This window comes from Chenopodium album, chromosome 10 (genome assembly GCF_948465745.1).
Source record: "Chenopodium album chromosome 10, dcCheAlbu1.1, whole genome shotgun sequence".
Taxonomy (NCBI): domain Eukaryota; kingdom Viridiplantae; phylum Streptophyta; class Magnoliopsida; order Caryophyllales; family Amaranthaceae; genus Chenopodium; species Chenopodium album.
Genome location: NC_137843.1, coordinates 20,961,960 through 21,034,048, shown reverse-complemented (window position 1 = coordinate 21,034,048; position 72,089 = coordinate 20,961,960). Strand labels below are relative to the sequence as shown.

Genomic DNA, 72,089 nt, shown 5'->3' with positions numbered 1-72,089 from the left:
CACGTATATATTTTTTTTAACTATCTAGATTTCCCCTAAAATAAAAAAAATGTAACCACCTAAATTTTTTTTTTATCAGTTTAAGAAGATATTGTAAAGGGGGAATAAATAGGAGTGACTTTTGATAAATTTTTTAAAAATATTTTATTATAAAAACCAAATTTTTGACATAGATTTTTTTGAACTATATTTTGTTTCTAATTCTAAGAACTATCTAGGGCTAAAAGATAGATTTCTTCCTTTTTAAGATATGATTTTATTTTTCTTGTAGAAGTATAATTATTTATTTCATTGTATAAATTATAAAAATTATACTTCGTATAATATAGAAGATAAATGTTCTATTATAAAAAAAATAGCAATTTTTAGCTCTTTTCTGCTAAATAAAAAAAGTTTTTATTAGTAGAGGCCAACTTTATAGGGGAGAAATAGTAGTATAAACCATAGAGGAAAATAAAAGTAACGTGGCTTTTCATAATTTCTTTAAAATCATCTACACTATTTTATTATTTTAAAAAAAGTTTATAATTATTAAAACATGAAAAACATCATGCCAAGTTGAAAAAAAAAACATTAGATATGAACGACTTGAACTTGATGTATATATATATAAAAAAACCATTCCCTTACTATCTATAAATCGTTTTATTAGTAAGGGAATGGTTTTTTATTATTATTTTTTTAAAAAAAATAATTTTAATAGCAGGGTAATTCCTAACCAAAAAAAGTGTTCCTTTAAGAGAAATTACTGTTACTAATAACCTATGATCTGTAAGTATAATCAGCAACAATTTACAGTATCAAACATTCTCATACACTTGATTAACTTCTAAAAATCATAATTAATCATATAATCAACACATAATAACCAATGCAACAATAACCAATCGTCCGCATCAATTACATGTGCACCTTCAAACGAATATGTCAATCCCTCCTGTAATTTTCCTACACACTGGTCGACGTCATTTAAGAATATGACACATTGAATTGGCTCTCCCTAACAACAGGAAAAAAATAAAATAAATAAAATTATAGGATTTAGTAAGTTTTGTCAGTAATAAAAGTATGAATTAACACCAAAAGTATAGAGAAATAATGGTTTACCGTAGCGTCAATTAAAATCATTTTCCATATTTTTCGACCATGTCTCGTATTTTGAATGTCAAACGATCTGATAAGTCAGGCTTTCACATTCCACTTCCGAGAATATGGATGTAAATATATAAAAGGTGCATATGGTGTAGACATACTGTAGGTAAACCTCAAAAATATAATTGTTGAGTTTCAAGCATAAAAGATTGAACATATGGACTTAACTTTTTTTGTATGTGGAGTATGAATCTTTTTTCCTACTTTATGAAGATGATGATCTGGGAGGTACAGTTACCATGTTTCACTTTGTAGATGAATGTGGACTACGTGGGACTTTTGTATCTCAACAATATTTTTTTTTTTGACAGCTGTCAATGAAGTAAAACTTGGATCAGTTTAAAAAAAATCCAGATAATTTTTTTTTTTAAGTAACCAACTGAAACGTGGTTTTACTGAATCAATTTTTTTAAAAAAAATCTAATATTTTTTTTTAAGTAACCAACTGAAACGTGCAGTGGTTTTACTGTGAGTTGTGGTTTTATTATTTTTAACTAAAAAATCTGTAGATAATTTAAGCTGTTTGACTGGTTTCTTTTTTTAAAAAAATTAATTGACTATTATAATTATCCTTTTTTTTATTTTTACCATAAAAGATAAAAAAACATAAATTATTGAAAAATCAAATATACTGTGAAGAATTTAAAAAAATATACAGTGAAACATTAGAAATCGCTTAGTGATAACAATTTTTTATGAAGATTTTTTTTTGTTGTGATGAATTATAAAAAAAACGTTACAAAAATATATTGTGAAGATTTTTTTCGTGTGTGAATAATTAAAAAAAAAATTTTGTGAAGATTTTGTAAAAAAACGTTAAAATAATATGCTGTGAAGATTGTTTTTTTCTTGGTAAAATAACAATTTATTTGAAAAAGAGAAAAAGAAACAAAATAAAGTATTTTATTTTAAAAAAAAAATCAGTGGATTGTGTTTTTTTTAAAAAAAAGTAAATTAGGAAATTGAGAAGGGCATTTTGGAAAATCACTAATTTATCAGCCAAAACCCCTTTTCTCTTTATATATTACTATAGATAGTTACTACGCATTAATATAGAATATGTATAAAAATAATATTATTTTTGTAAATAATTTGTTTCCTTGATTAATAGATTTTTAAAAATATATATATAGGACCAGGTTATAATGAGAACTAGGAACTCACGAGTACCGTCAGATCTAACAAGAAACACGCCTCAATAAACGACCAAGATCTAAACGGAACCGCGCTCAAGCAATTTCTCTATCCTTCGCCATTTTTTCTCTCCTCAAGCTTTCTCCTCTCCTCAAGCGCTCTCTCCTCTACAAACTGGATCACCGCCATTAATCTCTTTCCTTAAGCACTATTTCACTCCTCCACAAAACTGGAAAACCTCCATTAATTGCAGAATCGGTGTCTAAAACAGGTATCTCGTTTATATTTTTCTTGATTTTTTCTTATTTTAGCGACTTTTTGATGAATTTTATAGTTCGAATTTTGCGAATTTTCAACCATTTTGTGGATGATTAGATGCGAATAGTTAGGATTTTTGAATTTCAGCCTTAATAAAGTCGTTCTGATACTATATTTATACGATTTTTTTAGATGAGCAAAACTTACTAATCTGTACTGGTTTTTATTTCTAATATGTTCAGATTAGGTTTTCGAGTTCAATGATTTCGGGTTTATTGATTTAGTTTTCTAATTTTAGGACTAATCTAATTTTATTTTCAAAAGTAAATTAATTAAACTCAAAAGTAAAATGAATTTAACTATTGTTAGCATGAGTTAAAAGTAATTGTAATTAGGAAATTTTCACTTTTGCTATCACTGAAACACCCCTATTTCACTTTTACTACCCGTCTAAAATTTTATTTGTTTTGCTACCAACAAAAGTTACAACATATAACTTTTGCTACCACTTAACAGAAACTGTTTGGGTTCCGTTAAGTGGGGTCCATTATCTCATTAAATAATGGTTTAATTTATTAAAAAATGATTTAATATGTTTTTTTTTAAAAAAAATGAAAAAATTAAAAAAAAAAAGTTATTGCCTCGTTGTCAGCCACCCTTCCCTCTTCCGGCTGCCAGCGGCCAAATGAACCCCCAACGCCGACGACCCCACCCCCCTCCCTTTCTCCCGCCTACGCTGCCCATCTCCCTCCCCTTTCCCACTCTTGGTTGCCCCTACTCCCATCCCGACACCACCCTTTCCCCCCTTCCCCCAAACGGCCCGAAATAGTTTAGGGTCCAATTTTTTTCTCTCTCCTCAAATCATACAACAACAACAATAGCGGTAGCTTCAGGAGCGCTCACGATGGCGGTGTTTGAGGCGACCGCGGTGGTCGTGGCGGCTTCGGTGTTTGCGGTGATGGTTTCGGTGCACCTCTAGAAGTCGTCGGTATTCCTTCTATCTTTCTTTGTATTTACTTGATTTTTGCATGAGGTGGCAGGGGAGAATTGATTGAGCGGACTGCTATGAAAGGTGGTGTTGGTCGGTGGTGGTTTGAGGTGTTGTGAACGGCGGTGGTTGGGTGATATGTCTATTTTATATAGTGTTTTACCCCCATCCCTTGGTCGTAATTGGTAGTGTTTTTGGCTCTTTTGGGCCACTTTTATTACTAATTGTTGTTTTCTAGTGTTTTCGTAGTTTTGGTTGAGTTTTGCAGGGAATTGCACATTTGGAGCATTTTCCCGGGATTTTATGAAGCGACTACGAGCATTTGGAGGAGCACGAATAATGTACCGAGGCAATTGGACCGAGTAGTCAAGCCCCAAGGAGGAAATACGGATTGGGCCGAATGATCGGGGCCCAATCGAAGTCCAAGTCTTGCCCAAAGTGGGCTAGAGTGCCCAAGATGGCCTTTCCCGGCCAAGAGGGTCTCGGCCAAAGGCGCGCCCGGTGGGGCGGGGCGGAAGAAGCAAGACGCCCGATCTCGCGCCCAACCGGGCGCAAGAGAAGATTTGATAGAGGAAAGGCGTGCCCGACCGGGCGCGTGTTTTTGGAAGATAATTAAGCTCGATTTTATTTCGTTTAAGTTTAGGATTTTCGAGTTTAATATATATACGATTTTGTTAAGTAATTTGAGTACCCTTTTCTCTTAGGTTTCTCTCTCTACTTAGTTTTCAGATTAGATTTCTCTCATTGTTTTCTCTCTCTACAACTCTACAACCTTGTTCTTAATACAATTCATTATTTCTGTTAATTTTGGTAACGATTTCTTCTCTATTATTTTCAATAATTTAATTTCTTTATTTCATCAGGTCTTGTTTAATTGCTTTGATTAGTTTAGATTTAATTATGCGTGAGTAGATTTCTTTCTAGGGTTTATGGGGATCCATAAATAATATGAAGGGGTAATTTATTATTGTTGAATGTCAATGCTTGATTAATTTCCTATTGATTGAATTAATGCTATGCAATTAGATTAGGCCTGGTTTAATTGTATGAGTTATGCAATATTGATTCGAGATTCGAGAGATGAGAATTGATGTTTAGGCTTAGTTTCAATAGGCAGACTAATTTATAAATGGTTAAGTCGAGATTCGAGAGACGAGATTTAATACCGGTAAATTAACTCTGTGATTGTAATACGTAGAGAAAGCACTTTATGATCTGATTAATTGATGCATTGATGTTTGATTATTATGTTTTACCCTGGAATATTATTTATTAGTGAACCTATGCCCTAGGCTTTTATTAATTGATTTCTCCCTATTTTTATCTCCCTTAGTTTAATTCCTTACATCTATAATTTAATCACTTTATAACTTAGATTATTTTAATTAATTAGGAATAAGAAGACTTGTTTCCCTGTGGATCAACCCTTCTTCCCTATCTGCATAGTTAGAGGAACTTAGGAATTATTTTTGACTAGGTGATACGACTTTATCCTGTCATTGGGGCAGTTGTCGTTGGCTGTCTGAAGTTGTGGGAGTTGCTGCGCGTGGTTAGTTGAGTTGTTGTAGAAGGAGGGAGGTGGGCAGCGTGGGTAGGGGAAAGGGAAGGAGTGGGGTCGCCGGCGCCGAGGGATCATTTGGCCGTCGGCAACCGGCGCGGGGAGGGAGAGGGGGAAGGGTGGCTGATAGTGAGGCAGCGACAGGGATGGTGGTCGATTGTGGGTTGTTGTTGCTAGGGTGTTGTTGTTGGTGGTTGATTGTTGGTGTGAGCAGGGAGCAAGGGTGCTGGAAGGAGGGAGAGGTTGCTAGAAGGTGGCTGGGCCCCACTAACGAAAATAGTAAGCAATTCTATTAAGTGGTTGCAAAACATATGTTTTTGTTTTTTTGTGGTAGCAAAATAAAATAAAATTTTAGATGGGTAGCAAAAGTGAAATAGGGGTTTTTGAGTGGTGCCAAAAGTGAAAATTTCCTTGTAATTATATATAAAGTAAATGGAATGTAGTTAGATGATTACAACTTATAAGTTTTAAAAATGTGGTGATGGCCTAATCGAAATTGGCCGCAGATTTTGTTCCAAGATATGTGAGTTGTTTGCCACCTGTGTTTTTAAATCTTTTGTCTATATAGTTCTTAATCTTTTGAGTGTTTCTCAACATATTTGGAATAAAAAAAAATAAACAAATTAGTTGGTGTTTCTGGTTGATTTTCCCTTGTTCCTTTTAGTTAGTTTGCAGAATGTATGCATGAAACTGGCTAGGCACCTACTCATATGGGTTGAAAAGCAAACATATTGGATTGCTTTGCGTTTTCTTTCTCTGGGCTTTAAATTGGAGCTTTACTCCTCAGATGAGTACTGCATGGTATACTGGTACCTTTATGTCACAGTGGTTAAGTTGGCAGAGAAAAAAACATTTGAAGCAGCTTTTGGCCACTAAATTCTTCTTAAAGTAAACTAGATATCTTTAAAAGTAGACTAAATTGCTCCCAAAGTAGATAAAATATTTGTTGGCAGGTTAGCAATTGCCAACTAGAGTATTTGGACTTAGTTTACGAGGGACTAGCCTAAGTATGGTTTCTGCAATTTCATTATCAAAACTCATAGAAAAGAGTTCTTGAAAATTACTTTAAAAGTAGACTAAATCACTCCTAATGAATGATCATTGTTATTTAGCCTGACATAACGTGTCCTTGCTTTTTAAACCATTTACTGATAAATGAACGCCTGACTAATGAATGCCTGACTGATATATGAGCAATTGAGGTGTACTCTATAATGACTTACTGTTTTTCATCATCATTATAATGTAAGAATGTCGATACATCTACACATTAGTAGCTTATCACAGTGGGTTCAAATGATCATTTCTTGTTAACTTCTTGTCTTAATTATAATGTTAAGTCTTTAGGTTGTAACTGTTACAAAGATTTCCTTTTAATGTAGAGGCTGGCCATGCCTTAGTGGATGCTCTCATACCCAAATATGATCCTGTAGCCAAATTTTCAATCATTCCTCGTGGCCAAGAGGGTGGTCTGACATTTTTTGCCCCAAGTGAAGAAAGGCTGGAATCAGGCCTTTACAGTAGAACCTATTCTCGAAAATCAGATGGTCGTTGTTCTTGATGGCAAGTTAGTAGTTTATTCAAGAGTTATAAACATCTAACATAGTATGTTGGTGTTGACTCTAAGTTTCCCTATGTTTTACAAGGTAGCTGAAGAGGTTATATTCGATGAAGACTATGTTATGAAATGTAAACTTTGATCCCTTCTTGCAAAATATTATGCTCTACATTTATAGCATATATTTATCTTCCAATAATCAAACTCAACTTCAATTTACAAGATAAATGTAAATTTTATGAATTTCAAAAGTAGATACAAACCAAGTATAAGTAAACAGATTATATTTTAAAGTAATACTATTAAAAGTTGACTTCTTCATTTGTCTATGTTAGTAAATGAGACTTTTAGTGTTCAGCAATTAGTGAAGAAATCAGTGAATAAACTTGAATAAACTAGAGTTATTAGGAGTAGTTGAAATTCCAAATGTTGTGACTCTTTATTGCATCACAATAATGTAGAAGGCATCCCTCGCCCCTATATAAAGTACTCTTGTACATATCAAAAAATATAAGAAATCTTCCTCCTTTCTTTCTACATACACTATCCAGCTTTGCTCTAACAATTGGTATCAAGATCCTTATGATCTTAAGGGCCTGAAAAGAAGAAAAAAAAAAGGAAAAAAAACAGAAGATAGGAAGAAGAAGAAGAAACTGAGTAGTTAAACTATGGCTTCAACGTCAACCTCTTCCAGAACTTCTATGCCGGCACCTCCTACTTTCACAGGAGAGAATTATGATTATTGGTGCATAAAAATGAAGCTTTTTCTAAAAGCAAGTGCTTTGTGGGAGATAGTGGAAATTGGTTTTGTACCAAAACAAGGAGTGTAATACACAGAAGCACAATTAAAGAAGATAAGTGATGATGAGATAAAGGATGCTAGAGCCTTATCTCATATCATCAATTGTGTTTCTGACACAATCTTTCCCAAGATCATGAGAGCCTCATCAGCAAAAGAAGCTTGGAGTCTTCTTGAGGAGGAGTTCCATGGTGATGAAAAAATCAGAAATATTCGACTCAATACTTTGAGGAGTCAATATGATAATATGAAGATGAAGGAGAATGAGGATATATAAGGTTACACTTCTAGATTCATGGAAGTTGTAAACCAAATGAAGATCTATGGAGAAGAGATCTCAGATGCAAAAATAGTGCAAAAGATCTTAGGATCTTTGGACAGAAGGTTCAACACAATGTCCACAATAATTGTTGAATCTAAGGACGTCACAAAACTCAGTGTGACGGATCTGATGGGTTCGTTGCTTGCCTATGAGCATAAATTTGCAAAGGATGACTTATGTAAATCCCCACCCTCGGAGCTTGCTTTTCTGTCAAAATCTCATCAAAAATTTCCGTTCAACAAAGGCAATAACATGAAGAATCAGGATGCCCCACGATCTGACAGAAAAGAAAAGGAGCAGCCACAGACAAAAGGTAAATCCCCTTCATGTGGTATATGCAATAAGACAAATCACCTTGAAAAAGATTGCTATCACAAGGGGAAACCGAAGTGTAGCCATTGTAAAAAACTAGGCCATTTGGAGAAGTATTGTTGGCACAAACAGAAGCAACAATCATCAAACACAAATGCTCGTGCTTCCAATGAATCAGAAGACTATTTGTTTTATGCACGTCAAGCGATGAGTGCCTGTAGCAACAAGGAAAGATGGTTGATTGACACTGGGTGCACATCCCATATGACAAACAATTCAAGCTTATTTTGCAACCTTGACTCTTCCATCAAAGTTCCAGTTCGTATGGAGAATGGTGTCGTTGTACAGTCCACCGGAAAAGGCAAAAATGGTGTTCAAACCAAGAAAGGTATGAAGTACATCAATGATGTCCTCCTTATTCCAGATTTTAATGAGAGTTTACTTAGTGTTGCTCAGATGGTCAACAATGGTTATTTACTTATCTTTGAGAATAACCATTGCACTATCATTGACTCGAATAAGAAAGAGATTGTAAAAGTCCCAATGGAAAACAAAAGCTTTCTCTTGAAGTTTGATTATCCAATAGAGAATGTAAATGCAACAAACTCAAGCGACACATGGCTATGGCATAGGAGGTATGGACACTTTAATATGCGTGCTCTCAATGAACTTCACAAGAAAAATCTAGAGAGAGATTTTCCTGCAATTTGTGTATCTAATGATTTTGTGAGTCTTGTCAATTTGGCAAGCTACATAGGCTGACTTTCCCAAACGATAATGTGTGGAGAGCATCAGAAAAATTACAGCTTGTTCACACTAAAGTTTGTGGACCTCATCGAACATTATCTCTTGGTGAAAAGAAGTATTTCATCCTTTTTATCGATGATTTCACCTGCATGACGTGGGTGTATTTCATGAGATAAAAGTCTGAAGTTTTCAGTGTTTTCAAAAAATTTAAAGCACTGGTAGAAGCTCAAAGTGGTTGTAAATTACAAAAAAATCAGATTAGATCGAGGCAAGGAATATACTTCCTCTGAATTTGATATTTTGTGTGAAGATGAGGGAATTGAACATCAGCTTATAGTGGGTTTACACCTCAGCAAAATAGGGTTTCTGAACGAAAGAATAGAACAGTGATGGAGATGGCTCGCTGTATGTTAAGTGAGAAAAATCTTCCAAAAAAATTTTGGGCAGAAGTTGTTCGCACATCTGTTTATTTGTTGAATAGGCTGCTCACAAAAGCGGTTCAAGGCAAAACTCCAATTGAAGCATGGAGTGGAAGAAAGCCAACATCAAAACACTTGAGAGTAATTGGATCAGTTTGCTATGCTCATATTCCATCTCAAAAGAGAAGCAAACTAGATGCAAAAGCAGAAAGAGGAATCTTCCTTGGCTATGATTCACAAGCCAAAGGATATCGACTTTTCAATCTTAGCAATAAAAAGACCATGATCAGTCGAGATGTTGAATTCGATGAAGATGCAAGTTGGAATTGGGAAGAAGAGAAGGTTGAGAAGAAATTTTTTCAAGTTGGCAGTGAAGTACATGATGAACCTAGAGATGAGAATACCGAAGAAGCTCCTTCCACACCTATATAAGCTGGAAATGGCACTGGTGAAGCTAGTGATGATGATAATGCTACGGGTCCTAGAGGTAAAAAATCTCTCTCAGATTTGTACGAAGAATGTCCAGTCTTTCACCTAGACCCGGAGGAATATGAAAGATGTTACCTTGGTCTTGAAGAGCCCCAAACATATGAGCAGGATTTTGAAGACAAAAGGTGGGAACAAGCAATGGAAAATGAAATCAATATGATCAAGAAAAATCAGACTTGGTTGATAGACCAAGTGATTGCAAAGTGATTGGCGTCAAGTGGGTCTACAAAATCAAATTGAATCCTGATGGGACCATAAGCAAGTTCAAGGATAGATTGGTTGTCAAAGGATACTCCCAACAAACAGGAATTGATTATGGAGATACATTTGCTCCAGTGGCTAGGCTTGACACGGTTAAAACTCTAATTGCTTTAGCAGCTCAAGAGAAGTGGAAGATTTATCAACTTGATGTCAAGTCTGCCTTTCTCAATGGTGAACTCGAGGAGGAAATTTACATGGAGCAACCTCCCGGATTTGCTATTAAAGGGAAAGAAGAAAAGGTGTGCAAGCTGAAAAAGGGCTCTTTATGGGCTAAAACAAGCACCACGAGCATGGTACAGCAAGATTGACTCATATCTACTTGCACAAGGGTTCAACAAAAGTAAAAATGAGCACACTCTCTATGTGAAGAATCAAGGAGAAAATGATTTGCTCATTGTTTCACTCTATGTTGAAGATTTTCTTGTCATGGGAAACAATTCAAAGATGATCCTCTCGTTCAAGGAGGAGATGAATAGGAAGTTCGAAATAACAGACTTGGGCTTAATGAATTATTTCCTAGGGATGGAAGTTCAACAAGCTGAAGATGGAATCTTCATCTCTCAAAGGAAATATGCAAATGATGTTCTTAAAAAGTTTCATATGCAAAACTACAAGCCTTGTAAGTACACCTCTTGTTGGGAATGAGAAGCTGTCCAGAGATGATGGTCAAAGGAAAGCTGACACTAGGCAATACAGAAGCTTATTTTGAAGCCTACTTTACCTTACAGCAACAAGGCCAAATCTGATGTTTGCAGCAAGTTTGCTTTCAAGGTTCATGAGTGAACCAAGCGATGTTCATATGGGTGCTGCCAGAAGAGGGCTCAGGTATATAAGAGGAACCTCAGATTTTGGTGTTATGTTTAACACAAATGCAAACACCAAATTGTTTGCATATTCAGACATTGACTGAGGTGGTTCAAATGATGACATGAAAAGTACTTTAGGATATGCTTTTTCACTTGGATCTGGAGTGTTTTCATGGATTTTGAAGAAGCAAGAAGTAGTAGCTCAATCCACAACAGAAGCCGAGTACATTGCAGCATCGGCAGCTGTTAATCAAGCTGTGTGGCTCAGAAAAATACTTGCTGACTTGAGACACAAATAGGATGGACCTACTGAAGTTCTAGTAGACAACAAATCAGCAATTGCTATTTCAAAAAATCCAGTTTGTTTCAGCAAGACAAAGCACATGAAGATTAAGTATTATGCACTTCGAAGCTGAACAAGAGAAAGAAGTGAAGCTGATTCATTGTCCTACTGAGTTCCAGCTCGCTGACATTTTGACCAAGGCTTTACCAAAAAGCAGATTTGAGTTTCTCAGACTCAAGCTTGGTATGATGGCCAAAAGTCTCAAGGAGGACTGTTAGTAAATGAGACTTTTAGTGTTCAGCAATTAGTGAAGAAATCAGTGAATAAACTTGAATGTACTAGAGTTATTAGGAGTAGTTGAAATGCCAAAATTTGTGACTCTTCATTGCATCACAATAATGTAGAAGGCATCCCTCACCCCTATATAAAGTACTCTTGTACATATCAAAATAATATAAGAAATCTTCCTACTTTCTTTCTACATACACTGTCCAGCTTTGCTCTAACAGTCTGATGCAGGTTTCATCCATCAAATGATATGGCATGGTAGCCCAGCCACTCACTAGCAAGCTTATTCCTAATCTCTTCATGGATAACATACAGGTAATTCATCACAATCCCTTCTTTAATATTTATGTCAATATATGTACATGAGTATACGATTGTTGTTTAGTACGAGTAATATTGTTATTGTTAATTTGAATCATAGTTTTTCCTTAAACCTTGTTTCTTACCACTAGCAATTCTCAAATTTCATAGAACGATCATAATCCTAAGTGGTCTCTAAAGTAAATTAAAAAGAGTCTAAAGTGAATAAAAAAGACTTTAAAGTAAACCTATTACCTCAAGTGGTTGAGCACTATGTGGATGCATAAAGGTGTAGGTTCGATTCCTACATAGGTTATCTCTATAAATAAATATAAAACACACTAAAGTAAGTCAAAATATCTCAAAAGTAAATTAAAGTAGCTAAAAAGTAATTTAAAATAACTAAAAAGTAAATCAAACTAGCTTAAAAAAATAAAAAATAAAAAAAGCTCTCCAACACAATCATAAGGATCACCTTATCAGCTAGAATAATTATGGTTCCATAGGTGTTAACAAATACAAACAACGGGTCAGAAACACTGATGGTATATAATGCATGCACAATAACCTTTCTAGCCAACCTATTAGCTACGATACTCTAACAACATAGGATCCACCTTAGTTATTAGGTCTTTGCCATAGAAAGCATTGCCACTATGAGCTCTCCATCCACCATATATGTTGATAAAGATCTGATATGATTTCGATACTTGTTAGTTAGAAATTGTGTTATAGCCTTCTATAATGCATAATCTTAGTAGTTGATGATTTCAATTTGACATCATTTCAATATTTGTTAGTAAGAAAGAGAAAGAGAAACTTGTATGCCCTCTCATATCATACTTTGAGTTATCTCAAAAGTAGATACAAAATACTAAAAAGTAAATTGAAATTTTCCAAAAGTAAATCAAAATATCTCAAAAGTAAAGTAAATAAAAATGAATAGTAATCAACTAAAAAAGAAGTATAAGTTAAAGTAAATGTTTTCATTTAAAAAGTATATAAAACAGTACAAAGAGTAAATAATCCTATTTTTTGGTAGAAAGCTAGTTAAACAATTATACATAATGAACCTACGTAGGATTCGAACCCACATCCTTTGTACATTTACGCAATGCTTTACCAATTGAGCTAGTAGGTTAGTATATATTAAACATTTGAAGTAAAGAAAAATAAATAAAAAAAATCATAAAAGTAAATAAAATTATCTTTAAGTACACAAAAAATATATATAGACTTGGACTTTTTTTACTTTAATTGATGTACAAACACTAACATATATATCTATAAACTTGAATATTTATATCAACACTTGGCTGTAATATTATAAATTCATCCAAAAATATAATACGACTATAAAAGGATACATAGTTTATTCACATAAATGCAGGTAACATTTACAGCAACAGGAGGAAGAACAGAAGTAGCATAGCAGCAGCAGGTAGTAGAGCAGAAGTAGCATAGCAGCAGCAGGTAGCAGAAGTAGCAAGCCATGGCAGGGCAGCAGCTGTAGCAACCTTGGCAGGGCAGCAGCGACAGCAACCTTGGCAGGGCAGCAGCTGAAGCAACCTTGGAGATAACTACACTCAGCCACAATGCAAGGATCAGATACCGGTTCTTGATGGCTGATGCACTCTCATATGGTTCTTGATGGCTGATGCACTCTCATATTCCTGCAGAACCAAGATGCCTAACTCAGAGTACAGAAAAGGCTTAGTTATTTTTTGTCTAGCCTGTTTATTAGCCCACAAAAACTGATGAGCAAAAAAAGGAAGTTGGTGCATCAGCCAACAAATCATAAAAGCTACTATGAGACCATATGTTCACAGCATATCAATTTGATGATAGAAGGAAGTCTTATTTACTCAGTGAAAGGTACTCTAATTCCAATTAAACTTAAAATACCCTATTCAAATATATCTAGCAAAACTTCAAGCATAACCTCTAAAAATGATTTAGTGCACGCGCACGCGCGCGCGCACATACACACAATTATTCATCAAATTTTCTCTTTGCCCACCCAAACAACAGCTACCGACACACAACATCACACCCTTTGCCCCGTGCTCCTTGGCCATATAGAGCCACACGATTCACACAACACCCAAGGCTACAAAGAAAACCCTTGACACCCTCACGACTTTTACCCATACATTAACTCCCCACGCAGCCACTACCATCAACTCCATGCACACAAGTATATACCACACTCAGTCACTACCAACAACTCAAAAGTAACTACCATTAACTTAAAAAGTAAATAAAACTAACTCAAAAGTAAATAAGATAATTAGAGGTACAACACCACATGTACACCCCTACGGACCATACATTTCCAAAACATTCGACCAATTACCAAGGCCACAACAAAATGCCGTAATACCTTTGATACTTCTACCCAGCAGTAGCCCCCACACAGAAGCTGTAGGCTAGTCTATATAAAACATTCACAATAAATAAACAATTACTCATAAGTAAACCAAACAGTCTCGCAAGCCATGGCAGGGAAGCAGCTGCTGCAGCAGCCTAGGCAGGGCCAGCATTTGCAGCAACAGCCTTGGCAGGAAGGGCAGCTGCTGCAGGGTAGCAAGGCCAGCAACCTTGTTAAAAATAAAATTATATGCTTGAGAAATGAGTGTATCAAAGTAAATAAAAATTACTCTTAAGGTAAATAAAAAATTTCAAAAGTAAATAATAATAAAAAAAAAAAAAAAAAAAAACCAATTCTGTAAATCAATATGTTGAAGTGGATCTCATAACCCACACTAGTAGCAAGGACATTCAATAAAAATACTGAGTTACAATATGCGAAATTTAATCATTACCAACTCAAAAAGTATATAATATAAGCACAAAAGTAAACAATATAATCGAATTTTCCGTCACTGAAGATCTAAATACAGCCAATCAAAAATAATGACAATAAGAGCATAACACACTGTCCTTTAATGCACACCCTTAACAATATTGATTACATCACTTTCAATCTATACATTCATACTGACCATCCCGCACACTCCCATTAAACAGCACCACAATTAAAAAGTATTACATAACATTAAAAAGTTGCAAACACAGTCCTATCTACAACAAGAAACAATAGAGCATGAAAACACAGTTCAATGAATATCAACTCAGAAACTTGAATTGCAATGTGAAGGCAACATATAATCAATGGCTTCTTTAGATTTTTAACCACTAATTAGCTTAATTAGGCAGACCACAAAATCAATAACATTACACTAATTTAGAGAATCAAACAGTGCAATAATATATAGAAATCAAACAATTTAAAAACAAAACTCTCATTCAAGTACATAAAACAAAAAACCTCAATCAAACAAAATAATACAAAAATTTGAATCATTTAAAAACCAAACACTACAACACTTAATCATTAATCTGATTAAAAATGACAAAACACAAATTAAACAAACAAAATCTAGAGAAAACCCTAATTTCAAATTCGAATTAATTGAAACACAACAACACAAATCGTAACTGAAGAAAAGAGAAAAGATAAACGAAATCAAACAACTTACTTGTCCAGAAATAACTAGCAACGAAAATCGAACAAAAAATTCAAGAATTTGATAAGAGAGGAACAAAGAAAAAAATCGCAGGAGAGAGAAATAGCAGGATGAGAGAGAAAGTGTGACGAAGAGAGAGAAAGAGATAAAAGAAATCAAAAAATTAGAACGATGGTCATTCACTGACAAAAATTACGAAATTACCCTTAATGAAGCGGGTGAACTACAGGCCGTCAGATGAAGCGCAATGGACGGCTCAGATGAGTTCCTAGTTTCTATTATTCAACTTTTTATATATATATATATATAAGAACTCAACATAAAATGACACGTGTCATTGATGGTGTGTCTTTTAATATATACTATTGATTGATTGATTAGTAAAATAATTCAAAACTTTACTCATAACTAGGGTGGCTAACGCGCGGTATGCGCGCTCCATAGCTAGCAATATTCGGGAGGCTTTTTTGGTTTGGCCCTATATCACAAATCTAGTAGCTAGTAGCATTAATGAGGGAAAACATATAACAAATATTGAGGGGTATAAATGTCCACACACTATTGTTAAGAGTTTAATAAAAGAGATAATTAACATTAATGGGGAAAATTAAGTAAATTGTTATGAAATATAGTTATGAATGTCCATTATGCATAGCTTTGTAACCCCCATAGCATTATTACTTCTTTTAGTAACCCCTTGTAACTCCTTTTTGCCTTATTGTTCTTTTTATTTGTCTTTGAGAGTTACTTATTCTCATGTATATATAATAGGCATTGCCTAATGAAGAAGTACAACATTTTTCTCATGTAGTATTCTTTTCTTATTATTTTATAACACGTTATCAGCACCATTACTCTACGCATATGATTTAAAATAAAATTCAATCAGTAATGATAATCGCAATTAATCAATCGAGGTATGTTGTCTATTCTATTATCAAATTACTATTATATAAAATTGATGGTAAGCAAATAAATCTATGAGCGGCACACATAAGCATAAAATTATTTAGAATGTTATTGGCTTTCAATTTATATTAGATATTGCAATTGTTTTAGTTAGATTACGGTTGGGATCTTATCGGTATTTATTTATTTAATTTGATTTGTAAAGTTGCATGTAATTTGAATTATTTTCAAACGTAAGATTTTCTTCATCCTTTAATCTCATGATGAAACTATTTGTTAAAGAGCACCCTTTTTAGATATTTATTGTGTTGGTGGATAGTATATATTGTAAACTAATTAATGTAGATGGACAATATTGTCAGCCAGCCTGCTTTGGATGCTTGGTGGAAAAAGTTGTTGGGAATGTCTATTCTTCCAAAACTGAAGGTGTTTCGTTGGAAGATTCTCCATAACGCCCTGCCTCTTTTAGCTTCCCTGTATTTGTGAGGTGTTCCGGTCAATCCCATTTGTGTTTTCTGTAGGGAAGCTCTTGAATCGACTTCTCATCTTTTTCGGGATTGTTCCTTTATTCGACACCTTATTACCTACAGGTTCCCATCGTGGGATGACTCTTCCTTATCTGGGTGGCCTTTTGAATTATGGTTCTCGGATTTGATCACGGAGTTCAGACTTCTTAAGCAGTGGAGGGGTTTACACTCTTTTTTATGCCTCTTATGGGCTATTTGGTTGTCGCGAAATCAATTCATCTTTAGGCATGCAATTTATTCTCCTACCACCATCTTTGCCATAGCAGATGAGTGGGTTTCTCGTGGCGATCATGCTGGTCTGTTCTCTATTCAGTTCTTTTCTGATCATCAGGGCCGGGTTAACCCTACTGTGCCTCGTTCTATTACTTGTCTTCGAGGTATTTCGACTGACCCTGTGCAAGTTTGCCTGATTTTGGATGGAGCGTGGACTGCTGCGGATTGTTCGGTGAGAGCGGGGTGGATTTTCCGTAGCTTTGAATCGGATGAAATTTTAGGAGGTGGTTTTAGGGCTTGTCGTGTTGCGTCCGCTTTCCAGGCTGAGCTTCAGGCTTGTTTATGGGGCCTTCAGGCAGCTATTCACATAGTGTTTCATAGTCATTTTATTTACACAGATAACGCTACTATGGTTTCACTTCTTCATCATGATCGACCAACTGATGTTTCTTGCTTATGGTTGCTGAGTGATGTTTGCCGGCTTCTTGAGGGTCTTTCGGTTTGCAGGATATCTAAAGTGCCTTGTGACTGGGTTACACCAGCCCATTGGCTAGCCAGACGAGCGTAGGATTCTGTTTTGGTCCTTTTGATTTTTTTTTTTTTTTTTGTGTTTGTTGTTTTTAGTTTGGTAGTTACTATTGTAAAAAAATAAAATAAAATAATAATAATAATAATAATAATAATAATAATAATAATAATAATAATAATAATGTAGTTTTTTTTTTTTTTTTTTTTTTTTTTTTTTTTTTTTTTTTTGTTCTCCATGTTAAAACGTGATATAGATTAATCAATCTTATTCATCAATATCGTGTGTTGCACCATCGTTATATACTTTTGTTTAAAACCCATGTTCAATATATACTTATTATGGTCAATATTTATAGAGTCAGTGATTTCATAAGGTAAGGAAATTTTACTATATATTCTATTCTGTAAACTCAAATATGACATACGTGATCTACTGATCTGTACATTATGTCTTATGTGTATGCTACATTTTAAGCCGTATTTTATTGCAGTATTCCCTACCATCTTAAACATTGCTTGATTAAAATTGTAGTTTTTTATGATAACGAATATTAGCCTCAAGTTACTTTCGAATAGTAGATTATAAGATATTTGTAGGTATCTATCATCTATAAGATTCCTTGTTTAATTTGGTATTGGCATATATAAGAAAATTTCATGATTTATGAGGAACCTTATTGAGATAATGGAGGACATGATTTCTATACTATTTCCTAGAAAGCGTGATATTTTTTTTAATTAAAAGTCGTGCTATTACATTGTTATTATAATCATGTATTACATATTTACATATATTAGTTAGATCGATTAATATGACTTGGCATAATTCTTTTTAAAAGTTGCTCCCACATGTTTGAAGCATATATATACTTCGTATTAATAATATAGTTCACTACTATAAATAACTATTGTATTTGTTATGAAGTATATATGTTGTGTTACAAATGTAATCATTGAGCCTACTTTTGATTAAATTAAGTGATTATATCATATCTATACTTCTTTTGGTAGAAGATCGTTTCATTGTATTCTCGTCTGGAGTATGTAGAGAATTATCATATAATACTATTGGATTATATTATTGGAAAGAGTCATAAATAGATATGTTGATATATACGGACCTGAAGTTTCTCACAATGACAAAGGAAATATTATGCAATTTTCTACGACGTAATAGAAGAAAAAAATGACTAAGAATAATAAATTAGTTTCTAAAATACATTGACAATATGCTCTACTTTCATGGAACTACTATGATCTTGTAGACATAGTATTGATATTTTTAAGAAAGTTTATTTTAGATAACTGATATGTTATCTATTGTTAAATGAACAAAAATAGTGAAATATGGGGGGAAAAAATGTTTGTTGATGACCTCATTCCCAGAAGTGAAATAATGAAATATATATATACTCATTCCTAGAAGTGAATGTGAGATTATTGCATGATATCTCTTAATTACAATTCATTTGAAAGTCATAAGCAGTTCAAATGTGATCAAAGGTTATCTACTTGATAATGAAGGATTATATTATGATTTTAAGAAACTAACTATAAGAGTCCATATATGGCTCTATAGCCAATTAGCTTGATTAATCTATTTGCTATACTCATACTTATAAGCAATTGTGATCCAATGATTGATGCAATTGAGCATGGAGAACATGATTAAGAGTTATTTGAATTATTAAATCTAAGCACACATATTTATGTATACACCTCATTATAATAAGTTTTAAAATATGTGTATATGAGTACTTGGCTTGATACATGACATTTTCATGATACTAAAAGACTTAAATGGTGCAAGGCATTTTAGAGGTTGTTGAATTTCCATTCCCCATATATATGGTTTAGAGGGATAGTACCTTATTTTATATGCAATGTAATCCTTGCACATGACCAATATTATGTTATATTAATGGTTTGTTTTAATTGGTGTACACATTATCTTAAATGTCAAATAATAATCATTAGATATTCACCATGACACCATCCTGAAGGTGGATATGAATAAATACCATTGTCTATATTAATAAGGCATTAAAAATTGGAATATGCCAAGATTTTATATAATATATGATGCTCCTGAAGAGTAAAATATGTTTGACCGATAAATTTGACATGTACCAAGATTGTTAATTGATATTTTAGAATAAGTTATCATCAAATAAAGTATAACTAGGTTAAATCCCGTGCTATGCACGGTCATAATTAAATTTTACAGCAAATAAACAATAAAGAATGGTGTTAATTCAACGATATTTATCCAAAAAAATTATTTGTAACAAAATAACTTGAATTTTAATTAGTTTATACCAATACTAAATACGTAAAGGTTATTGAATTGGATTGTTTAAATAAATAAATATAGTAATAGAAACTTAGAAGCTATAAGGTTTTATATAAGAAAATTAAAATATTAGCTTAGGTTAGTACCCATATACGAACTCATATACATTTGTCCTTAAATTGATGACACACTCTATCGACATAATATGAAAATTTAGTTGAGTTCATTTTACTTTAGGATAATTAGTATTCAATAATCAACTTTTTAAATATATCTTTAGTGAGTAGTAGGGGTTTTTATTTTTTAAATAATGATATAAATGTTTAGAATAATTAAATAAATATGAGTATATTTGTAAATTAGTAAATATGAGTATATTTGTAAATTAGTAAATAACATGAAACAATTCTTTGATTAACAAATCACATTAAATTATATATAATTAAATACAATAATCATCATCATATAATAATAATATTCTTCAAGCATAAAAATTTTAGCAAAATCCTAGACATGATACTAACATGATTGATAACAAAGCCTGACATGTCACTGAGCATTAAAGACCAAAACTTTATCCCTAACATGATACTAGAAAGCAATAAAGACATTCTACAATGATACAAGAAATCATAAAGACATCCTGTTGAAGTTTAAAGGTTTTGATGATGATGAATACAAACTAGCAAACTTCAACTAATAAGAGTTCTCTAAGTATTGTGATTAGAACAGGTGAAGTTGACTTTGGAAGTAGAAGAGTAAGGCCCTGTTCTTTTGAGCTTCTGGGCAGAACAGAGCAGGGGTCAGCAGAGCAGAGCAGATTTCAGTAGAGCAGAACACATTTTAGCATTATTGTTATTATTATTATTATTATTATTATTATTAATATTGTTATTATTTAATTTTAACTATTATTACTATCATTAAAGCATTGAACTACTACTACTACTACTACTACTACTACTACTACCATTATTATTATTATTATTATTATTATTATTATTATTATTATTATTATTATTATTGTTGTTGTTGTTGTTGTTGTTGTTACTATAATTAATATTACTATTATTATTATTACTATTACTATTACTATTTTACTATTACTATTATTATTACTATTACCACTACTACCACTATTATAATTGATGGGTGAATGAAAACATAAATAGATGTGTACCATCTTTAACATATGTTAATAGTAAATAGATAAAAGACGACAATGGTTTAAAATATTCAAATTATTACAACATTGTGGTGAATTAACCATCTACTTCCATATAATCTTCATTTTCATCATCTTCAATGTCGTCTTCACTGTCATCTTGATATTCATTGTCATCAGCTTCATTGTCGCTTTCCGAGCGATTAGCCCTCCAAATTCGGCGTGCTATATGATGTCGCACTTTGGCCATTCTATCTTTGCGCCATTGTGCATACATAGTTGAATCTGCTACTCTTATACTTGCGTCATGTTGAATGATTGGTATGCCAAGCTTATGCATCCAAATAAAATTATGTAGTGTGCAAGTGGCTACAATGATTGACATTTGACTCTTTTGTGACACTTGTGGCATGTTATGTAGTTGACAGGCTAAAGTCGTATCACCTAATCAAAAGTAATTCCTAAAACCACTAACTAATAATAGATAGGGAAGTAGGGTCGAATCCACAGGGAAACGAGTCTTTCTATTCCTAATTAACTATTATAATCTAAATTATTAAGTAACCAAAAGTTGTTATTTAAAGGAACTATACTACGAAGAATATGAGTAGGGAGAAATCAAATGATAAAAGACCTAGGGCATAAGTTCACTAATAAATAATATTCCAGAGTAAAACATAACAATCAATCATCAATGCATCAATTAATCAGATCATAAAGGGCTTTCGCTACGTATTACAATCACAGAGTTAATTTACTGGTATTAAATCTCATCTCTCGAATCTCGACCTAACCATTTATAAATTAGTCTGCCTATTGAAACTAAGCTTAAACATCAATTCTCATCTCTCGAATCTTGAATCAATATTGCTAAACTCATACGAATTAAATCTGGCCAAATCTAACTGCATAACATTAAATCAATCAATAGGAAATTAATCAACCATTGACAATTAACAATAATAAATTACCCCTTCATATTATTTATGGATCCCCATAACCCTAGAAAGAAAATTACTCACACATAATTAAAACTAAACTAATCAAAGCAACTAAACAAGACATGATGTAAGAGAGAGAATAAATAACTGAGATTAAAGGAGAAGAAATCGTTACCAAAGTTGAAGGAAACAAGAGATGGAATTAAACAAAGAGTTGTAGAGAGAGAAAATAATACTAGAGTTTAAGAGGAGAGAGAGAAAAGTTAGAGAGAGAAAGAGAGAGAGAGTAAGGAAAAGGGAGAAAAGAAAATACTAAACTCTCTTAACAAAAGCGTATAAATACTAAGCTCGAAAATCCTAAGTTAAAACAACTTAAACGACGCTTAAACTTCTCCTCAGAAACACGCGCCCAATCGGGCGCGCCTTTTTTTCTTCGTGAACTTCTCTTCTCGCGCCCGATCGGGCGTGACACCGCTCGATCGGGCGCGCCTTCGGGCGGAGACCCTTGCACCGGGCGATGACACTTCGGGCTACTTGGACTCCTTGTTTAGGCTTGTAACTCGGCCCAAACCTATCCTCCTTAGGGCTTTAATCATTCAGTCCAATGCCTCATCTTCTCATAAGTCGAGCCCTTAATCACCGGTTCGATGACTCTAACCGATCTTGGGCTACGAAAGATGGTCGTGCTCCTCCAATGCTCGTAGTTGCTTCATAAAATCCTGGGAAAATGCTCCAAGAGTGCAATTCCCTATAAAACTCAACCAAAACTACGAAAACACTAGATTACACATATTAGTAATAAAAGTGGCTCTAAAGAGCCAAAAGCACTACTAATAATGACCAAGGGACGGGGGTAAAATACTATATAAAATAAACATATCAGTAGTATCCTCCACGTTTTTTTCAATTGTCCAAATGAACATTCCACCTTCATTCTTAACGATAAATGAAGCTTATTAAAATGTTCTTTTAATCCCCTAGGTGGCAGTATTCTAAAATCAGGCATATGTACTCTAACTCCCCCGAAGTATGGCGTCATATATCCAAGAGTATTTGGATATGCCGATTCCGCCAAATAATATTTTCCTGAAATATATAGATTTTAGAGTACTTTACACATAATAAATCAAAATATATATTTAATACGTAATTAAAGAATTAGAGTTCACCTGGAGGTGGATGAGGGAAATTAAATTTTGGATCGCCCAAGCTGTCTTTCCACACCGTTGTATCATGAACACTTCCTTCCCAACCGACATGAATAACTGTGTAAATTCTGTCAAACGAACAACAAGCCAAGATTTTCCAACTTTTTCTCCCATGCCGATCATGAAATTGCACACCATTCGTATCACTTACAATGGCATCGATAAGAGTTCCATCCAAAGCTCTAATAGCATCCTGACAAATGATGACATTTATAATTAATTCTTTAATAAACATCTACACTTTCGACATTGAAATGTAATCAAGTGAATGTAAGCAATGAAGTTATACCTTGAAATAAGGCCAATATTTTGTACTATTAGCTATCTCGGGAGGCACCTCTAATAAGCCATGATGTGGTATAATGATATCGAAGGACAAATTAACCAACGCTTCTAACACTTGGTTAAAATACTTGCATATTGTAGAAATAGAATGCTTAAATTTGTCAGAAGCATCACGATATGAACCTCCTTTTGCTAAAATATATAGACATATACCTACTTGCTCCGCTACTTTCACATATTTAGCGTCGTGAAGTAGATCTCTTTCAATCATCAGGTTCACTAGCTGAACAAACATGTGTCGATCAAGTCTTAATTGAATTTGACATTCTGTAGAGTTTCTGTTAACAACCTATGTATAAATTGCGCTCCACTTTCCCCTAGTTCTCTTCTTGGTTGCCTTATTGGTGGTATTGTTGCTGAATCAGGATTGTCTTCTAGTGAATCGCGGAGTTCTTGTAATGCAATAATCATGCATGCATGTCTAATGTTTTCATCGTCCATTCTACATTTCACAAAACAAGAAAATGACATATAAGAACAATGTATTAACCCTAAACAAATAGTAAATGCCCATCTAATGAATCCAAAATAAAACATTAAACACTTCTAATAAAATGCCCATCTCGTCAGTCCAAATTAAAACCATAATAAAACAACACACCCAGTTCACCGAATTTGAAGACAAAACATAGTTCAACTGAAATAAAAACAAACATAGTGCAAATAAATTAGAATCATAAATAGTTTAACCAAATTTAATTCAATGGTAGTTCTACTCCCTCAGTTCTTAGGCGAAGTATCATCTAGGTACCACCACTTGTGTTCGTCATCCTCAAGTGCCAAGAACATATTGGCAACCTCCTCGTCTTCCAAGCATTTTACTGCACAAATGTAGAAATCTCGACCTCGTGCCACAACCTCCCGTTCTACTCAGAGTTTGAACCACCAACGGAAATCTTTCAATAGGCTTAGTAGCAACACTTTTCCCCAACAATTCAATAACATTATCAATACTAGCTTTTCGTCTTTTTTCCTCAAAAGTACCAATACTACCTTCACTTTTTCGTTTACTACTAGTACCACCCCGAAGTTTTTTCCGCACAGTCTTTGGAGGGGATACACTTTGGGCAGCGCCTGATACATTGAGATCAATACCAACAGAATCACTATCAATGTTCTCGTTATCCCCTGAACCTTCTCTTGGTTCGGCATCATCATCTCCCTCTTCAGCATCAGATCCAAATTCGTTGTTGTCATCATTGATAGACAAAGAAGCTACTTTCTTTGACAAGATCGAATTACCCCTTGCCATTGCTGGTGAAAAGCATCCGCCTCTACAGCCGTTGTTCCTCGAAATATTTGCTTCATCAATTCTGCGTTTGCTAACCCTTTCGTAGCTATTGCATAACCACATTTTGGAAAGTCCTGGAATAGGAAAGTTACAACACATTATAGTTCATCCATAACATCGAAGTAGTAAGAAAATAATGGATAAGGTATGTACCGCTAAGAATTTGTGCCATCTTTCAGTTTCGTTTTCTTTCTCGATATCAACTTTGTTTGTTATGGGGTGTCGCGCTAACCCAGTCATGTTAGATAATCTAACATGAGCTTTGTAATGCCCCCTCAAAACAGAGTACCGATTTTCAACTTGTCGCGAGTTAACTTCCTTATTAATGCATGCCACTTAACTATTTAGCGACAAGTTCCCAATTCCACTTATTATGACCACCTGTATCTTTCTCTTGGATTAAAATTTCTAAATACTTTGTTGAGGTACGGGCATCCCAATGCATTTTTCCCATATTGTTAGCTGTTCAATTAACAAGTTACAATACCATGCAACAAAAGCCAAATATATATGCATCCAAATATATATGTACTGTTTCACATGAACAAGCAAGATGTGTGATACCAATCAGATTACACAACCGTAGAGAACTCACATATGAGCAGATTTAATAGGGTTCCTTATTCCTACTAATCTAATATCCAATCTTAAAAAACTCAATATAATGGACAGAATGCAGAAAAGGGAAGCAGAGCTAGTGAAGCTATTTGAGCATCAATAATCAAAGAAGGCACATTTAATAGAACACAGGACAAAAATAAAATGAGATTGATTTGAGTTCAGTTTATGCATGTCAAATTCTAACAGCTAAATCTCCACTAATCATATTCTACATGTCAGCTAAATCTCCCTAAACCCTCATAAAATCATTATTCTCAAATTTTTTACTTTTCCCTCAAAAGTACAACTTTGTCACAATAATGGGAAGTTTAAACTCAACACCAGAAAAGCCTAATTAAACTAAGTAATTAACTCAAGATACAATCTAACAGCTGCTCCTATTAACCAAGTATAAGGTCTTATAGCAATTGAAGTAATGACCATTTGGTAAATTGCTTTTTATTATAAATCACACACAATTGATTCATAAAAAGTAATGACAATTTACACACAATTGTCTATCAATAGCATCCTAACTAATCATATTTAATATCAATTGAAGTTCTGTCTATCAATTTACACACAAAGTAACAAACTATCATCCCAACTAATGCAACTAATGATAATAAGCTCCAATAATACTCCAATAACCAGCATCCCAACTAATGATAATATTATACAATAATACTCCCCCACTTTTGTACCCATAAAGCCCAATCTACAATATAAAAAAAAAAAAAAATCTACACGAACACCAATGCATCTTATTACAGTTTGAAGTTCCCCATTATTGACGCATTCACAAGCAGAGCAGAGCATTCACCCACAAAGCATTCCCAATTAGTAACACATCTAGCTTGTCCTTGATTAATCGATTCAATAAGAAAGCGATTCGTTTAGATGAGTGGGCACTATTGTTTGATCGATTGCATGCAACATATGAACAATAATAAATCTAAACCTTTAAATTCAATATTTACATAGGAAGGTTTGGTAATGTGTTACCTGAAGAGCGGCTGGAGCGAGGCGGTGCCGGCTGAGTACTTGGTGCCTGGTCATCACTCGGAGGCAACATTGGGAGGCAGAGCTTAGGTGATATCCAAGGCTTTTTTTTTTATATATATATATATATTTACTTTGAATGGTAGTGCTGCCTTGTAGGAGTTGTAGCCCTTGCCTTATGCCTTTATATGCAGGAAGTAGGATACTTTTATCTTATTTTATTTTATATGTTTTTCCCAATTTTAAGAAAATTGTACAGGTAATTGGGGATAGTATAGGTCTTGGAAATATTTGACCTTAAAGATATTGGTTGGTTTTTCAAATTAAATTAGCAAATTAAAGATATTGGTTGGACATTTTCGTTAAATGCAATATATAGTTATGGATAGCTTTTAGATTTAGTTATTAATTAATTCAATTTACTTTTTAATTTCTTTAAATAAAAAAGGAGTCCAAATTAGTAAAATATCTTCCTTTTTATATCCTTAGTTTTCACTATTATTATAATATTGTAGTATTATTTTTAAATATAAAGTATTATTATTCCCAAAAAAAATATGTATTATGTGTTATTATTATGATCAATATGTATTTAGAAATTGTTAGACATTATTATTATTAAATATTAATAATTTTAATTGTGAATTATTAATTATTATTATTCTTAAATATTTACTTTAATTATTAAGGATTATTAATTATTGGTTTATTGATATTATTAATTGTTATTAATCCAGAGCAGAGCAGATTTCAGCAGACCAGAGCAAATTATAGCAGAGCAGAGCAGATCCGAGCAGCTCTAAAGAATGGGGCCTAACTTAGCTATGAAGACTCATAGAGATCTCAAGGAAAGTTAAAGAATATAGGAGAAGAGTTCCAACTAGGAACTAATTGAGTTCCCTAATAGGAACTTGAAGACAACAAGATTGAAAACCTTGACTTGGTCTGTGTTGAAGATAGCAAGTTTCACAGAAACTTGGCCTGCGAAGTTCCAGCTGAGAATTGGAAGTGAAGAGACAGTAGGAACTTAGTCCTGGACTGCGTGAAGCCCAAGTATCCTGGAATGCAATATATTGACGAAGGAAATTTAGTTTTGTTAAGTTTTTATCTTATAGATTTGCTATAAATATGTTTGTTAAGATTATGCGTGAGACTTATTAGAAACGTGACAAAAGAGCTTGGCAAACTTAAATTAGGAAAGTTTAAAAGAGAATTTTATGGGAAAAGATTTTCTAAAACGATTTATTCCTTAAAAACAGATTATCAAAAGATATTATTCTTTTGATGATTTATCTTTGATAAGTTTTCTAAAGAAAAGATTTTCATCTAAAAGATTTACATAAAACCGTGTTTTGAGATTTTGGTAAAATAACATATTTATCTTTTGAAAACCCTACTTTCTATACGAGTAAGTCTTGTATAAATTGTAGAAATCTCATTTCATAATTTTATGTGAGTTTAAGCGTGAAGAATTCGAAGTGTGCTTTATTGTGTAAATTTTCCAAGACTTTACCTAATCATATTAGTTTCGGGTTTCATGCGTAGCTTACCTGTCATATACTAGGAGTCAATAATTTGTATTCGTTGGGTTCTTAGGTGTGTGTGTGTTTTATCTTTGCATACAGTGTTGTAGGCTTCAAGGTTGAAGCTGAGAGTTAGAGTGCTCAGAGAGTACGAGTGAATCTAAGTCAAGAACTTAGGTTGGGTAGGATAGGGTCCTACTGGGTAGCAAGTTCAGTCTGGAACTTGTGAGTAAAAGACTGAATATAATAGGTTGTAACTTGTGTGTTTGCCCTATTATAGTGGATTGGTTTGGTTTTGGAAATCACTTAGAGGGTCGAGGTTTTACTTCCAGTTGGGCCCTAGAAGGTTTCCTTGTAAAATACTATGTGCATTGCAAGTTCCTTTACATTCTGTTTTATATTCCGAAAAATAGTCACTAGGAACTCACATACAATTCACCCCCCTCTTGTAGTGTTCGTCTCAACTAACACATCCAAACATGATACTAGGAATTAATAAAACATAAACATGCTTTCTAAAAGAATAGAGCAATTGAATTACTCAATTTATTGCCTCTTATCTCTTTCTATAAAAAAAAACACACGTTAGTAACTTCAAGGAAAATATTAAATCAAATAATTAAAATAATATTAATTGAAATATGATTTGGGACCAAACCCTCAGAATTATCAACATTTCACGTCGAGGTATTAGACAACTTCAAGCTTGGTTAGGGGCGTCTAATACTCGTGAATGAGGAATGGTGTATTTTGTAAAACGGTGTAGAAAAGGTTAAAAAAAACTCAAGAGAGAGAAATAGAGAATAAGTTTTAGCTTATAGAGAGAAAGAGATGATGATTATGGGTGTATTGGTGGTGATTGAAAACGGAGAAAATCGCCTCTATTTATAAAGAAAAACGATCGAAAACGATTAGAAAAGAGTTAGAATTTGAACCATATTAAAGTTCCCTTTATTGCGTGGCGATAAGAAGTATCACGACGCGACAGGATCATCGCGGCGCGATAAAAACAGTTTTTTGCAGATTTTGTTTTTATTATATCTTTTGATCCAGAAGTCAGAATAAGACAAATAATATGTCGTTGGAAAGCTCTTGAAGTCTACTTTTCAACCCAATTAGAATCAGATTAAAATATTTTATAGAATAAAATATATGGCCAAAATAGTGGAAGAGTATCAGTTTTAGATAGAGTTTCGTATTTCTTTCATATTTTTTTCGTTACACCTCGGAATTAATATTATAATATATCATTGGAAAGTAATTTTATGGTATATCCAAACATAAAATATTTAGATTAAAATTATGAGTCACAAAAATAATATCTTACCGTCTTTAAACGTCTTTCAATTCGAATAGAATTAGGACTTTCAAAAAGAGGAGTTTTATTCAATTTCAAACTCTTTAACCTAATCTTTTGAAAAAGGATAATCAAGATCTTTTGGAAAATTATAGAAGCTTCTAATTAATCCTAATAGGTTTAGGAATATAATTAAGATCAAGGAACCCTCCACATGATCATTGGGTCTGCATATAAAGCTCGGTTTAGGCCTAGTTTAGTATTTTGGCCATAACTTCCTTGTTATAACTCGAAATTGGGCTTGTAATACATCACTGGAAAGATATTTTCAAGCCTCATCCAACTACACAATTATTAGACCCAGATTATGGACCAAAATACACTAGATTGAATATTTTTCATAAATAGGACACGAAATGAATGATTTTCGAAATACAAAATGAATTATTTTTATTAAAACATTTAAGAAAACAAGGGAATTCACGAGACTGTTCAACATTTCACCTTACTCGATATCGATGATGTGTAAGGTACTCATCACTGGATTTGGTTTTTGGGGAGACACAATCAGGTGTCTACAGGTACCTACAAGGAACACAAGATGCCACTCTCATCATATATGCATATGCAGGATACTATCTATCAGACCCACAAAATGTCAAGTCACAAATTGGATATTTGTTCACTTGTGGTGGCACTGCATTATCTTGGAAATTAACAAAGCAAACTTTTTCCACAACCTCGTCAAATCATGTAAGGTTAGTTGATCACTCTTTATGAAGTAGGATGTGAATGTGTATGGCTCATATCAATGATCGGCAATATCTAAGAAGAGTTTGGATGAAAGGAGTAATTGAATACCAACCATCATTTTCGAAGACAATAATATTGCATGCAACTCCCAAGTAACCAAAGGATACATAAAAAAGGACTAAACAAATATCCCGAAGATTTTCATCACATACAATTTGCAGAAAGAAAGGAGGATCGATAAATGTCCAGCAAATTCAATCATAAAAATATCTCGCCAATTTGTTTATAAAGTTTCTTCTTTCGAAGAATTTTAAACAGTTACTGCTCAAGATTAGGATACGACGTCTTTGTGAGCTATCTTAAAACCAAATGGTGTATTATATGCACTGTAGTTTTTTTTTTAATCATGTTTTTATCCCATTGGGGTTTTCGTGAAAATGTTTATAATGAGGTTGTACATCAAAGCATATAATAACAAATTATTGTAATCTTTTTTTAGTTGTAAAATAAAGAGATATTTTCAAGGCTACAATGAAATTAAAACAATAAGATTGAAAAGATAATCTTATGACAATGGAAAGAGTACAGTGTGTCGTGAAATAAATTCACTGACTTGAAAACAAAATTCCGGCGCAACCGAGGTGCACAATTATATTCGCCGACACGTTCCCTAAGGTTAACACACCACTTCCACTCAAAGGAACTTTTGGGTGGAAGGTTAGTGCCAAGTAACTTATGCCCAATATAGAGTATGTGTTTAAGCTTGTGTTTGAAGGTTATGTTCAAGTGTGTATAATCAGAAAAATCAACCATCAATTTATAATGATGGATGGAAGAAGATGGAAAATCATAAAAAAAAAAAAAAATATTTTCCATCAATAAGAGTGAATAAATCAACATAAAGATGAAGATTAAATCATCTTAATCATCTCCTTAAATGTGGGGGTTACAAGGAATCACTAAGAGAACAAGAGGAAAGAATCCACGAAGAGTCGTTGAAACCCAACGAACAAACTCGAGCCCGGTCGGGCGGAGCTCGCCCGATCGAGCGAACACCACTTAGCATTTTCCAGACACCTTATCACGCACGATCTGACGATGCTGACCGATTGGGCGAGCACCACTTAGCGTTGCCTGATCTGGCGACCGATCCTGACCCCTTGAATTCCCTTTCTTTATTCCAACAATCCCCCACTAAAGGAAGGGAAGAAAAAAAATCAACAAAGAAAGAGGATAAGCAACATATTGGGCATAAGAGGAGATCAATACATAACACTTAGATATTACATAAGTAATTTGAAATCTAGCACTTAGTGAGATGACACAATGAATTACAAGTATAAGGGTGGACAAACCTTGAAACCCTTAGACTCTTGATCAAGGAGTGGACTAACCTTGAAACTCCAAGATTTAATTCAAAACCCCCACATCACATACCTTTCTCCAAAATTTACTTGAACTCCGCGAAGAGATATGCCCTTTTATAGCCAAGCATATTCACCTTAGGTCTAGCGAAAGCTCTAGGAAATCCGCCCAAGTTTTCCATAGAAGATGGCTAGTCTTCACAACCACATAGGTGAATCACAAGCACTGGGGTTAAAACATGTTCTTAAGAACTTCAACAAATGCTACATTGTAGCCTTTAACCCCCACAAAAACATGGACTCATTAAGAGCTTAATGCTCAACCTCACAACATCATAAACAACGGTGATTCCAAAGTTTTAGTGCGTCCACTCAAACATTTGGATTCATTAAGAGTCAAAGGACTCAACCTCAAACGGTGGATCAATCAAGTGCGTCTCAAATAGCACCAACCTAGATGGTTTATTGACCCATTAAGAAAAAAGAGTTCAACCTCAATCAAGCATTACAACACATGCCATAGGGATAGGAAAGTAATGCTTTTAATCTTTCCATGTGGGCTCAAGGCCTATCCCCCTGGACATTTCTTCAAGCTATCAAGGGTTGTTACATGTCCCAAATTTTCTTACCATATTGCAAACTTATTTTGCTAGAATACTTTTCTAATAAGGAAAACTAGCATGTTACCAACATCAACTTAATTTGCACAAAATGGTTATGAAAAATTTGTCACATTCACCACACTAGTAGAAAATACTTAATGGCAAGCGGTTCAAACCCCCTAATGGGAAGCGGTTTTGAACCGCATGCCCTTAGGGGGCTTGCCATTGGCCATTTAAATGGCAAGCGGTTCAAAACCGCTTGCCATTTGTAGTGAAAGGGCAGCGGTTTTGGCGCCAAACTGCTGCCCATTATAGCTATAAAAAAATAATTTTTTTTTTTGATTTTTTTTTCACTTAAATTGATACACAAACACTAAACATATGAAAAAACATAAATATTTTCAATAATAAATTATTCTAATATTACATTTTCTGATTTTCATCAAAAACAAAAAAAAAATATAATAAATTTCACCCACCACCAGCACCACGACCCCCCACCCAAACCACAACCCCCACCCACCAGACCCCCCACCCAAACCACGACCCCCACCCACCAAAACCAGATCCCCACCCACCAAAACCCTCACCGAAACCACGACCCCCACCCACGACCCTAACCCAAACCACAACCCCCACCCACCACGACCAGACCCCCACCCAAACCACAACCCCCACCCACCTCACCCACCAGAACCCCCACCCACCAAAACCCTCACCGAAACCACGACCCCTACCCATGACCCTAACCCAAACCACGACCCCCACCCACCACGACCAGACCCCCACCAAAAATAAAATTAAAATCAAAATTAAAACTAAAATCGAAATAAAAAAAAACCATCTTAAAAAAAACCCATCTAACCCACCACGACCTCCACCCAAACTAGATCCCCCGCCATGAAAACACCGATTTTGGCTTGAAATTATGGTTTTAAAGGTCAAATTTGACCATAAAAACTCTAGATCTAGAGTTTTCATGGTCGAATTTGACCTAAAAAACTTGAACACCCACACGCATGCACGAATTTGCTCGAAATTGTACTCGAAATTATCCTCGAAATCTGCTCAAAATTTTACTTGGGGTTTTGGTTGAATTTGCTCGAAATTATTTGGTTTTGGTTCGAATTTGTGGAGATGAGAAAGAACAAAGAAAAAGAGTAAGTGAAAGAAGAAAGGAGCGAAGGGAAGAGAAGAGGAGAGAAAGGGAAAACGGGAAAGAGAGAGAGAGAGCAGCGAAAATGAGTAAAGAAAGAGGAGATATAGAGAGAAATGAAGGGAGGGGTGGGCGGATACAACTCTACAAGCTAAGTACTATTATTTTAGGGTTTTTTTTTTAAATGGCAAGCGGTTTGGGGTTGAACCGCTTGCCAATATATCTAATGGCAAGCGGTTCAACCCCAAACCGCTTGTCAGTATATATATTGTAACACCCCCAAATCTCCCTCTACGAAAATACTAGTATAATACGTATAATTATACCGTAGAGATAGACTTGGGCATATTACCGCCGCGTGATTACGCAAGGCTACTCAAAATATTTAACTCAATAACAAAACTTGCAGCAGAAACTCAACTTTCTTTTATTAATACTTATAAAAAATAGTAACATTGTTATGAATACTCAAAATAAAGACGAGACCAACATTCCTAAACTAGGTGAAGCAAACCCCAGGACTCCCATATGCTCATTCATGACTCCACCTGAAAATAGTCAACACTGCTTACCATTACGGTAAACAGGGCGAACCAAAACAAATAAGAAATACGGATTAGCAAAATATGCTAAGTACGATAAGTGCAAGATAATGTGAACTCAATTTATTTGCAAACATGCTTTAAAAATCAATTCCAATCATTAATCCAATAATTTCAAAACTCATTATTCCAAAACTGATTCCAATGATTCAATATTCAAAATAATAGTTAATAAAACCAATTCCTTTATTAAGAACCAATTTCTTTTAATCCAATTCCTCACCCAAGTGTGCACACCCCCCAAGCTAGTCTCCTTATATTACAAGGCTATTCTTGAGGAAAGACCCGGTCATACAAAGTCCAAGGTCTTATCAATAAACCAAATCCGCATAGTGGGATTACTAACATGCTTATAAAGCATTAATAATAATAATTCAATGGTTCAATAAATCCTTTTAATATCCAATAAATTCCAATATAATTCAAACTCGTTTTTAATAATTCCACATACTTTCAAAATCAAAACCTTTTAAATAGATACTTGAGAATAAAATCTCATATTAAAAACTTTTCCAAAATCAATAACTCTTCCTTGAAAAACCTTTTATTTAATTCAACAAACCTTTTAAAATCAATTCCTTTATTTAAACACCATAAGTAATTCAAACCATTCAAAACATGATTTAAAAATCAATCATTCAAAATACTTTTATTAAAATTAATACCTTCAAACTTAATTTATTTCAAAATCATAATTCAAATCAATTTAATTCAATCACCAATCAAATCATGTAAAACATGTTATTCAAACAATCACTTTCAAAGGTATCTAGCCACATAAACGTACCTTGATCCTTGCTAGAAAAACCACACAAAAAGAACCTTAAGAACCTTGATTCCGAATATCAATCAACACGTCGCACTTTCAAAGTTCAATCACAAATACACCTTGCAAATAACATAACCATAAGGTTATCACAACATAAACTCAAATCTAATGTGCATGGGCTATAAAACTCTTTTGAAATAATACTTTAATATAAAATTATAGCTTTGAAATAGGTATTTGTATTTTAGAAAACTAACCATGAAAAAGATAAAAGAATAGGATTAAAGAGAATTGATTTTTCGTAGGAAAGAACAGACAGAACTTACAGAGGTCATAACTCCTTCAATATAACTCCGAATTGGGTAATTCTTGACCTAACCTCGAGGATTTTTCAAGAGGAACAATCTTCTGTGAAACATCAATATCCCAAAAACTAAACAGAAGTGCCCGAAAACTGGCTTCAAAGGTATACGGGATAATATTTGTACGAAAAGAGGAGAAGAAAAGTATGAAAAGGTTTAGGGAAAAGAAGAATAAGAGAGAATAAGAGAGAAGAAGAGAATTGAGTTTTGGTGTGAAGAATATGAGAGGTATGAAGGGGTATTTATAGGCTAGCTCATGCAAGAATTATAGCAAGAGAATGTGGGAAGAATTATGGCAAGTAGGGTTTAAGAGATTACTTGGAGAAGTGAGTAAAAGAATTAAGGAAAGTTTGGATATTAAGGTGATTGTGCATAATTGAATATGGAATGTATGTATGTCATGAAAAGTAATAAGGACATTGGAATTACTTGGGGAATAATTAAGAAGAAAGAATGGCAAGAAAATATGATGATTAGATATTAAAAAGATGGAAAAATAGAATTAAGGAAAATAAGAGATTTTAAGGAGATTATTAAAAATATAATTTACCAAAATAAGTCACCCAAAAATCCATCATGGTGGCTTTAGATATTTAGGGAATTAATTTGCTAGTTTTAAGGAATTAAAAATAATTGTGTAAATAATAATTATTGTATAAAATATTTAATTAATAAAATTCCAATTATTCACTAAATAAAATAGCTAAGAAAAATCAGATTTTCTACACATAGAAAATCCGAAAATCATAGTTAATAATTTAGGAATTTTCGGCCCTTTTAAATAAATAATAAAATATAATTTTGTTTAATTAAAATATCCGAAATATATATAAATAATCCGGTTTTTAAAATAAAATAAATGGATAAATCTTATCCAAAATCCAAAAATAATAATTGAGTTTTAAAATACTTTTGGCGCCAAAATCCAAATATCATTTTGGCTCCAAAATTCAAATAGTAAAGTAAATTACTAAAATACCCTTTTTATGAGAATACTAATTAGAAAATACGTTTCAAAAATACGGGGTATTACATATATTGGCAAGCGGTTCGCGCCAAAACCGCTTACCATTCAATATTAGAGGTTTTTTTTTAAAAAAAAAAATTGGGTAAATGGCAAGCGGATTTTTAAAACCGCTTGCCATTTGGGGCTTCCCATTAAGTATTTTCTACTAGTGCCATTAGGTGAATAAAGTAACAAGACAACCCAAAACTTGAAATTTCAAACACTTATTCAATTAAATCCAATCATTGAAAATAACATAGCCGCTGCATTAGTGAATATACTTCATCAACCACCAATCTCCAACACTTGCTTTTCGGAAAATTTTGAACGACTTTCCCAAAGCTAGTGTATTTCACAACCTTTGTACCTAAAAAGATACTTAGTAAAAGATGAAGCAAAATTAAACAATGTAATCATCCACCAATAAAATTTTTAAAATATTGCACTACAATAATTTCACAAATATATGCTATGTTAAAATCAAATGCAATGCATGTTACTATTTATCACATTGTTAAATGTATTAGCATACTCCACTCAAGACATGCTTTAAGACCTCTTTAAATTACACATAATTCATGCTAATACAAATCGTATTCCACTCAAATGATGACATGAACTATCATATCATCGCAAAAATCTTTCCAATCACGAAACATGTATGACAATTTGAAAAAAACCAAACACTCATGATAATTATTATTATTCTTAAAATAATAAAACACGTTGTCATATTCAAATTCATGAAAATTGCTCAACAAATTGGAAAGATAAGAAGTTCAAGAAAGTTATTAACTGCAAATTACATGTGATTCTCAACACCGCCACATTACTCACATTGTAGACATAACACAACAAGTATATTACCTTGAAGCAAGTAGTGAGAAGCAAACTTAGTCACAAGTATTAGAATCTCACAAGGTACTAACCAAACTCTTGTACCATCTCCAAGGTAATAATTTCAAGTCAATTCACACTTGAACTTTCAACTCACATTTCTTATCTACAACATGGAACTCTTCAATCAACTCACATAAGTCACCACTTAAAAGGCTTAACAAACTTCAACCACTAGGAGAAAACTTATCATCAAGGACAAGGATCTAATATAAATAAGTCATCTAAGTGAGACCTACATTGTTCCATTAAGACAAGAAAAACATAGTAACCTTTACTCATAAGTTTAGCCTTGAACACTTCCAACAATACTTAACGAATTGACATTGAAAATCTTTAGAAGAAATATTAGGAAACACACTCCATAAAAAGATATGAGAATTCTAAGCATGTTAGAAAAGATCTAACTTATCATCAATAGTTTCTCCCAAGGTAAACAATTACTCACGTCATCAATTCATTAAGTTAAGGAAACACTCTTCAAACATAGAGATATCAAAACAACAAATCAAGGCAAACATTGGAGAATCAAGAGACATGAGAATTCCAATATGCATAGCCAATCATTTGTCACTTAAACATGACATAAAGCATAAAATTGCTAAAAACAAATTATTATAGTAAAGGAGATAACATATTGTGGTACATGGAGATAATCCAATAATCACATACAATAATTCAATATTGTGATGCATAGAGATAATCCAATAATCTAACATTCACATACAAAGTCATGGATCATACAATCAATTGCTTAAAAAGAAAAAACAAACCAAGACTTTGAGTCCAACACTAATTCATCATATTACACTTTCCCCCACATTGGACGACAAATGTCTTTCACTAAGTATTGAATTTAGACATGAAAAACTCTACACATTTCACATGGGGCTCATAAGAACTAAAATCATACAAGAAAATTCTATAAACTCATAGAATCATAACCCCCATATGCCTAAGTTAAGTCTAAAAGAAAAACATAGTTGATTATGGAGAAAGGAATATGTGGACATACCTCCATAAAGAGATATTGTTGACTAAGTATTGAATTTCGTTTTCAAATTGTTGTAAAATAAAGAAATATTTTCAAGGATACAATGAAATTAAAACAATAAGATCGAAAAGATGATCTTATGATGAGGATCAAGAAGCACCTAGAACTACTAGAAGTGGCAAGATTTATCTCAGTACAATTTATGATCAAGTTCCAACTTATGAGCCAATTGAGATCGTTCTTGACATTTTGGGATTCGGATTGGACTCTCTTGGAAAGTCGGCTTTTGTCACATGTGTTGCATGGATTGAAGATTAGAGAGTAGCATTAGACTTTCACACTATCTTTAATGCTTTATTTTATTTTCTAGCTAGCATGGTTTTATCTTAACTCTTCTAGTGTGGGTTTTACATGTTAGATTATTTTAAATTAGCTTGTTTAATTAGCCATGAGTAATTAGTTACTTAGGCCGTGTATTTCCTATTTAATTAAGGAATATACTTGGCATGGAAGTTAGCTTGTTAGCTTCCTAGTTTAGTTAGGTTTCCTAAGCTAATTAGGTTTCCTTAGGTTGTATTATAAATACATATGCCACGCCTCATTGAAGAGTGGACGTTTATGAATTAATTTGATTTGCTTAAGTTTATCTTGGCTTATAATTGTTGTTTGAGACTAGCTTGACTAGGGAATTAAAGTCGTTGCCCTTAATTCACCCTTAGAATTGTTGCTTCTAGGGTTTTGGTTTGTTGGTTACATCATTGGATCACCTAGATCCACAACATCTTATGACAATGGAAAGAGTACGGTGTGTCGTGAAGCAAATTCACTAACTTGAAAACGAAATTCCGGCTCAATCGAGGTGCACAATTGTTTTCGCTGGCACATTACCTAAGGTTAACACACCACTTCCACTCAAAGGAATTTTTGGGTGGAAGGTTGGAGCCAAGTAACTTATGCCCAATATAGAGTATGTGTTTAAGCTTGTGTTTGAAGGTTATGTTCAAGTGTGTATAATCAGAAAAATCAACCATCAATTTATAATGATGGATGGAAGAAGATGGAAAATCATAAAAAAAAATATTTTCCATCAAGAGAGTGAATAAATCAACATAAAGATGAAGATTAACTCATCTTAATCATCTCCTTAAATGTGGGGGATACAAGGAATCACCAAGAGAACAAGAGGAAAGAATCCAAGAAGAGTCATTGAAACCTAACAGACAAACTCGCGCCTGGTCGAGCGGAGCTCACCCGATCGGGCGAACACCACTTAACATTTTCCAAATACCTTCTCGCGCCAGGTCGGGCGATGCTCGCCCGATCCTAATCCCTTGAATTCCCTTTCTTTATTCCAACATTTTCTTCATCCCAAAGGCCCAAAGGGTTTATCTAGTAAGGATTTAATAATACAACCCCCATAATAATATAGGAATTCTTTCTTCAAAAAAAAAATAAAAATAAATGTAATGTAATAGTGAATTAGTCAATGTAATGGGCATTCAAGGGGGAGTGTTAAGAGCTAGCTTAATTAGTCACTGTAATGTGAATGTTCATACTTTCAATCTTCTTTGTCATTAATGCTTAGCCACGGTTCTTGCCACCCCCTAAGAAGTACTCGTAGCCCACAATGTAATAGTGAATTGCACTATTAAAAATACCCCGTGCAAATTCACCTAGCTTGTATTATGTACAAAATCATAGGGCATAATAACTCTTTTTTTTATTTTTTTATTTTGTTTACGGAATAACGCATAAGTTGTTTCTTTGTAGTTACGATTTTTTCACCATGTACCCCTGAATTTTTTTATTTATTCACCATATATCCATGAAAATATTCAAATTCACCATATACCCTTTAGTTGTTATAAAAATTCTCTATATACCCCTAATGAAAATAAATGAGTGAAATTTGGTTAATTATACATCGAAACTACCTTAGATTTCTCTCCCTCATCCCCAAAACCACTCATCTCCTTTCTCCAGCCCCCAAAACCACTCTAAATCTCCATAACCATTTCTGTATGATTGCTTTTGAGGATGAAAAAAGGAAATTAAGGGTGGTTTTGGGGGTGGGAAAAAGGAATGTGGGTAATTTCGGGTAGGGGAATGTATTTAGGGTGGTTTAGGTTCATAATTAACCCTAACGAATTTTTCACCAAATGCCCCTGAGTTATTCTTTTATTCACCATATACCCATGAAAATTTTCAAATCCACCATATTCGCCTGAGTTTGATAAAAATTTCACTAAGTGCCCAAATGATTAACGGACGTTAACTGACTTAGTAATTAGAGCTAATATTTGCCATGTGGCTGCATCTTATTGGTTTTTTGTTTTAAAATTATTTGATTAATTATTCACCAAAAAAAACTTAGATTTTTTTTTTATAAAAAAAAACCACCAGCCACTCACCTTCCGCCGACAGTGGACCAACCCTACGCGCCCAACCACCTCCCCAAAATCGCCACCCACCTCCCACCAGCCCTGCACCGGCGCCACCCCTCCCACCAACCACGCGTCGGTGCCCGCTGTTTTGACTAAACTACCATAACCTCTCCCTTCTGGCCTTATCTTGAATCATAAACCGCTTTCCGCTTTCCACCGTCTCCGAAACCCAAGCCACCTCCTTGAAACCACTTCGTCGGTAGCCAGACCCCCTATCCCAAGACGCCGCAGCCCACCTTAGCCAAAACCACCACATCGAAACCCTAAAAACCCAAAATCGAAACCCTAGATTTGGATATTAGGGTTTCGGCGTGGTGATGGTAGGGGGAGGGGTGATTTGTGTTCGTCGGCGCGGGGAGGGGAGTTTGGACGCCGATGGTGAGGAGGGGAGGGTTTTTTCGAGGAAAAGAGGGGTTTTTAAGCGCATGGACAAGGAGGCTTAAGGGAAGGGCCGCCGACGAGTGGGGGTCAGGGGAGGATTCCGCGCCGGTTCAGGGGCGGATTCTGCGACGATGCACGATGGCGGGGCAGGTGGTGGGTAGGTTGGTCGCCGATGGGGGTTGGGATAAAGGGATGGGCTGCCATAGGGGTGGTGGTGTGGTGGGGAAAGTGGCTAGGGGTTTGATTTTATTTTTTTATTTTGTTAAATAAAATAATAGTAAAAATGAACCAATTAGAATATGCCATGTGGCATAATTAGCCTTAATGACTAACGAAGTTGACGTATTTTAGTCATTTGGGTATTTGATGACATTTTTGTGAAATTCATGAGTATATAGTGAATTTGAAAATTTTCATGGGTATGTGGTGAATAAAGAAATAACTCAGGGGCATTTGGTGAAAAATCCGTAACCCTAATGATTGACGAAAGTAACAATCAATAGCCATCAAGGGTACATGGTGTATTTTTTTTTTTTTTTTGAAAACTCAGGGGTATATGATAAATTTAAAAAAGTTCAGGGGTATATGGTGAATAAACAGAAAACTTAGGGGCATATGGTGAAAAACCCATTGTATTTATGAGGACCCATTTGATAAACACTTTTATCTCCTTTTCCTAAAATAAAAACTTGTATTTATGCCCCTTGAGGAAAAAAAAAAAAACAAACTTGTATTTATGCGTCTTCTCTACTCTTATCTTTTCTTTATAAACTTCATCCGTTTTTTTAGTTGCATCACTTTTCTAAAACGGAAGTTTCAAATTATTTTTCTTTTTTAGTTAATAAACTCAATCTATCTTTTTCCTATCACATGGATATATTTTTTTAATTTTATCTATTTATTTGTAAGGAGGGTGTACCCATCGTAGGGGATCCTTCTCCTTAAATGCCCATGGCCCTTTAAAAGCCTAGGACTTTACACTTGTTAGGGTGTATTAGGATTTGAATTCCTGACTGTTTGGGGGACCTTGAATTAGAATTGATCTTATCATTACGCTTTTCTGTAAGAAACAAGTAGGAGTCGCCAATGAGTTTTAGAAAAACTCATAAACCTCATTCATGCCTTTCTCCAAAGTAGAGTTCAAGGGATATTTAGCACGAATCGTAAGTTTACCCATGCCCAAATTGGTCTACGTGTACCAGAAATGAGTTCGGGAGTGAGGTACTAAAATAACGTTCCCTTTAGGGGGGAATCGCTATCCTAGCCCTAGTACGACCTCTACTAGCTCTTCCTTTTTTACAATTTCATCACCAAATAATATATGCAACGTGATACCTAAAAACTAAGTTAGTTGATTTTATTTACACGAGTCAATCATGTAGGAATTACATTGCAAAAGTCGTTATTCTTATTTAATCAATATTCGTGAAAAGAACAATAAATAAACAAGATTCGCCTTGACTTAGGTGATCAATCAACAATTAATTATTCAATTCTATTCTTTATTTAACACAAGATACTATGTGGAATTAATTAATTAAAAGTTCGTTTAAAGTGATCAAACAATACTAATTAATTAATTAAAAGTTATTTAAACAAGAAAACAAAGGTGATTGATCTAAGTGCTCGGAAATATACCACTTCTCCTTGCTAGATCTTCGTTTAGAACACTTATGGACCCCTTCTTGTTCGGGAACCTCCACCGTAGTAACAAGTATTAAAGGAGTGAGTGTTTAGGACAAGAGGGTTGGTAGTACACAAGTTCACAAAGTTTCTGCCAGAGTTTTAGGTTAATTTTTCTGTCTATTTCAGCCTTGTAGCCTCTATTTATAGGGAATGGATGCATTTAGGGTTTTGAGTATTCTGTCGCAGCAAGTGTTGCGCGCATTAGAATGGGTTGCGCGCGTTAGCCCAACGCAAGTGATTTAGATGCTCTACTATGGGCAGCGCAACTGAATGTCTTACGCGCAGTATTATAGTAAGATTCGATTTTATATTTTTATGAAATTCTGAATCTTCCGCAAGCGCATCACTAGAGGTTGCGCTGGGTGTCACGCGCAACCTTGTATGTTGCGCACGCCAGACTAGTGCGACTCATTGAGATGCACGCGGATTTTTCTGCGGCAGCATTGATTTTTAACCTAGGCACCTCTAAATCCGTCATAATTAGGTTTTAACCTCGAGCTTAAGCCTAATTATGATCGAATTTAGTTAGTTTGGACCTTAATTCATTTTGTTTTGGGTTAGGCTTTTCATTTTGCATTCTTGTGACTTAATCAATTGTCCATAAGCATTCTTCACGTTGATCCAACACAAAGATGGTTTTATTTATCGTCATAACACTTCCTGTCGGGACAGGAGGCCAAAAGTAGATGTCTACACTATCGCATCTTAAAAAATGGTTTAGAAGTATGCAATTACGAACTAAATAAAAAAATATATCCATGAATTAGGAGAGATAGATTGAATTTATTAACTAAAAATGATTTGTAAAAGGAAATTTTGTCTAAAACCACTCCGTATTGTTAAAAAACAACTAAAAAAAGTATTTTAAAAGTAAAACATAATAAAAGTCAATCAATTTTTTTAAAAAAACAAAAAAATTTAAACGTATTTTACATTGTGAAAAACATTTTTTTTAAAAAAAATAACGGTTAAATTTTAATCTACAATTAGTTTGAAAAAACTTAAGTGTTATTTTTTTTTTTGTTATTTATTTTTTTTTTTTTTTTGGTAAAGGCATGATCCATTTTCACGTATAAAGTTATTAGTTTAAAAATTAAAGTATTTGTAAAGGCATGAGAATAATTTTTTTTTTTTGTTAGTTTTTTTTTTTTTTTTTTTAATTTGAAAAAAAACAGGAAAAGAACACGTGTCCTTCCAACTTCTTGTTCTAAAATAGAAGTGTAGCTTCCCCCCCCCCCCCCTTTTTTTTAAGGATAGTATATATTTCCTTTGTAAGATGACGAAACTTAAAAAATTAAAAGAAAAAATACACTTTTATAATCTCAACTATGTGCGATTTACTTTTAATAATCTCAACTAAGGTTTATTATCTAATAATCCCAACTATACTATGTGTTTGCCTACAATAGTCCCAACCGATCAACACAAAGTCAATGACCTGTTATAACAGGTTACCATGAGTCTAGGGCTGGCAAAAGCTGACTCGACCCGACAACCCGACCCGAACCCAACCCGAAATAAATGGGTTTTGAGTGAAATTTTCAACCCGTTTATGTAATTGGGTCAACCTGAACCCGACCTGAAGTTAAACAGCTCGGGTCCAGGTTGGAAATCCCAACCCGAAACCAACCCGCCTTAACCCGTTTAATTAATTGGGTTGCTTTCAGGTCGGGTCAACCCGAACCCATTCCGCATAACTTAATTAGTTCTAATTTATTATATGGGCCAAGCCCAAACTATCTAATCCTAAAAGCTTAAACCCTAAAACTCTTCTCACGCCGTAATTCTACTTTTCTGCCTCTCATTCTCATTCTCTAGTTTTTCTCTCTCATTCTCTTTCTCTCTCCTGTCTCTTCTCTTTCTTGTTTTTAATATTTTTCCATTAAAATTTCTGGTTTAAACTCGTTAATCTTAAGGTAACTTACTAGTAATTTCATTATCTTTACTTAATTTCATTGTGTTTTAATTTGATTATGTTTTATAATGCTCTATTATATTTTCAATTCAATGCATGCGTTTTGTTTTAGCTTTTTTTTTAGGAATTTTTTTTTTTTTTTTTTTTGAGGAATGTTTTAGCTTTGTTTATGATTTTATGTTTTCTACATGCATTTTAATCAATTAACAATTGTTAATTATTAGATTGAATAATTAGCCTTATTTTATTAAAGTATTCTATTTGCTGTGTTTTCAGATTTTTTTTTTCTTCTCTTTTTTTGGCCTTTTAAATTTTAATCTAATGATGTTGATATGTTAATTCTTCATATTTATGCATGCATTTATTTTAACTTTTCTACAGGTTTAATTTTACATTTTTTAAGTTTATTTTCTACAATTTAATTTTAATGAGGTTTGCTTCTGCTTTTTTAATTTCTTATGCATTCAAATTTGTTTTCACTGGCAGAAAATAAGAATTCGAAAATCAACCATGGAAGAAGGAAGAAGGAATTAATGATAAAAACTGCTAGAAAAAGTTTTTTTTGGCAAAATGGAGATGCTTAGATGTAAATTATGTTGCAAAAATGTACTTCATATATAAATTGTAATTATATAATGTTTACGGGATGTATTTTCAACTATTGTGAGCGTTAATTTGGAATAGTTAAACATCAATTTAGTTTGTTTTTTATACATATAAAAAATTAATAAATTTTGTAAAAAAAACTTTAAAAAATCAAGTTAAACAGGTCGGGTTTGGGTCAACTCATTTATAAACAGGTCGGGTTCAGGTTCGAATTTCTGACCTGTTTATGTAAACAGGTCAGGTTCAGGTTTGGGGTTCTGACCCGTTTATATATACAGGTCGACCTAAACCCGACCCGACCTGTTTGCCACCCCTTACCATGACACGTGTCAACACGTGATTGGTCCAAAATTAAAAAATAAAAAAAACTAAAAATTTCTCAGCCACCAACAACCACCGCCAATCCCTAACCCCACCCATTTAACATGGCGGAAACCAGCCAACCACTCCCATTAACCACGAAAACGGACGGTCAGCTCTCTACCACCCCAACTAACCTACTCTTGATCCTTGAAACCACCCGCCTAGCCAACCCGACCCCAAATACCACCAACCACGACTATGAGTTTCCACCATTTTCTGGGAAGAAGTGGGTGGCGATGAAAGGGAAGATCGAGGGGTCTGCCTTAGCCTCGTTGCCGAAATCGCCAGTGCTGGCGATCGCTTTGAATTGCTACTGTTGTGGTATTCTTGAATGTGTGTCTGCGGTGATTGGGGTCGGGGTGATTGGTTTCAGGATCCGGGTGGCTGGTTTCAGGGGTTGGGGTAGGTTAGATGTGGTGGTAGAGAACCGGCCGACCGATTTCGGTGGTTAATGGTGGTAGTTGGCCAGTTTTCGACGAGCAGAGGGGATGGGGTTAGGTTTCCGGCAAAGGTTGGGTTGGGAAATGGGTGGCTGGATTTTATATTTTTTTCAATTATTTTTTTTTTAAAAAAGATTTTGATATTGTTTTTTTTTTAAATTTAAAATTTTGGACCATTCAAACAGCACCACGTGCTTATTAAAAAAAAATACTCTTTCATCAAGTCACCGGTTATTGAGATCATTGGAGGCAAACTGACCCTATAGTTAGGTTTATTAGATAATAAATCTTAGTTGGGATTATTAAAAGTAAATCGTCGATAATTGAGATTATTAAAGTGTATTTTTCCAAACTTAAAAACCGAGGAACTGTTTTGTAGCACTTCATTTTTTTTGGGGAATTCTCAACGGCGACCCTCACTTCTATAACACTGAAATGGTAACCCTCTTACATTTCAATTATACAAAATGACCTTCTTTAAGAAATTTATCCTAGTTATGACATTAATGAATCTTATTTGGTTAAAAAAACCTAAACCATGGTTAGATTTTTTTTTTTTTTTTTTTTTTGGAAAAAAAACTACCAAATTAAAAAAATTAAACCACCTTCACCGGCCACCAGCCACCTCCAAGCCACCTTCACCAGCCACCTTCACCATCACGCTCTCCTAGCCGCTGCCACCACCTCAGCCTTACCCAGTCGCCGCCACTATGTAACACCCCAATAATTCTCTCTTAAAAACCTGTGAGAAACCGTATATAACCTGAACAATTTCAAGAGAATTACTGGCGTGCTACCGCCACGTGTTCAAACGTTAAGGTTATCTCAAAAATTAGCAGCGGAAAACCAAAACAGTTTTAAATAAACCTCAAAACAAAGGAATTAAATCAAAATAAGTATTACAATAGCACTTTGTAACACCCCAATAATTCTCTCTTTAAACCCGGGAGTAACCTGAACAATATTCAAGAGAATTACTGGCGTGCTACCGCCACGTGTTCAAAATAATCTGGAATTAAGTTAATCTAATCATTAGTTATAATCACCAAAATTTCAAAACATCATTAGTATAAAAGCCCTAAATCAATTGTTCATAAAAACCCTAAAATCATGATTTTCAATAATTAAAAACCCTAGGTTATAAAATTTACAAAATCTAAAAATTATGACATTTATAAAATCTGAAATTATAAAGTTTAATCATCAAAATACAATTTGATACTAATTAAATTAATTTCAAACAATAAAATCAAAACCACAAATTAATAAAATAAAGGAGAAAGAAAATAAGACTAACCTTTTTGTGTGGGAAATTTTTGGGGATTCATGGTGTATTTATAGAGTAGGGAGTGTAGGGTTAAATTTGGGATTATAAAAATGTGGGCTTAAGTTATGGGATAGGGCTTAAGTTATGAGTTTTGGAATGAGTTATTTCAATAAGAGTATGTAGGAATAATTTACATTGCCCAATAATTAATAAACGTTTGGTCCAAAATATATTTTACTTTTATAAAACCTTATACTTAAATTACTTTAACCCTTTAAAATATTTAATTAAAATACTTGAGCCCTTAACAATACATTTTATTAATACTTAAATACTTTATAAAAAATACATAAAAATACGGGGTATTACAGTCTAGCCCCTTAAAAGAAGTTTCGTCCTCGAAACTTAGGTACGAAAACTTTAAAAGCTCGTTTAAAGACAAATAAATACTTAAAATCCCAAAAACTTTTCTTAATACTTTTAGTTGCTGTACTTTTGTGATACTTCCTTTCTACCTCATCTATTCATTCACACAAATTAGTGTGTAAAGTAACCAACTTACTGACCAAGTTACACAAAATAATGTGTAAGATAACAACTTTACTAACAAACTTACATAAAATAATGTGTAAACTATTAGACTATCTAACAAACTCACACTAGCATTAGTGTAAGAATCAACTTTGGTAATAAACTTACACATCTTAGTGTGTAAAATAATCAAACTTATCAACTAAATCAGTGTAAAACTGACGAAAAAGCACTTTAAAATGCCAAAATTAAGGAAAAAGCGCGTAATTTTATCGCACTCTACCCCCCTTAAAGAAAACGAGTTACGCCCCCGTAACTCCACTTAACTCAACTTTAGAATTATGTTGATCTTTTCTCATTCCATCCTTGGTAAGATCATAATACTTCTCTGTATGCATTCCTTGTTGCGAACAAAAATTCTTATTAATTCCTTACTCATTATACCAAAAATAATCAATTTCCATCTATACTATCTTTTACGAATCCTCTAGTAAAAGTATGAAGCACTTTGATAATCGAAACTTTGATTTTGTCTAGCTTTTTCATGATCAAATTGGCTGAACTCAATAGATCCCTTTGCAACTCATACCTTTAGTTAATGTTTTTTCACAATGACTTATGAAAATTGTCTTATACTTTACCAAGGTCCGATAATATGCCAAGTTATTCTTTTATTCCAACCTCAAAATGCTGCTATACCAATGCTGGCTTGTATGGTGACTTTGTTACATCCTTTCTGAAATTGAATACACATGTTTTCTGCATAAATTCCCCTGTCAAATATTATTTCGTCATTATACCATTGGGTGGATGTTGTAGTCGTCCTCAATGTATCACCAAAGTACTCCTGTATACCTTCCATTTCTTGAAAGAAACTAGGAATGTATATCCGACATGATATTCTCAGGAACTCCATGTAGTCTCACAACGAATTTGATGTAAGCCTTCGCAAGTTGCTCCATCTTCCAAGTCTCCTTCATCGGTTTTTAAACATCGCGGACTTAGACAATCTATCCACCACAAATCCGAATAATTCAATCACTCTAAACCCTCAATACACCTTTATCAAATCACTTTTTTTTCCCAATTAATCCATAATCTTTCTTCTAGCATCCCTTGAATAAATCTCGTGACCCCTAAATAATCTCAACTTCAATCACTTCATGACCAATCTTTACTTAAATCATATCAACATATCCCAATCAAATTCGTAAATCTTGTCATAAATTCTTCTCATTTATGGCATTTTCATAGTCATAGTTCAATATTCTCAATACTGTTAAGTATACTATTTCTTCATGGTTTAAACTTCCTTAACTTTCAAGAGTTACTTAAGCCACCCTCCTGCTTCTTCTTATTTCCAAAATATTTCTTTAAAGCTTCTTTAGTCATATTGTTGACCTTTTGCCTACCTTCTTTCTTTCTTTGATCCCTTTTCTTCATCGTTGGTCTCACCTTTCTTTCAGCGAATACATGAACTAATCACTCTTTATACAAATCAATCCAACTCCCAAAACTTTATGTCTTGACAATTACCATTGGAACTCATCATTCACCATCCTTCATCTCGTTCAGCAACACCACTTCCTTGAAACTTCAAGATCTTAACGATTTGGAGTACTTCTTGAAAGCAAGCAATCTTTTCATTTCCACTTAATTAAACCTCACTATTTTTTTCTTTCTATCTGCATGAAAAACTGGTAAAACTTATTTCGGGTTTGTTATCTCAAACGTCTCCAAATAAGATCGGATGTATTCACAACTTGTTCGTTCCCACTGACATGGTAAAAAAACTTCAAATCTTTCCAGTACTTACTGTACAAACTTTTATTCACTCTCATCAAATTCTCAAGACACAAATTGTTTTCAAACGACTTGTATAACTCTTTAACTCAACCGTCAAAACTTCGGGAATTGATCTTCCTTTGATATATATATAGTTTTCACCTCTTAACACCATCTTGTTACACCTTTTTCCCACTATGGGATCGTTGGTGGTTATATCATCCTTAGCAACCTGTCAAGCTTGCCTTACTACCTTGTTCAAATAATTCCATTACTGGAATTGTTTCTTGTCACCACAATTTCTTGATGATAAAACTGGTTGCTATATAGGTTGGGTTGAAACACTTAGCTTCCTCTTATTCTAATCAACTAACACCAACCACTAAACTCAATCAAGAAACAATTATCATTTAATTCGAATTAAGGTTTGAGGTTAAAAAAAAAATTTATGTCCTCATTCCCAATAATTCGAATACATAAAATCTTGATTGATAAACAACCAAAGTCCATATAGTTAAACAAACAATCAAAAATAATAAAAAAAAATATCCCCATTAACTGCTACTCACAAAGGGAAGAAAGAAATGAGTAGCACTTGGAAAACAATAGAAATCATAAGGTTGTTGAACAACTCTAAAAGATTAGGTGAATAAATTCAAGAATTTTCTCCAAAATGATAGCATTGCTACACATAATGACTCCTTGAAGTAAAATAATTATCCTCATATCCCAAGTGAAAGAATAAATACTCATAACTCCTAAATAACATATGTCAATATTCTCAAGGTTGAACATGTGACAATGTATTTAAGGTCCAACATAACAAGAGTCCTCAATATACCAACAAGATCATGACTTCTCAAAACTCCAATCATATATTAAAATATATACGCTCAATTCTCCATCCCAAATTAAATAACTTTAATCATAAGAAATGATAAGTCACTAAGCTTAAAATGTCAAACTTCAATTGATCCGCATTGAGTATCCCTCAGCTCACATAATAACTTTCATCATTACTCATCTCTAATCAATTCCTATGCTCATCTCTCTTGGGCTCTTGTTCAATTTCGATTCCAATTCAAACTCGTGCTCAAAGACAAAACATATTCCTCAAAATAGATAATATCCCAAGTGATTTCATCTTTAAGCTCTTTAACCATGTGCATTAAAATCAATTTCCTTATCTTTATAACTTGGTGTCTTCATGCACAAGTGAACAAAACTCAAAAACTCATTCTTAATAACTAGACAAGGTATCTCAACAACAAATTATCCCAAAAAAAACAATACTCACACTCATGTGATGACGTGCATCCAAGATTTCTTCGAAAAAACATCTCAAATAAGACCATTGAAGCGAACCATCCTAACATAAGCAATTGAACTCTCAAAATCCTTAACATTCCTCAAGATTGTGATCGTAGAAACTCACAGGGTATATGTTTAGGGATCCCACAAGAAAATGGAATTAACTACCAATGGTAAACCCTTTCCATAACCATATAGTACAGTTCTTGCAGAAAATTAAGTTCGGTGTTCAATCAAATAATCTTGATAGATCACATATAATGATTCACATAATACATGCTGTCATCAATAAACATTTAGTCATACAACATGCTTGAACACCTCTTAAAAAAAATATGCACATAGGAAAGAAATTAAATTCTAGCCTATATGCCCTGTCTTCTCCTACCCAAGCTCACCAACATGCTTATAAAATCTTTTAACACATATTTCTTACCTCAATCCTTGCTTTCCTGCAACATTAACAAACTAAAAATATTTTTTTACTCCTCTTTTTTAAAATAAGATTTAAAAATAAGCTTCGAAAAAGATTGAAAAAAAAAATCGGCTTTCTTAATAAAAAATTCGGACATCCATAATAAATAAATAAAAATTTTGGATGTTCTTCATTAAAAAAAAATAAAATTCTGCACCTTTTTCTTCATAAAAAAAATTTGCTCATTCCTAAAATAAAAACAAAAATAAAATTTAAATAAACTTACTTTAACACCGCTTAATTAAATAAGAACTTGGCCAAGTTTTAAAACAAAACACTTTAAAACACGTTTTTGTCTTTAGTGGTAATAAAAATCTCAACCAAAGCTCTGATACCACTTTGTAACACCCCAATAATTCTCTCTTAAAAACCTGTGAGAAACCGTATATAACCTGAACAATTTCAAGAGAATTACTAGCGTGCTACCGCCACGTGTTCAAACGTTAAGGCTATCTCAGAAATTAGCAGCGGAAAACCAAAACAGTTTTAAATAAACCTCAAAACAAAGGAATTAAATCAAAATAAGTATTACAATAACACTTTGTAACACCCCAATAATTCTCTCTTTAAACCCGGGAGTAACCTGAACAATATTCAAGAGAATTACTGGCGTGCTACCGCCACGTGTTCAAAATAATCTGGAATTAAGTTAATCTAATCATTAATTATAATCACCAAAATTTCAAAACATCATTACTATAAAAGCCCTAAATCAATTGTTCATAAAAACCCTAAAATCATGATTTTCAATAATTAAAAACCCTAGGTTATAAAATTTACAAAATCTAAAAATTAAGACATTTATAAAATCTGAAATTATAAAGTTTAATCATCAAAATACAATTTGATACTAATTAAATTAATTTCAAACAATAAAATCAAAACCACAAATTAATAAAATAAAGGAGAAAGAAAATAAGACTAACCTTTTTGTGTGGGAAATTTTTGGGGATTCATGGTGTATTTATAGTGTAGGGAGTGTAGGGTTAAATTTGGGATTATAAAAATGTGGGCTTAAGTTATGGGATAGGGCTTAAGTTATGGGTTTTGGAATGGGTTATTTCAATAAGAGTATGTAGGAATAATTTACATTGCCCAATAATTAATAAACGTTTGGTCCAAAATATATTTTACTTTTATAAAACCTTATACTTAAAATACTTTAACCCTTTAAAATATTTAATTAAAATACTTGAGCCCTTAACAATACATTTTATTAATACTTAAATACTTTATAAAAAATACATAAAAATACGGGGTATTACACACTAGCCCCTCACCCCAACCCAACACCCCTACCAGACCCAAGACCCTCCCTATCTTTCTCTTTCGACCCACAATCTAGGTCACTCGCCGGCACGCCGCTCCTCACTCTCTTTCACGTCCGCCAGATCGAACCCAAATCCACAACCCAAACCATCTATTTAGGGTTTCGATAAAGGTGGTGGTGGTTCGAAACCTTAACCCGAGCCGTTGCACCTCAGTCGAAACCCTAATCATGGTGGTTTGGGTTTGATTTGGGCGGAGAAGAAAGAGAGGGAAGTTGCGGTGGGAGGAGAAGAATGAGAGGAGAGAGGGAGCATCATGGGGCTGGGACAGCGTCGCTGTTGGACGAAGGGGAAGTTTTGGCGCCGGCAGGGAGGATGGGTCGGCGTCGGAAGTGAAGGGGGGAGAGGTGACGATGGCTGGCAAGTTTTGAGGTGGTGGTGTGGGTGGTTTGTTAGTGCCTTGGTGGTTTTGTTTTTTTGTTTTTTTTTTAAGTTTTTTTTTTTATAAAAAAAACCTAACTATAGTTAATTAAAATTAACCATTTAGTGAAATAAGTTTATGAGTGAAAACAAAATCTTAACTGGGGTTATTTTATGAAAAAAAAAAAGAGGTCACCATTTTAGTGTTATACAAGTTAAGGGTTGCCGTTGATAAATTACCTTTTTTATTTATTATTTTTTTTTCATCTCCAAACAAATACTATGTTTTCCAACTACTCTATATTAAAGAATTCAGTCTGCGGCAATCGAACATCCACATCACACCAACAATGGCGTTGCGAGCTTTTACGAGAGCTTCGCGCTCTAAGCTTTTGCCTCTTCTCTCTTCCGTTTCTCGTCTGCATTCTCACGCCACTAGTTTCGGTAAATAATCACCTTTTTCAATTGAATGTTTGTGTGAATAATCACCTGTTTTGCTGATTAAATTTGGTTATTGTGCTGTTTTTGATTAATTTTCGTTCTGATCTCAATTTCTGGCTAATTAGTTAGTTTTAGTGCAAATTAATTGAATTCTAGTGATCCTGATTTGAAATTAGTAGATTGTGCTGCACTTAGTGAGCAAATTTTACTCGTATGCCGTCCGTTGGTTATGTTGTAATCGCCTCGTTCTGTTTTGATCTTACCGTATTAGACATTGAATAATGCTACAAATTCAATGTTCCTTTTGCTTGGAATTAATAGTCGCGTTGATAGTGTAGTTTGAGCTAGCAATGTGAGTACCGAATTCAAATGGAATGACTATTTTGAATTTTTGTGTAGTGTTACCAGTATATAATGGGATTGTCATTTAAATTTTTCGGTTTGAAAAAAGTTGATGAGTGTATGTAATCTGATTTAGTTTTCTTCTCTAATCGCTGTTTGGTTTGACGTCTGTGGATTCTGAATATGAGGCTAAGTATGAATACAAAAGAGGATTTAGTATGTGGTATGTCAAACATTATGAATCCAAACTAGCGCTTTTTATCCCATACAGTGTTTCATAATGCATCCTATTTATGCATATCACAATTTTAATAGTGGTGGAGAGATTTTAAGTGGCACATTTTCAACTGGGTATGAACCAATTCGCTGTCTTGTGCGATATCTTTTTGCGGGTTTCTGCAAATTTGATTGAATGGCTTTCTACAGTGAGATCCTCATGCAATGGATTAATTGTTGTTTTTTACTTTGTACTTCTTACAACCACACAATGAATCCACGTTCTTTATAATTTCTTTCAGGTTTTAAGGAAGTGCGTGAAGAGGAGAAAAGTCAGATGGTTGGAAATGTCTTTTCAAATGTTGCTTCAAGTTATGATTTGATGAATGACTTAATGAGTGGTGGTCTGCACAGATTATGGAAAGATAGGTTTGTTTCTGATTGTAGTGGACTAGTCACTGAAGTTGCTTATCATTTACAGTGTGATTTAATTAGGGCATTTAAGGGAAGAGACATCGGGCCCCCATTTTTTAACTGGTTTGAGTGTGTGGAATGAGGGGAGCTTGGAGGGAAGGGAAATGGAGGGATCCAATCAAACCTTTCTAATGTTGGAGTGTTTGAAGGAAATTGGAAGCCTACCTTTTCTTCCCTCTTTTTACCCTCACCTCCCCTTCCCTCTATGATTTCTGATCAAACTCATTATCAGTTATTAATCTGTCATGGTTTCCTCTTCAATCGCAATCACAATGTTGTATCTTATGCTGTCAGATTGGTAGAAGAACTGAATCCATTCCCTGGAATGAAGCATCTGGATGTGGCTGGTGGAACAGGTCAGTTCTCATGCTCTGACTTGAGCTATTATTGTATGTATTGGAATTCAGTGCAGGTGCTGTGGCATGAGAGAAATTATGATGATAACTGTAAAGCACGATCAACTTTAGGAGATGAATTCTCCAAGCCCATGATTTGTGAAATCAGGAACTTGCGTAACTATTATCTTGAACTACTGACATCCTTACCGGTTTGATAATCTCAGTGCTTCCCTCCTGGCATGTTCTAAAATTATAAAGTTAGACAATTATACATTTTGGTTTTCATGTAGTGATAATAGGAAACATCGTTTTGTGCATATCTTGTCACTTAAAAGCACCAGCTTAAACTTTAAGTTTTTTTCTTTTCAATTGAAATGAATATTATTGTTATTTTTAGTTTAGTTTAGTTTAGTTTAATTTCAACATATAAGTGCCACTTCAATTTTATATATTGATGATAGATGATTCATAATTGTCAGTGGTGGACATTCAATCCGGGGGGATGGACTACGGATGTCCCATAATTTTACTTGAACACATAAATAGTTCAATACTTATACAACCCAAAAATCCAAGATACTTACACTACAAGAAAATATAGTAAATTTAGATGCCTTTGCTTTGATGCTTTTGGAAAGGTTGTTGAGAACATGGGGTCTGTGAAAAAAATGTAGACATTGTAGCAAATTTAGATGCTTTTCCTTAAAACAAATTTTTTATGGTTTGATTTGGAGGGGAATGGCGTGATGATCTTGGACTTTAAGATCTAGCAGTGTTTTGTTTGTCATAAGGCAGAGGAAAGCTTGGGGTTTGGTGGGTGATCTCAAAATATTTTGCTTTGGTAAAACTAGAAGGGGTTTGGGGGAAAGTTTCCTCTCGAGGAGTTGTCAATCTAAGTATAACTTCATTAAAAACAAGTAATTTTGTGTCAAATTAGATTCTAAAGATGGATGACTCACAATTGCCCAATGGAAAGTCATTTCACGAGTTTCTTAGTTAGTTACCTCACTAGTGAGGTTCAGGATAGAGTTGGTAAAAGAATCCACTTTTGGGATTTTGAGTAGATGTTTGGATATATAGCAACCTCTTTGTACCTTATACCCACGTCTATTATTTATCCACTCTACATGCGTGTTTTGGCTAAATTGCAGTTTTGTGTGGTACTTACTCTTTAGGATCCCCTTGTCCCACCCCACCCCACCCCACCCCACCCCACCCTAATATTATCAAGAGTTCTAGGGGCTCACCTCTATGTGTGACATTTTTGATATACAATTAGAAATTGAGGAGAATTTAGAGTGTTAATTGGAGATTATTCAAGGAACTTTGTTGCAAATCATTCCTTTTTTGTCTTAATTACCCCAAATATCTTGCCCTCCCCTTAGAAAACTTATCTAGAAAGTGAAGGTTCTTTCTAAGGTGAGATTTTTGTGTGGACTTTAGCTTTGGGAAGTATCAATAGGTATGATTTGCTCCAAAAGAAGAGATTAAAATTTGCTTGTTTTACCAAGCTACTAGCGAGTCATGTTTTCATGATTTCCTTCGATGTGATATTGTTGGTTAGTTCCTTCGATTATGAAGGACTATAGGAGTGCTTTTGGATTCACTTTGTGGGGTTTGGGGAGGGTGGAGAATTTGCTTTGGAGAAATGTAGTGATGACTATTCTTTGAGGCTTTGAGGTGTTTGAGTTAAGCAGAAATGACAAATGTTCAATGGCTATGGTGTCGTGTTTGATATATTGTGGGATAAAGTCACTTTGGTGGCTTCTTTATGGACTACCAGCTCCCCATATTATTCTATGTGAAAAATAAAAGGCATTTGGCTAATTTGTAGATATGTTTATCCATTATTCCCTCTGTCCCACAAAAAAACTCTCCATTTCTCTCTTATTGCTTGTCTCACATAAGACGTTCCATTTCTCCCTTGACTTGGGTCTAAATAATATTGTAATGTTTTCCTTTTTCCTCTTCTTATATCTTCATTCTACTCCCTTAAAGAATTATGGGACCTACTTTCTCATACCACACTTGAAAAAAAAAAAAGAATACTTGCTATTTAGTTTTTTTTTTTTATATACTCATACTTCACAAACACCAACACCAACACTTTTCCAAAAATACGTGTCCAAGTAAAATAAGAAGTTTTGTGTGAGACAAAGGATTATTTTGTAGCCTTGCAGGATACCTTGTCTTAATTAACCTTGCATTTTTATATAAAAATGCATATGAATAGTTATTAAAGTGAAGCCTCCCGCTTTCCAAACAGGTAGCGGTTCTCGGAGGGGCTTTTAGTTGATTCGTGAGTTGGTTCTAAAAGGGCTGGTAAATCATCGGCTGCACAACCATTGCCGTCTTGTCATTCCGAGTTATTCATTCACACTTATAAGTCTATGACCTGTTGTTGTGAATGTTCGTGCTGATTAGGCAGCCTCGAAATGGTTCAATGGTCACTTACGATGATTTCAAAAAGACTTGAATCTTCTGTCTTTTTGAAATGAAGTCTACTAAATAAACTTATTTAATAAACTCATCCAAATGTTTTAATAAGTTAGATCTTTAGTTTAATGTGGTCTAGTCTTTCATCATGTAATATTAAAATGATTTTATTTAGGTTTTCAGATATGGGTACCCTTAGTAGTTGATAAACCTCCTAGTCAAGTGCTTAGGTACCCGGAAGTTTAAAATTAACTAATGAACTTAGCACCCTTAATCGTTTCTTGATTCCAAGAAACAAAGGCTAATCCCAATCCATTTCTAATTTCCAAAATTGAATAAACACTTTTTGCTACCCACTATGTACAATTATAACTGCTTAATTGCTTCAAAAAATTCATTATTCAATATTGATATTATCCTAGCACTATTTTGAAATTGGTTTTTGCAATTTGCTCCATTTAATTTAACTCTTTAGAGAAGTTCATTCATCTTTAATGCGCTTGTCTAGTTGCCTGCAACTCCAGAGAACTTGGGAGAGAGAGAGTTTGTAAGGAGGAAAGAGTTTGCAAGTGAGTATTACAATAAATATAGTAATATTTTTCATATTTTCCCAAATGTTTATGCCCTGTGCTTAGTTGCTTACACGTGAGACAAGGTTAATTTCTTTGGCACTGTGAGGTATCTAGGTCTTTCTGGATTATGTTGTTTCCGATTGTGGCTGGATCATTATCATAATTTAAATTAGCAATAAATTGCTTCGTGCAGAGGGGTGTTATTTTTTTTTTTTTGGTTTTAAGTTCCTTTACTTTTTCTTTAGCTTGAGGTCTCATCTTTATAAATGCACACTTTACTAATCAAATAAGGTGTGTAGAGCCTAGAGTATAGTCTAGCATGAATACTCTTTCTCTTTTTCTCTACCTATTTTGTACATATATTTATATAAAAAAATGAACCTTTAAATCAAGAGAGAAGTCAGATAGGCATATAAATTGTTTTTTGAAGATTTGTAATGTGGGGCCATAAAATGGATTTAGTTTCGGAGTGAAATGTGTTGTAAGCTATTTGTAATAGTTGCCTTTTCTTATTTGGCAGGTGATGTTGCTTTCAGGGTTTTGGATTCAATTAAGCGCAAAGCATTGCTAAATGCATCTAAAGATTATCTACTGGAAGAAACTAAAATCTATGTTTGTGACATCAACCCAAAGATGTTAGATGTTGGTAAAAAGAGGGCTTTGGAAAGAGGTAAAATTTTGGACTTTGTAAAAATTATATCACTATGTTTCCACCTGTTTCTTCTCTTTTTGTATTATACTTGATTTTCTACTTAAAACTATTGGAAATATTGAAAAGTCTTGCAATTTATTTATTTTTCATTTAAGATGTCAAATCTGTTTCCACCCTCAATTGATGAAGCTTATAAGGGAAGTGGGCTTGCTCTGAGTTCTAGAGTTCCTGTACAGTTGTTTTCTAAGGCTCTAAGCCACACTTGCTTAGAGTTCATGTGCTTGGGAACTACTTTAACTATGTTGAAAACTTTTAGTGAAACTGTCATTAGGCATACCTAAGTGAGTGAGCCTTGTGTCATTCATGGCTAGTTTATTTGCATAGCTCCATAACAAGAGTTATTTCTTATTTTTTACTATTATTTAATGTATCAGTCTTTTTATATAGTTGTACCTGCAATTGGCTATGTCTTAACTTTTATCAATAAATTGTATTGTTTAAGACTAGATCATTTTGTAAATAAACTAACATATGCAAGCTTTAGGCTAGCTCTAACCCAAAATCTTTAGCTTGTCTGCTATTACACTTTACCTATTCTTTCGCTATTCTGTTTCTTCCTTTTTTTCCTCATTAAATCTCCTCTTTGCGCTTTTCTTTCTTATGTCAATGCTTACTGTTGTGATGTTTTCAACCGGTATAGGTCTTGGAGGAGATACGTCTTTAATATGGGTGGAGGGTGATGCTGAAGCTTTGAAGGTTGAAGATAATTCAATGGATGGCTACACTATTGCATTTGGGATCAGGAATGTTACGCACATAGAAAAAGCTCTTGCAGAAGCCTACAGGTTAGTGATTAACTGCTCAAAGATATGAGCCTTTGAATGTTTGTACAAAATCTAGATTAGGAAAATCCTGTAATAGTGCATTAATTTATTGAAAATATTGACTGGATGTACAGTGTATATATGGTTGTGCACTTCCCTTTAAAGGGCCATGAGCAAGAATTTGTATGTTTTAAGTGGCTTTTATAGCCTTCTTGAGACTTGAGTACATTCTTAGCCTGGTAAACTAGCGATAAGTGTCCTTATTTATTTTTCAGATAAAAGCCTCAATATCAACTGACACATAGTAGTGTGAAGACTGTGAACCACTGAATGGAATACTTTGATTTGTAACTTGTTGGTTGGCTTGCTAGTGCATACTAATATGCAATAAGAACAAGTTGCATTTGTAAGAGGCTGGATTGTTCTGAAATTCTATGTGTGTGAACTTCTGATGTTAGTCAATAGTTTTATTGTGAAACTTACTGTCAATACAAAAATGTAAATTTTCAACGATTTAGAGGTTATTTTCTGGAGCATTTACATTTTGGCTTCTATAATTCAATGAAGCTCTGATATCAACGTAAATTATTAAATCTACTAAAATTGGCCAAAATAACCTTTTAAACAGCCCAATAACAGAGGAACTAATAGAATATTTTTTGGGTTCCACTGCAAAGTATGGATTTAGTTTATGAAATTGTAGAAGTTTTCTTCTACGAACATTTTCATCCAAATGTTTCATTGGATACTTGTGTAGTTGTATATTGGGTAGTTGTGGCATTAAGACTACCTTACGGCGTGTTTGGATTGAAGCAAATGGAGGGAAAGGAAGGGAAGAGAAATGTAGAGATGGGGTATCTTTTATTTGGATAACAAATGAAAAAGGGAGGGAATTGGAGGGGAGAGAAATGGAAGGATTAAATTATAGGAAATTGATCCCTCCAACAATGGAGAGATTTGGAAGGAATACTCACCATTCTTCCCTCCCCTCCTCTTCTCCTCCCCCCCCCCCCCCCCCCCCCCCCCCCCCCCCCTTCTTTTCCTTCCCCTTTCTTTATCCAAACACACTGGTAGAGTTGTTAGCATAAGCAGCAATGTAATTTGATGTTTTCTGCATGGCTCATGCAGAGGCTCTCCTTTATGAAACTTGGCATGTCTTGATTAGACCTTTTGCATTGTGCATATTTATGCCCCCCCCCCCCCTTTTTTTTTTTCCTTTTTTGGCAAACTTGTCATCATGACATGTCCATTTATGATTTTTACTTAAATTGTTGCTAAGTTAGTTTTTCTATGTTTTATATCAGGGTACTCAGACGTGGAGGGCGGTTTCTTTGTCTTGAATTAAGCCATGTCGAAACTCCTATTTTCAAGCAATTGTGAGCATATTATGACCTTTTGCCATGCTCTTGCACTCTTATTTTGTTTCATTACTGCCATTTCTGGATGTAATGCTTATCACTGCACTCTTCTTCATGCATAAGGAGCTTTAGCTTCTTGATTGTGATCTAAGGCAACTGGCTTACTGCATAACAATTAGTGCAAAGTGCATTATATTGTTAAATGCCTTGGTTTTAGGGAGGCTTTTTGCATGCCTTTGACATCAAAATGACTATTTACACGCTGGCCTCTTAGTTAAGCAATGGTGCGAACTGTTAGAGTTAAAACTAGTGATATGCTTCAAAAAAGATGACTAGGGATGGCTGTTTTGCCAATTGTGTGTGCTGTGTTGTGCCAAAGTGAGTCTTGCTCACATGATTATCTATTTATCTTCATTGTGACATGACAAGCAATGTCTGTAAGATGCTTTTTTTCTGTGCATGGGGAGTCCTAGGTTATTATCATACTATTTATGAGCTGCGGCAGGTTCATTTTGTGTGCATTGGAAGGGATCGGCAGGTTCATTTTGTGTGCATTGGAAGGGTAAAGGAGATGTGTCGTCATGATTTATGGCGATTATGTGGTGTCTGGCGCGTAGTTTTAAAAGACGCAAGGCACACCAAGGCGCAAATGGTCCTTGCAGCCTAGGCGTGAGGCGCAAGGAGAAGGCTTGCGCCTTTTGCATGCAAGGCGCATGTACTCATATATTTATTTCATATTTTTTTTACTTTGATTGTACTTAATACCAATTAAAAAGATTCATAATAAATTAAATAATGATATATGTAAAGCTAAGGTAGTCTGAATTTGAAAAAATGTCCATCATTCTTCAATTTATAACTTAAATCTTAGTAATTTTCCTTGAGGCGCAAAGGCGCGCCTTACCAAAGGCGCTTTGAGGCGCACGAGGCGCGCGCCTTCCGTAGGTGACTGAGCCTCGCTTGGCTAAAGCCCATTTCCCAGGGAGCGAGGCGCGCTTTTTAAAATCAAGGTCTGGCGTTAGAATGGATATTGCAACTTTTTCAGGACAATTAGTAAGTGATGTTCTGTGGGATATAATTACTTATTTAGCATCTTTGTAGGCTATAAGGAGGTTGGGGTTTTTAACAGTTAGGCTTAGGCTAAGTTCGGTTCATCTTATTTTTTTGTTAATATATTCTGAACTTATATTTTCTAATTTGAACTGATGTAAACTTATAGTTTCTGATTTGAATTGGTGTGAACCCATTCAAAAATTCCATGTAATGGTCTAGCATTTACAATGTCCCACAATGATTGCTATAATCTTATGTCGCATCTTTTGTGCAGGTATGATTACTATTCATTTTCTATCATTCCTGCCGTGGGAGAGTTGGTTGCAGGAGATAAAGAGTCTTACCAATATTTGGTTGAAAGTATCCGTCGCTTCCCTTCACAGGTGATAGCAACTTGCCCCCTTTTTTTAGCTGTTCAAATACTAGGAGAGAGTAGTGAAATGCTTTGCAAGCCATTTCTCTATCTATTTATGATTATTCATATATCATTGGAGGTAGAGTCGTGCAAAAAAACTTCCTTTCTATCACAAAGGGCAATGATGTAGATAGGTCTCAATCTTTAGTCTTGGACACCACCCCAAGACTATAACCTACTAAGTTTGCATCCACAATAATAGTTTTGTAGCTAGAATAAGAAAGGGAGAAGCATGATCTTAGGTATGAAATATTCATAGTAAAAAGAAAAGGAAAATATACATGACATCAAACTTGATGTGAGTGTTAAAAAGCTTTTAACCATAAAACTAGAATTAGTGATAGAGTTTTCATTAAGGATTTGTCATTAGTTTTGGTTTTAAGGGAATCTGTACATTGTAGGTCATTTCTCTTCATTTATAGAATTTAATTTGTGTTTTACAAAAAAGATGGGTGGATATACTCCTCACTCGGCAATTAAGCAGTGAAAGTCTAAAAATGTTGGTGTAATTATATGTGAAATGCGTCTGTATGTGAACTGTTATCATGTGTGGATTCTGTATACATTTTGTATTACAACTAGTAATATATTGTTAGTGGACAATGGACAGTGCTAATGTGAATTAACTGTGCATACTCCTTTAGGTCATAAGGTATTCACATTCTTTCACCAATCTAAAGATTTTCTTTTTAAGGCTTTTTTCATGTTTGTTGAACACTGTCGCCATTGTAAGATTATATCATTAAGGCTAAACTAATGCTTATATACAAGAAGCTGGAAAGTAACCATCTTTCCATGTACTATCTCCTTTCATGAAATACTTCCTACTTTTCATGAAGTTCTTCCCGTAACTCTTTCCTTTTTTTTCAAGGAAATAATATTATTTTTACTGTAACTTGCCATACTTTTGGGACATTTATCTTATTAACTCTATCTCTCTCCTCATAAAGTAATCACATGTACTAGTATACATTATGTTATTTATTATTCTTGGTATGTGTTTCTATAGTAAATAGGAAGAACTACATGAACACATGGAGTACATAATAAGTCCAAAGAGCTAAACAATTAGGAAATAAAATGTGTGAGTTGCAAGTACCTTTTGTCTTAGACATGAATGTTATATGCTCTTTCGCATGAAGCTAAGTGATTCTACGTTAGAATTGAGCAAATCAAGAAATCACGTCCATGTATCTTTATTTTTAACCTCAAATATAGCTCAAGCAATAAGATAACCAAACATATTCTAGGGAATACTCCCCTTAAAGGACACCCATCTACTCCCAAAATGGGTATGCAACATTGTACAAAGCCATCTTTACAAAGCTTTCAAACAAGTTTACATCCTCCGGAAAAAGGGTGGAGGCTGTCAATCCCATCTGCAACTACAAATGCACTAGATCCTGGATTATATTTCTTAATTGTAGCTGCATAATCCCATACCCTTTCGTAGCGAGATGGATTACCATGAATTTTTGTAATGCTATCATCTTAGCAGTAGTAAGCCTTATTGTACCTTATCTCTCACCCCAAAATATTGCATAACATTAAGATTTTCTGTTTGAAACTCACACTCATGCTCTAATCTCATGCTCTTTATTAAGAAAAGTTTCCTCCAACTTCAACCTTCCAGTGTGTAAATACGTACTTACTACAACTCTCTTCCCCTTCTTCCAAGGGCAATCACACCTCTTTTTTTTTTTTTTTTTTTTTTCTCTTTTTACAATACCACTTTATGGTTGATCATATGCAAAAAATAGTATTCATAACCTTTTTCAATCAAGTGTGCTGAAAAGCAACATTTATAGGGAATTCAACCCGTTAACCAAAGTGATATTTTTTTTTAGCAAAATACCCTATTTCAATCTAGTGTGCTGAAATGCAACATTTGTAGGGAATTTCAACCCGTTAACAAAACCCTATGTCAATCTAGTGTGCTGAAATGCAAAATAAGGTTCAAAACAAGGTAACCATCATGCTCCTCATCCGCTCATCGTATCCCTCCAAACTACCCTCCTCACTAGAATTTTCATTCCACTCCTTATTCGGCAAGTGCACTTCATCCGCATCTTCATAAATGTCCAAATCATAATTCAAATACTCTACCTCCCATCTATGCTCCTAGTGACTTTTTCCAGTCTTGCCAAGATCAACATTACTTATAAAAAAGTGTCATCTTCAGTGTCTTTATTTGTGTAACCTCAACTATAGCAGAAAACTTTGTAGGGAATCAGCTTTTGAAATTCTGAATTTCAATATATGCTTCATTTTGACTTTTAACACTGTTTATGTACAAGTTTATAAACACATTTTACTCACTAATATGTGAAAATAAATGTTGTTATGATGTATCTCTTTATATTAATTTATTCTAGTATAATTAATATTTGTAATTCATGCTCATAAGATGTGACTTAGTTTTATGCTGGCCACCACAGACGTACTGCAACTCTCCTCCTCTATTTGGGCTTGTAGTGAATTCCACAAAGTTACATTCACTGAATATGAATACCACAAAGCGGCGCTCACAAACAATTTATGTTAGCCGACTACAAATCATTTTGGGACTAAGTTGTTGCTTCTGCGTAGACAAACATGAAAGTAAAAAATTTGTGAAACAAAGGAAGTATCAAATATGCAAATGAATTTTGAGTGCTTTGCTTATCCTTTGTATAGGGTTTTGTCACATGAATGCATAATCAGAGCTTTGCCTAGGATTTTTAATATCTAAGCTAAGCTATGTACTTTTTTTTTTCTTTTTTTTTTTTTTTTTTTTTTTTTTTTTTTTGAGGAAAGTAAGCTATATAGTTGATCTTTGTATAATTTCATTTCTCATGCATCTGGATGAGTTTTTTTTTTTTTAATTTTATAAATTTAATTTAGCATTAAGCCATCTCATTGCAGGTTCCTAAAATATGAATCATACACAAATACATTAATGTTGCTATGCTACACATTAGCTGACATTAGTGGTGAACAAATTATTGAATTTTTTGTTTTGTAAAGTGACCTAATCATTCTTGTACTGCACTTGTAGAGTTGTAGCCATGGTTGTTATGCACTTATGCAGCTATCAGTCCTAGTTTTTTCAATCTGTTATTATTTTTGCATTGCTAAGTCTTCTTTGTACGCTTTTTCAGGAGAAATTTGCATCAATGATAGCAGAAGCAGGATTTCAGAAAGTAGAATATGAAAATCTTATTGGAGGAGTGGTTGCCGTCCATTCAGGGATGAAAATTTAGGTAATATCTTTTTCTAGTCTGATTATCGAGTCACTCAGCTAAAAGAAACCACAGAAATCCTTAGTTGCTTGCAATAATTATAATACTCCTTATTGTCTCAGCAGTCATAATCACTTGAATTTTGATTCTAATTTGAGAATTTGCTTCATTCACCCTGATACGCTGCTTGGTAACCACACAGTTAGAGCTTTAGAGTTAACTTGATGTCATTTGCTGAGAATCCAAAAACTCAAAATTGCAGCAAATGCTATAGCTATTATTTGACGGCTATAACCATACTTTCAGAAGCTTCACTCAAACATGTTAGGTTGAAATAGAATCAAGATAAGACAAATATTACAAGGGAGCTCTGTAGAGAATCAAGATCAAAATCGATCAGCTTAATGCTGCAGTTGCTCTACTTTAGTCGTTTTTATTAATCTTTGTTTTGTATTTTTCATATATGCTCTGAAAATAAATTCAATCACAGTAATCGGTTGCTATGTTGCTCAAATTCATAGTCTATAAGTCCTGTGTAATGTTTTACTGATACCTAGCAAATCATTACGTACTCTACTACTTTGTGCCATGTACTTGTAATACTAGACTACTAGTCCCATTATGATTTCTTTTCTTTTCATAAAAGGCGGTTTGTTCATGTCCATTATATGCAAATAAATGGATGATTTATTTTAATTGTTGATAGTCCAAGGAAATTGTGTGCCTTGTATCATTCTTACTTAAACTGAAGAAGAATTGTACAAAGAAGAAAAACTGAAATAGGCCACTTGGGAAAAACTATCTAACTGATGATGTACTAAATAAACAAAATATGACATGTGGTAATGAGTCATGAATGATGGTTCTGATGAAAAAATGTCATTTGGGCGGCCAACTTTATTTTAATACTACAGCCCACAGTTTTGGAAAAGGATGTATGTGTGACGCAATTTCTTTTCTTATTCTTGCTGTTGGAAAAAGGATAATATATACTTTCGTTTATAGAAAACAAATTTTTATCTTTTCATATTTAACTAATTTCCTTATCTGGTGTAATTCATTGTTATTTGTTTTTTGGATTTGTCTTGTGTCGTATTGTATGACACTAATAAAACTGTTAGCACGTCTTACGTCATTGCATGCTTGTACGACTGGAAATGGTTCTAGTCGAGGGGAGTTTCAGTTACTAGTTCGAGCTAAGTTTGATATGGAATAGTAGCAAACAAGCTTTTAATTTCTTGTTCGAGCTTGGAGCGTTGAGAGTTTCCGTGTTCAAGTTTTGTTTATGAGCATGCTTGTTTGCATTTTGAGTTGAAAACTCTAGCTTAAACAATTTTAAATCGAATTAATTTAACGAGGCTTCAGTCACCTCGAATTTTATATTTTTATTAATGATTTTGTTAATCTATATCAACAGGTAATGGTCAATTGTCATGCCTATATATGATGAATAATTTGTACAATTTTTACAAACATGTATATGTACAAGACATACAAGTAATTATAAAGTACTTAGTTTTTAAATATTAGAGCAAACTTTATATGAAGTTTATAAACAAACTCAAACCTGTTCTTACAAATGTCATTGAGTTCGAACATAAGATTCGGTCATTTATTTAATTTGGTTAAGATTTTTAATCAATCTTTTGTTTATTAACATAACATTATTATAGTGCTGTCAGTCGAGTTTAAATCGGGTCAAGTTAATTCAGGCTATGTTGATAGGTTTTGGATCGGGTCATATTCATGTGAGATCATGTTAGGTCATGCATCCTATCAGGTTTGGTACGAGCTTGTAGCTGGTTATTTCAGGTCAAGTCATCATTGAGTTTAGGTCAATTTTGAATCGTCATTACCGGTCAGATTATAATATGGACCAGGTAAGTTTGTTGTGTCATTATTAGGTTTGGGGTTATTATCGGGTCATGTTTAATATGAAAATTGTCATGGCTCATGTCATGGGATGTGATAAAGTTTTACACTGGCTATTATTGGCCTACCAAAATCCTCTTCTTTTATCCAGGCTTGTGACTGGCAGCGGAAAACCCACAATTGAGATATTAAATGTACTATGGGGCAATGGGCTCTCTTAATGTACTTTATAAAGTGTGCTAGATATGATTATTTAAGAATGTATAACCACTTTTTTAAGGAAAATGCTAATCCCACATTTGTTCTATTTTCCTAAAACGAGAGGTTGCTTTATACACCTGGGTGTACCATACACCCATGAGTATTTTGTTATCATTGATGATTGTTTTTCATTTAATCATCAAATGAGAAGAGAAAATTAACCTTGGATTAGTTAGGTGTACGGTACACCTGAGTGTATATAACAAATTCTACCTAAAACAATCTCACCTTTGACCCTTATTTTCTTTTAACGGTTCTTGTGACCTACAACTTATTTTACAGGTTTTTTTTTTCGTCTTTTGTTTTGCCTTTTCCTTATATCTCTCTTCTGTCCTCATCCACCACGTCACTATCACCTACACTTCCACTGCCCCCATTGCCGCCAGCCACCCGCCTCACATAAACTTACCCCTTTCAGGGATCCCCCACCTCGAATCCCAAAGCCTACTTATCCTCCCCCCTGAATAGCCACCATCCCCACCCCCAAACTCGACCCTTCTGCTTCCCCTCTTGCCTCACTAAACACCACAGTCACCCCAAACGCAACCACCCACAAAACCACTCCCCTTTGCTCTGCTTCCCCTCTTACCTAAACGGAGCATGACATTTTTATTCGAGTACGCAATTAAAGGATAAACCGATGCTAATTGATGATTTGATGATGCAGTACTTTTAAGGATTACAAGTTTCACATGCCCGCGGAGTACAATTAATTAACATGTAATATCTGTAAATTAACAAGGTTGACAATTGGTATATGTAATTGCATCTATAATTTTCTTCTCTAAAATCTTAAAAGTATAATAAAGAATTCGTCATAATTCATAAACAATTATGTTTGCCTATAATAATCTTCCTAGCCTAAAACACTACACTGAAGCCATCCCAATTAATGTGAGAACATAAGCTCAACCGAATCCCACATGATTTGACCAATGTAATGGGTTTGATGGGCTCGTCTAGCCGATGTATACAAAAGACATTTAATAAACTCTTTCACTCTCTAGCGTTTCCTCTCCATTAGGTTTATCATCGGACTTTCTCCTTCTCACTTTGGCGAGGAGGCTCTGAGAGTCTCCTAGTGTCGGGAAAAGCTCTTTCTTCTCAAATTGATTTTCTTTTACAGGTATTGCAGCTAGCAAGGCCTCGTTTCAAAGCTTTCAAATCTGTTTTTATTTTCTTGTTTTTTCATGGATCCTCCTTATCACTCTTCTCCAATGGTAGACCTACTATGCAAGAAGCCCCTAATGATGATCAAATTCAAATTTTAGGTTCCACGAACCCAAAATAGAACATTGATGATAAGCAAACCAACCCGAAAGTGATGTAACCCATCTCCTTTAGAGAAGCGGCGCAAAGCTCTTTTCAATGGTTTAATGAAGCAAGAAACATTGTTGTCTTCTCCCTACAATGGGGAAAAGGATCATGTTAAACTTGCAGACCCATCTTAAGCGGTTTTTTTTTCCCAAAGAAACCTTAGACAAACTAAGAATCTCGTGGAAACTTAACCCTTATGGGAAAATGTCTTGGTATCTCCATTTGACCATCTTTCATTACCCAAAGAGTTAGAGCTATGTGAGGCCTAAAGGAACACTGGAGATAATTGATATAGGAAAAGATATTTTTCTATTTCGTTTCTTTGTTCAAGATGATTATCAAAGACCTCTCATAGGAGGTCCATGTTTTATTTTGGATTATTACCTAATGATTACGAAGTGGAAACCAAACTTTAGACCATCTATGAACCCCTTTGATAGAATGACTGTCTGGATTCGCTTACCAAAACTTCCAGTTAAATACTATGATAAGCTGGCTCTTTTCGAAATTGCAAAAAACGTAGGAAATCGTCTACGGGTTGATTACGCAACGGATCACCTTACCAGAGCTAGATATGCGAGAGTATTCGTTGATATTGATCTCTGTACCCCCCTAATCAATACTATTTAGGTAAGTAATGGATGACAACACTTTGAGTATGAGAACATTAGCTCTTTATGTTTCCATTGTGGAAAAATTGGCCACTCTAAGGATTTATGCTCTTCTTCTCAAGTTCGTAATGATAAAGTGAAACTCCTTACACAAGATCAACCTTCAACATCCATAGACAAGCTTAACCCATCTCAAATCCAAACCCAACAGTCTACTCCCATTGTCAAGCCTAACCTGTCTCAGCCCAGGCCCAAACCCAACCAATTTCTGAAAGCCCCAAAGTCAATGTTGTGCCCCAATTTCAGGAAACCTTGCCACAAGAAACTTACGGACCATAGATGATAGTGTCAAACAAGTGCACTCAGCCAAATAGGTTACAAAAAAAAAAAATTACAAGTAACTACACTCCAAAAATAACCCACTCAAAAATAAAATATTCCCTACCACCCCCCACTACAAAGAAAAAGAACATTATTAATAAAATCTTTTTCAAAGACAACTTTTAGAAACCCCTTATCCAAGTAGAAGATGAAATGAATGGAAATAATTTGGCCAATCAACAACCCTGTGAAATTTCTATTCCTGAACAAAATCGGGTAGCTTACATGCACAATACAATAAATGAAAACCCTACTACCAACATTGACCAATTAGCCATGGAGATAGAGCAGAGAATTCTACTATTTGTCACTCCTTCTTCAACCCTTCACCTTCCAAGCTTATATACTCCTCAAAAAATAACTATGCTAGACACAAACCAAACCATTGATACCAAAAACACTAAAAATTTAAATGGAAAGAAACAAGCAAAAAAATCAGTTCACCCTGAGGAGATCGCACCTGGTTCAACGCTGATGATCGATTAACACTTTAACAACCCCTACCCTGTCGCTGATCGACAACCAAACTACTCCATCTCACCCTTTGTCCACCTTATTGTCACTAGCTCCGCCATCAACGACCCTAACTCAAGCCTTCAAGCAGTCGCAGCAAACACCGCTACTAGGCCACCCAGTAGCCGCATCCTCCTTCCCGTCGAATATTCGACTCCCTTTTTCACTATATCGCCAAAAAATGACCCAATATGCCCCTCTCAACGCCCATCGACTCCTTTTAATTTCCACCTCCGTCACAAACTCCACCATCAGCAACACTTCGTCCTCCCACCAACTAACCCACTCAGAACTCCTGTACCCTCTCTCAACCTTAAATAAGGACCCACTACTCCATAGAGGAGATTCAACAATACATGAAATCCCCAAATTTGACCCCATTTCGCCCTTTGAACCCGATCCTATGGCCATCTTTATAATCGCCATTGAAATTATCTTTGATGCACGAGTCTTTGCTTCAACTAAACTCCTCCAACCCCATCCACTACTCTCCAGCCTTGGTTTCGACACCATGTCCAACGGCTGAATTATGAGCCTCATCCTCTTTAACTTCCATCGATAAACCTTCACACTCAAATATTGTTTTTAGACCACATCGAGATAAACCTCGAATTACCAAGAAACCTTATAAGTCAATATCAGACTCAATAGGGAGTAGTGGGAATCCAAGTAGAAGTCAACTTTTGAGAGACGACTCTAACCACGAGGGAAGTCAAACTAATGATGGTTCCACTCGCTCTAGAGGACACAATCAAACTGAACCAGTATCAAGCGTGGAAGGGTTAGGAAAAGGTACTCCTCTACATCCATCTGGCTGAGCTCAAGTCTATTCCTTACCCTCTCCCCAAAAACCATAATTTAAATATGAAAATCATATTGTGGAATGTTCGTGGGGCTATTCGAGATGACTTTATCCCACATGGGATATAATTGCTACATATAAGCCTATTATCTTTATTATTCTAGAGGCCAAAAGTAATGGTATTCAGGCTCAACGTGTTAGTAAATTACTGGGTTTTGATGGCCTACAACTTATTGATCCTAATGGGTCTAGGGGAGGCATCTGGCTCATGTTTAATTCTTCTGCGGAACTTGTTCTCTTTAATGATGACAAGAAGAATTATTTTCATGCACTCTTTAAGTTTAACCCTATTGACAAAGAAGTGCTTGTCACTGGTATTTATGCTCTTTCTACGGTTGCGGAGCACCATCGCCTTTGGAATGAACTACGTAATAACTTACCTTTAGTGACACCCCATGGATGCTTTTGGGGGACCTCAATGAGGCTACGTCTCAAACTGAAAAAATGGGAGGGAGAAAATTTCGACAATCTCAGTGTAAAGACCTTCGTATGCTTGCAGATACATCATGCATAGTCGATGGTAATGGAAACCCGTATACCTACCACAATGCTAATGAGGGGGCTGCTAACATTCGTGAAAGACTTGATAGGGCTTTGGCGAACCCGAGTTGGCTCAATACCTTCCCCAACACTCACGTAACTCATTTTCCTAGTACATTTTCTGATCATAATCCTTTATTAGAAACTTTTTTAACTTGGACATCCATGGTAATTACTCATTTAGATGCAAAACAGCTTGGCTTGAGAATGAACAATTTAAAGATTTTTTTTGTTAACAATTGGAGGTAAGTAATGATGATTGTCTTGCTGAGAGATCTAATTTCCTTCATTCTATTAAATATTGGAACGAAATTTTCTTTGGCAATGTTATTAAAGAAAAAATAACCGCTTAATTGCTAGGATTAATGGTGTACAATTAAGCCTTTCAAAATATTTTTCTTTTTTTCTTTATCGGCTATAAAAAAGACCTCCTCCATGAATTAAATTTAATTTATCAAACTGAAAAGATCATATGGGCTCAAATTGCTGGGCTAGATTGGCGAAATATGGTGACTGTAATACTAATATTTTCATCTCTTAGCTAAAATTAAAAAGTCTAGAGGTAGGATTGTCTGTTTAAAAGATAACAACAATAATTGGGTTGAAGATCAATCTACTCTTAAGGAAATGGCTAGGAATTATTTCATTAATATCTTCTCCTCCCTTGCTATTCTTTATCAAGGTCTGATGAGAACCTTCTCTGATCTTATCTTAAAGTTATGGATGATAACCTTATAAACTCTCTTAATTATATCCCCTCTACTAAAGAAAATTTATTCCAACCTTCAGTCCATGAACATCAATAACTCTCTTGGTCTAGTCAATTTGCAGGCCATTTTTTTCCTAAAAAATTGGACTGAACTTGCTACTCCTATCTCTAACTTTGTAAAATCTTGTTTTACTCAAGGTTCTATCCCTCATGACATTAATGACTCTTATATTTGTCT

At 34.2% G+C, this 72,089-nt stretch overlaps 2 protein-coding genes and 1 long non-coding RNA gene across 7 annotated transcripts; 2 read left to right on the top strand and 1 right to left on the bottom strand.

Annotated features, from left to right (window-relative positions):
* Window positions 1-12,993: 12,993 nt before the first annotated feature.
* LOC145563783 (uncharacterized) lies at window positions 12,994-15,353 on the bottom strand. The gene is made up of 3 exons (XR_014094603.1): window positions 15,217-15,353; window positions 14,058-14,274; window positions 12,994-13,347 (listed from the first exon to the last, which is right to left on the bottom strand). It is a non-coding gene; the product is annotated as an uncharacterized LOC145563783 (long non-coding RNA).
* Window positions 15,354-16,458: 1,105 nt separating this feature from the next.
* LOC145565040 (uncharacterized) lies at window positions 16,459-17,421 on the top strand. The gene is made up of 2 exons (XM_081625154.1): window positions 16,459-16,589; window positions 16,704-17,421. The coding sequence occupies exons 1-2, from the start codon at window positions 16,459-16,461 to the stop codon at window positions 17,419-17,421; spliced, it is 849 nt and encodes a 282-aa protein (XP_081481280.1).
* Window positions 17,422-52,729: 35,308 nt separating this feature from the next.
* On the top strand, window positions 52,730-66,322 carry LOC145563781 (2-methoxy-6-polyprenyl-1,4-benzoquinol methylase, mitochondrial-like). Of its 5 annotated transcripts, none has more exons than XM_081624209.1 (9): window positions 52,730-52,887; window positions 53,745-53,871; window positions 54,211-54,272; window positions 57,783-57,932; window positions 58,615-58,759; window positions 60,043-60,114; window positions 61,424-61,532; window positions 64,705-64,806; window positions 66,203-66,322. In XM_081624209.1, the coding sequence occupies exons 1-8, from the start codon at window positions 52,794-52,796 to the stop codon at window positions 64,804-64,806; spliced, it is 861 nt and encodes a 286-aa protein (XP_081480335.1). In that variant the 5' UTR covers window positions 52,730-52,793; the 3' UTR covers window positions 66,203-66,322. The 5 variants fall into 5 exon arrangements, with proteins under 5 accessions (XP_081480335.1, XP_081480337.1, XP_081480333.1 ...); XM_081624211.1 differs by lacking the exon at window positions 66,203-66,322 and adding an exon at window positions 65,092-65,449; XM_081624207.1 differs by lacking the exon at window positions 66,203-66,322 and adding an exon at window positions 65,048-65,449.
* The last annotated feature ends 5,767 nt before the right edge of the window (window positions 66,323-72,089 follow it).

Coding starts and splice junctions, on each gene's coding strand:
- LOC145563781 (XM_081624209.1), top strand. CDS start 52,794: ATGGCGTTGCGAGCTTTTACGAGAGCTTCGCGCTCTAAGCTTTTGCCT. Junction 58,760..60,042: donor GCTCTTGCAGAAGCCTACAG/GTTAGTGATTAA, acceptor GTTTTATATCAG/GGTACTCAGACGTGGAGGGC. Junction 60,115..61,423: donor ACTCCTATTTTCAAGCAATT/GTGAGCATATTA, acceptor TCTTTTGTGCAG/GTATGATTACTATTCATTTT.
- LOC145565040 (XM_081625154.1), top strand. CDS start 16,459: ATGGACAATATTGTCAGCCAGCCTGCTTTGGATGCTTGGTGGAAAAAG. Junction 16,590..16,703: donor CTGCCTCTTTTAGCTTCCCT/GTATTTGTGAGG, acceptor TATTACCTACAG/GTTCCCATCGTGGGATGACT.